The sequence below is a fragment of the Metopolophium dirhodum genome, chromosome 6, assembly GCF_019925205.1.
Source record: "Metopolophium dirhodum isolate CAU chromosome 6, ASM1992520v1, whole genome shotgun sequence".
NCBI lineage: Eukaryota > Metazoa > Arthropoda > Insecta > Hemiptera > Aphididae > Metopolophium > Metopolophium dirhodum.
The window spans coordinates 35,066,248-35,127,195 of record NC_083565.1 but is presented as its reverse complement, the minus strand read 5'-3'; the positions used below and the strand labels follow the sequence as shown (position 1 = coordinate 35,127,195).

The following is a 60,948-nucleotide window of genomic DNA, read 5'->3' as shown; positions in this document are numbered from 1 at the left end:
GTTACTGTTGAAGAAAATCCAAGCACTTTTACTGTCCTAAAAGGTGATGACAGACACAAAAAAAATATGAAAAAAAAACACACATCATTGCAAAATCAATACATTTATCGCTTCGCTCAGAATCTAAAATTAAAGAAGTATATGCCTATAAAAAAAATATATAAATGATTAAATAAGAATTTTTATTTTATTTGGAACTAAAAAAATAACTCGTTAATTTTCCAAGGGAACGAATTATTTTTTTTTTAAGGAACGGAACGAATTCCTTTTTATAAGCCATGCACCCCGGCTGTATTATTTTTAATTATTGATTTTATATTCATTCAATACTGTACTATTTATAATTTTAATATTCATAACTTTAAGAGTTTCAAGATGTATAAAAAATATATAAATAATGCTCTGTTTCAATAATCTATACTTTAATTTAGAAATTAATTAATATTATTTTTCACTGTTGATAGTTAAATTCGTGTTAAAATTAATTACTATTATCAAATAATTCTATTTAATCTTCTAATTATACCAGTATATTATAATCCACAGAATATGGTATCTTAACATTTTATTTACTTACGATTATATATAAATATCATATAGGATATAGCCTTTATAATGCAACTACTAATTGTTCTTTATCCTTTCTTTTATTGTCTTTCTTGTGCATACTCTACCTATTTATTTTATTCTATTTTTTGCTTTATTAATTGTCAATAACGATCATAATCAATAATATCTAAATCTGTATCACAACTTCCTCTTTTCAGCACAAGCTCAGCTTTTGAAAAGAGAACCAATGTATTTTAATGTAATTTTTTGTTTTGTTTTGTTACTCATAAATTGTTTGTAATTGTTATAATTTGGTGACAATAAATATTATTATTATTATTATATCAGTGCGTGCATAGACTATAAAGAAAAAGTACATAAGTAGCTGGTATATTGTATATTCTATAGCTATAGTATATAAATAAAATATATAGATAGCATAGATAAAGTAAATAAGTTTAAACACTATACATCTACCTATACTATATTTTCATAGTAAAATAATAATTATATCGTCACAAACAATACAGTGAGTACCGCTCAATGTGATCACATTGGTTCAGGCCATTTTGATCCTATAAACCTGTTGACTGCATAAAGCATTTTTTTTTCAATATAATATTTGCATTGAAATAAAGCATTCAAAATAGTTGGAAACTGAGTATTATCGTAAACAGCTCAAAACAAGTCAGCAATAAACATATTCAAAATTAAAATGCCACAACTGAAATGATTTCAAGAAAGCATATAGAAATAAAGAAGCATATGTTATAAGAAAACAATGCGAGTTCTCAAGTATATTTCTTTTGTCAATATCGCAATATTAATTAATTCAAAAATGTCTAAAAAAACAGAAAAATGCAATTTAAATCCTAAAACAAATCTTTAAAATGAAAAAATGAGTTGGTTGTCAAAATATGCAGACCAATGGTTTGATAGTTTAAATCGTTAAGGTCATGAGACAAATTCTGTGCTCACTTTACATATCATACCATCAACCAGAATAAATATGCAAACGCATACAAATCTGCGTTTTAATCATAATAAAATGTAAATAAAAAAAGCCAAAAGGTAAGACTTAAGTTAAAAAGTTAAAATTAACATATTAATCATATGATTTAATTTAAAGTTCTGTTATATCCATAGACATTAAAAACAAAACGTTTTAATTGTTTTATATGCCTTACATCTTATACTATAATATTATAATTTATTTCTGCTTACTTAGTAAGAATTTCTTATTTTGTATGTACAATTTAACTGCTGCAAGTATAGCAATAAATTACAACACATTGGTCATATATTTCTAAATTTTAAAATACAATTGAACTATAAATAAGACAAATATGAAAAGTATGATAGTACAATTAATAAAGATTTCAAACACTTTTCTCTTTAACTATAAAGTTTAAAAATAAAGTTTTCATATGGTTATAAATAAGTCATTGACAAAAAATGTTATTCACAAACATGATTCAGGGTATAACTGAAGGTAATTGGTGTTCGCTTACGAATTTAGGACTAGTAGTTTATGAGTTATAAGTACTTAAAGTTTAGACAAGCGGAGTATAGTGGACAAACATTTTGCGGGGTAACCCCATACCACTCCACTCCACTCCACCCATCAAAACTTTAATAGACCACACTAACTTTAGCTAATATTTTTAGAGGAGAAAAGTGAGCTAGCGGAGGGCACCAGCTAGTAAACGCTACTGCATACTGACGATTACCACAGCGGATCTACGACACGAACGGCGTCTACGGTCTACGTCAACAGGTTGATACCACGCGGTCAGGTACATAATTACATTTTTATTACATTACTAGCTGGCCCTGTGCACTTAGTTGCCCTCAAAAAATGACAACCCTTTAAAAAATTGTGAAAAACGTTTTAATTATGAGCAAAAGAGCCAAACACGTGTTAGACTCTTTCGGCCAGCTCATCTCGACCATAGTCTTGCTCCCGTTGCAATTCGCGATTGAATGCATCATAGAGAAAATGGTCAAACAACCAATGTTGGCCACGTAGCGATGGCGTCACGCAAGTGAATGTACACGTCTGATCGTAACATCGACTGATTGAGACGCTCCATTAATATTCAAATTAAAAAAAAATAATAATTAATAAATATTATTCTCAACTCCTATAAACCATAGCAACCATTGATAAACAAAAATTTCTATCGTAAATCTCGAAATTCCTGTTTGAGCACCTACCGGCGGTGATCAATGCCCTTTTTAAATTAGCGTACGACACTCACAAATAATGTGGCTTTCTATTGATGAAAGAATTTTCGAAAGCGGTTCAGTATATTTCCAGAGATTACCCTCAACAACGGTAACTAACAACTCCTCTTTATATCTATTATATAAAAATAAGTCCGGTTTTCCTCCCTGACGCTATAACTCCAGAACGCACGAACCGATTTCCACGGTTTTGCATTCGTTGGAAAGGTCTTGGGCTCCGTGAGGTTTATAGCAAAGAAAATTCTGGAAAATTCAGGAAAAATTCAACAGAAAAGTGGGGAAATCGTTTTTCACATACAGCGCCATCTATTATACATAGCATGTACTTCAAACCAATAGCAACGGTGCGTGATAAAGTGTTTGACAGATAGTCATTATTCTCTGCTCAGTTAATTTCATTTAAGCTCAGTGTAAATTATGTGGATCGTGCATTTGAAGTTAAATTCAACACTCTGTCCATAGTCCAAAATGCCTAGAGAACGACGTGCGAACATCGGCCGCCGCACAAGACATGCAAGCCAGCAACAAGTCTATTCAAGGAACTTAAGAGAAGAAAGACAAAATATAATAAGAGAAAATGACCGATTGAGACATCGCGTGAGCACACGAAGATCATTGGCATCATACAATCGCTTGGCATTCCAATATGATCCCACTGCGAACTACAGTGATGATGAAAATTTGGATATTGGACGAATGACGACTATATGCCGATATTGCAATGCGTTAAAGTTCAAAAGAGAAACGGTTGGATTGTGCTGGGCAAGTGGAAAAGTCAAACTGGATCCATTACTTACACCACCACAGCCACTGAAAACATTGTTTGATGGAAGTGATCCCGATTCCAGCCATTTTCTTCAACACATCCTTGAATACAATAACTGCTTTCGCATGACTTCCTTTGGAGCTAATATCATTCGAGAAGGCGGCTTCATGCCGACTTGCAAGGTAAAAGATACAACACACATAACCAACACATAATTGCAACACATAACAACTTCATATACACCACACACTACACCATCACACGATTTACAATGTATTCATGAACAAATTTTAATGATTATTTGCAATTACAGATACAAGGTACTAAGTATCGAGTTTTTGGTGACACACGTTGTTATATGTACTCGGTGGAATGGCAGAAGCGTGGACTACCGCATGCTCATATCCTAATTTGGTTGCTGAACAAATTACATTCAAATGAAGTGGATGACATCATATCAGCTGAAATTCCTGATCCAGTCACTGATCCCCGTCTACACGACATTGTGACGACACAGATGGTGCATGGACCGTGCGGTGCATTAAATCCATTATCGCCTTGCATGGCTGATGGAAAGTGCACAAAACGATATCCGCGACCGTTAGTTGCTGAAACAGTCACAGGGAACGATGGATATCCAGTTTATCGTCGGCGTTCAAAAGAAGATAACGGTCGAACTATCAAAGTTAAAGTTCAAAATCAAGAGATTGAGATCGGAAATGAATTCATTGTACCATATTGCCCGCTGCTATCACGAATTTTCGAAACACATGCAAACGTTGAGAGTTGTCATTCGGCCAAATCAATCAAATATTTGTGCAAGTACGTCACAAAAGGCAGCGACATGGCTGTGTTTGGTATTGCGTCGGAAAATGTGAATGACGAAATCAGCAACTTCCAAATGGGCAGATACGTAAGTACTAATGAAGCACTGTGGCGATTATTGTCATTTCAAATTCATGAAAGATATCCCACAGTTGTACATTTAGCAGTGCATTTGGAAAATGGCCAAAGAGTTTACTTCACTGAGGCTAATGCGGCACAACGAGCTGAGAGACCACCATCGACAACATTGACTAGCTTCTTTGCAATGTGTGAAGCAGATCCATTCGCAGCGACGCTGATGTACGTTGAAAAGCCCAAGTATTACACTTGGAATCAATCAACAAAGAAATTCCAACGTCGCAAACAAGGAACCCCAGTTCCAGACTGGCCACAGGTGTTTTCAACTGATGCACTAGGTCGTATGTACACTGTTCATCCTAGAAACGATGAATGTTTTTATTTGCGACTGCTGTTAGTAAATGTACGTGGACCGAAATCATTTGCGCATTTGAAAACAGTGAATGGCCACCAATGCCAAACATATCGAGAAGCATGTCAACTATTGGGTTTGCTGGAGAACGATTCTCATTGGGATTTAACACTTGCAGATTCAGTTGTTTCATCAAATGCGTACCAAATACGAACGCTGTTCGCAATTATCATCACCACATGTTTTCCTTCACAACCAATTCAGTTATGGAACAAATACAAAGCCGCCATATGTGAAGATATCTTGCATCGCTTGCGTATTCAAACGAATAATCCTGACATCCAAATAACCGATGAAATCTACAATGAAGGATTGATTCTGATTGAGGATCAATGCTTGACTATTGCAAACAAGCTACTGATTGAAGTAGGAATGATTGCGCCAAATCGATCGATGCACGATGCATTCAACCAAGAATTAAATCGAGAGCTGCAATACAATGTTGATACATTGCAGGAATTCGTTAGAAATAATGTTCCGTTGCTGAATGAACAGCAAAAACAAGTATACAAAACATTAATGCAAGCGGTGGACAATAATACTGGTGGTCTATTCTTCCTGGATGCACCTGGAGGAACAGGGAAAACATTTGTCATTTCATTGATTTTGGCCACTATTCGATCAAGATGTGACATAGCTTTGGCGTTAGCATCATCTGGAATTGCGGCGACTCTTCTAGATGGCGGTCGTACTGCACATTCTGCGCTTAAGTTGCCACTCAATTTAAACACAATTGATACTCCAACGTGCAATATTTCCCGATCCAGTGCAATGGGAAAATTGTTAATGCAATGCAAGCTCATTGTTTGGGATGAGTGCACAATGGCACATAAGAAATCACTTGAAGCACTTAACTTCACACTGAAGGATCTTCGGAGAAATAACAACATCTTTGGCGGCTTGATGATATTGTTGGCAGGCGATTTCAGGCAGACGTTGCCAGTAGTTCCCCGTGGAACGCCTGCAGATGAATTGAATGCTTGCCTAAAGGCATCACCTTTATGGAATAACGTAAAAACATTATCGCTAACCACTAATATGAGAGTTCAACTTCAAAATGATCAAAGTGCTGCACAATTTTCCAAACAATTGTTAGATCTTGGAAATGGAAAAGTCCCAGTTGATGCGACATCTGGATTAATTACTCTTACCAACGACTTTTGCCGATTTGTAGACACTCAATTAGTTCTTATTGAAAATGTTTTCCCAAACATTAGTGAGAATTATAAGAATTATGCTTGGTTAAGTCAACGAGCAATTCTTGCAGCAAAGAATAATGATGTCCACGCACTGAATTTCACCATTCAATCAAAAATTGCTGGCGATTTGGTGACATACAAATCCGTTGATTCAATAACAAATCCCGATGATGTAGTAAATTATCCAACGGAGTTTTTGAACTCTCTGGAGATACCAGGATTTCCACCACATAACTTGCAACTGAAAGTTGGTACAGTTATTTTGATACTGCGTAATTTGAATCCACCGCGACTTTGCAACGGTACTCGACTTTCGGTAAAGAGACTTATGCCGAATTTAATTGAGGCAACCATTATTAACGGAAAGTACGCAGGTGAAAATGTATGTATTCCTCGAATACCAATGATTCCGACTGATCTTCCGTTTGACTTCAAACGATTGCAATTCCCAGTTCGCCTTGCGTTCGCAATGACAATTAATAAGTCGCAAGGCCAATCGCTTAGTGTTTGCGGGATAAATTTGGAAAATCATTGTTTTTCACATGGACAGTTATACGTTGCGTGTTCACGAGTTGGGAAACCATCCGCTTTGTTTGTGTTAACGTCAGACCAAAAAACAAAAAATGTGGTTTACCAAAGAGCACTACAATGAAACAATTAAATAACACTTCATTTTAGTAGGTAATTGAAATGAATTTATTACTGTTGTGAAATGAAATAAATATTTTCCTTTTCAAATATATAACAAAAAAAATTTTTTTTCTTTATCTTTAAATCACCAAACGAAATGTTACATAAAACGAATCTGGTGGCGAAACGGAGTTCGCCGGGTCTGCTAGTAATAGTATAGATTACATTGTTCTTACATTAATAAATTGTTACATTTTTATTACATTAACACATTATTATATTATTAAATTATTACACAGAATATAATTAGGTATACAATATGAAATTATTTCGGTGCAAAGGCAAAGATACAGCTCAAAAACATACGAACGGCACAAAACAGGTGGCGAAGAGCCGACGGTGGTACAGACGGTGGTACAGTGCATGAAAAACGTGAGGCAAACCCACACTAACTTGCAGGTACAAACGACAATGGAGGACATGATAAACGGTTTCAGAATCCTGGCCGGACACAATAGTACCAGCGAACATGGGAGTGAGATAATGGTGGGAGGGGAGGGGCGGGGACGTTTAGAAACCGTTTTAACTCTATAATCTACATTATTGGTCATCTATCGTGTCAACAGAACCACAGCAGCAAAGCAACCGCTTGACGAATTCCTTCGTCCGGCGCTAAAACGAACGATGTGGACTCTGAAGCGACTCTGGAGCATCGCCATCTAAATTTGGACACACGGGGATCATGGAATCCGGATGTTCCAGCGATTCCGGTCTCCGTACATCGCTGGTGACCTGCCGAAACTTCAGATTTGGCGTTGATCGCCACACCCAACCACTGCAGCCGGTGTATCGCCAATTAAATTTTGACGCACGGGTATAAAATTCGGCGTGGATACACACAGCTTGCCGCGGCCGTCCAGTAGACTCTTGGAATCACGTTGTTCCGAAGATTACGGTCTCCGTACATCGCTGGCGACCTGCCAAAACTTCAGATTTGGCGTTGATCGCCACCCGATCTCTGTCGCTTTGGCTGAGAAATTTGTATCCATTATGCACATGTTCGGCATAGATACATATCTTTTATGCACACGTAAACTTTTCAAATAACAGCTGTCAGCCAAAGGTTTCGGTGTATTTGTTCGCGGGTCGTTGAAAACCAGAAGCATTGTTTCACTCTTCGACGGAATATTGATATCGGACATATTCATTTATCGGATAATAATTAATACAGGCAGAATAATTAACGGAAATGCGTTTTAACAGGTTGACCGCAGGAATGAAGAATTATTCGTAATGAATACCAGAAATGTGGTAGGTTAGAGGTTAGTATCTGTGACACAGATACGAATTGTAGATTTTTCAAACATTCATGTACCTACATGGCAACGAGATTTTTGTTATTTGTGTAAATCTGAGATTTTTTAATATATTATTATATAGGTACGATAATTATTTGTTAAAATGTTGTTTCTTAGTTATAATTATCAATCAAGAATACAAAACTAAAAGTTTTTTTTATTGTTTAAATAAAATCTATGATTCGTACATTTGGGAAATAATACTAGATACCTATGACCCAAGAAAATTAGAATACATTCTAAAAATACAATCTAAATATTTTGCTGTTTTGAATGGTTATGCGGAGATGCGGTGCACAGTGGGATATTTTCATAAAAACCCAGCCAAAATATTATATTATAAAGATTAACCAACCTTTGAAATTTTTCTCTGTGAAATAGAAACGATAAAATCAAATCACACGCACATGGGTTTCGCATATTTATAATGATGCATAGTTAAACAAATCCTTTAATAATATGTTATACGGCAGATGATGTAACAGCTGATGCCCAATATTAGTCACAATTTACAATCATATATTCAATCATGATTCAAAATCCGTTTCTGAAAATGTTCAGAATTTAGAAGCGGAGTTTGAATCTTTGTTCTAGACTTTTTAGTTCTTACAGTCCTTCTGGATTAGTTAAGTCTTCATAACGATTGATAACCTATTTAATAGAAGTGATGGTTATATTATAATAAAAAATTTAATTAAATATATTATAATTATTGTAAAATATTTTATACCTAAATATAATCTACGTGTATATTCTACGCTGAAAATCGTAATAAATACTAAAAAAAATTGAGCTGTAGGTATAAAAAATATATAAATAATAATATATTAATATGTACCTACCTGCAGCAGTAAATAGTTTGTGTAAGCATAAAGTGTTGCCTGGCGTATTATTATATAGGCAAAATAGGTACATTACTGCAGTGTTCAATATTAACCATAATCATTACATTTTAGATTATCGCAACTTCGTTCACCGATAGAGTGTGGTTGCTCACAAGCCAAACCACATTTTACTCCACCGTAAATACCAAAAATACTTAACTTAACAGCAGTAATGATATTTTAAAAATAAACATCATTACTTAAATAAATGTTTTTAAGCAGACAATTCGTTATTATCAAATAATATTATGTATTAACTTTTAACCATAGTCTATACATTTTGTTGTACCATGTTTGATGTTGAAATGTCTTATAGAAAAAAATTGGAACAAATTCGATAAAGGTATGATTTTTCCATTAATATATAGTAATTTAAAAATATAGATTAATTATTATATCACCAAATCGCAACACCTGGATTTTAAATGTTCTGCATATAATCCCGAATTTTTAGTTTGAATTTCTTTCTATAATTAATGATTATTCAATAATTTTTTTGGTACATACTATAATAAAAAGAAAGCATCAAAAGAATTTTTCGGAAAACGAAAAGAGAATAATTATATGCTGTTTCCGGCAGGCAGACAAATCGTCAAAAATTGTGAAAAACTTTCGTTAGGCTTAACATTATATCATACTGACATGTTATTGTTCTTCAGATACGTTCGTTGAACTTGTTTTTCAATAATTTATTATGAATAATATTGTATTATGTTTATGATCCACGAGATATCTCATTTAAACTATGCTACAGAACATACATTTTGTATTTTTGATTAAATGCTTTTTTGTGGTTTTATAATAGTAACTAGTCAGTACTTAATATTATGTATGTATACCTACGTATTTTTATATAGATACGATTCCAGAGATTTTAACCCTGACCAAAACAAACAATTTCAGAGCTGCAGTCATGCACTACTAGGAATCGTTTTTTAAATTTCTGATTAATTAAGATAAATTTCTTTTATTATTATGGCACAATAAACATATTAAAAATTAAAACTAATAACTACTGGAATAATTGTAAAAAAGCAATAAAAATTGATTTATTTAGAAACAGAATGACATGAAACTAATTCACGTATAAAAATTAGATTTCTTTATCTCTTAAAAAAAATAATAAGCATATGGTATGAGAAAACAGTTAAACCCCAAATGTAAAAATTGCAATAGTAATCAATTCACAAATGTCTAAAAAAATATTAAAAACACAGAAATATACAATTATAATAATAAAATAAGTCCTTGAAATAAAAAAGTTATTTAATTATTGAAATATGCTGCCCAAAAGATTCACAGTTTAAATCTTAATTGTCATAAAACAAATTCTGTGCTCACTTACCATATCACCAACCAGTATAAATTTGCAAAATCATACAAATCCACGCTCTAATCTTAATAAAATAATTCATAAAATGTAATTAAAATAAATAAATAAAGTTTTTAATAAACACCGAACAACTTAGTGTTTAGTTATCATGCGAGACACACTTAACATGACAAGTATAACTATAAATTACAACACATTAGTCACATATTTCCAAATTTTAAAATACAATTGAACTATAAATACAACAAATATGAAAAGTATGATAGTATAATTTATAAAGATTTTAAATACCTCTCATTTTTATTATAAAATTTAAAAATAAAGTTTTCTTATAATTATAAATACGTTATTGACGAAATAATTGTATTCACAAACATAACTCCAGAGTGCATAAGTATAGTTTTTTTTGGTAAAATAAAGTAACTAATTATTCCTTCTGATGGGCGATGAGGGGAGGGGGGAAAACACAGGAAAAATAATTACAAATTAAAGGAAATAGGTACGTATAAGAATATACCTAATTTAAAAGTCTTCATCGATCATGTCCATTGTTGATAGTTGAAGAATTTTAATAACAGCTACTGGAGCTTTTTGGTAATTGCATACTGTTTTTGCAAAGAAGTTTGTCTTTCCTCGTTGTAAATGGGATTGACGACCTGTAACCAATAATTTACATGTTAAATTCAATTTGCAAAATAATATTACTATGATCAATTTTTATCAATTTTTACTATAAGCATAAGCTAAATATACAATTGAACATTAAATACATTTTTAACTCCACAAAAATTTGCAAATTGTTGATGAATTTTGTCAAAATGTGAACTTTAAATGCTTATGAAAAATGGTGGGTATGTATCTCTTATATTTGTGAACAGATATCATAGAAACTATAATAGGATATAATAGTATTACTTTTTCAAACTCTGTGACGTAGCAAAGAACTTTTTATTGACAATAGTTTTAAAAACAAAACTAATAGAAAATATTAAAATGTATTATCCCAATAACTAGTTCAAAAAGAGTAAAATTGTTTTAAAAATTGTATGGCGTATACAAAATGCCAATAGAAACTTTTGTTATGCCTAGGTATTTTTTTTAGTTACACCAATTAAAGAAAATCAATTTTTGTCAAAAATATAATAATATTTCCTTAATTATGTTTTTCTTTCTCCCGAAGCATCCAACCAGATGCACTTTCCCTTCAGAAAAGATACCAATGTCCAAACTGGTTCCGTGTTTCTTTGCAATTTAAATATATTGAGGCCCTGCGTTATTAAAATTGGATTCTTGCTCAGCAAAATTGTATTACCTAAAAATTAAAACTTTGTTAAAAATATGTCAGTGCACCATTTGTCTTCTCTCTTTCAACAACGAGCAACATGCAAGTGCAGTAGATCCATTTTTGTACTGTTAGTCTTAATATATTAGAGTCATATATAACATAATATTATTATCAAACTTATAGGCAAAAATATTTTTTAAGGAATTTTATAGAGAATAACTTATTTGTATTTTATTTTTAAAACAAGTTATGGATATTTTAAGATTTTAACACATAATTATTTATTTATTAATTTACATAGACTAAACGGGCTGGGCCCTTTCGATATACAAATATTTGTCCACTCATACAATTAGATACTATACAATGTGTCCCGTGAACATGTGGGTATGTTAATTAATGGCAAAATAAAATGGCTTTAAAATAAAAATCTTTTAATTATATTCTCACCTTTAAGTTTCATAATTCACTCCAATATTGTACAGCTTAATCTGTGCCGGCAGGATTATCTTCAAGAAAGTCAACGTCTGAAAAATTGTTATACATTGGCTCCACTTCTTAGTTATATATTTCAATTTTGAAAACCATAATATGTATAATCCACTGTATGAACTAAAAACGATAAGCTATTAAGTGACTTTTAATTTTGGCAGACATTTAAAATTGGACACTTGAGCAATATACTTACATAAATGTGTGTGAATTAGACATTATTAGGTATCTAAGACTTTTCCAGGCAATTTAAAATCATCAACTGTAAGGCCTCCAAATCCTTTATTCGCTGTTCATTATCTGCTCACTCATCGTTGGAGAAACAAAGTTTTCTGAAAACGTCAAGCTGTAAAAAATATATAAATACCTAATTGATAATTTTTGTTAAATGTTTTTACCTCTTAGATGTGATTTCCTGGTCGTGCTCAGAGTAGTACCAATGTTGCCGTAAATGGCTAAAATGTATTTTACTTCTCTATCCCAGACAATTGGTTTGGATTATGTTTTGAGACAGCCTCTGACCATGTTTACTAATTTACTGAGCATTGTTTACAATCACTGATTGTGAAATGATCACCGCAGATTCTACGTCGGGTAGAAATTGGGATAATCATTTAATTCGTTGATTTTTTGGAAATCTATATTTGTGAACAAATTAGCAAATTAGAATGACTCCATATTATTAAGAAATATAATCAGTACAACTAGAAAATAATACTTACAAATGAAAATTAACGTAATGTGGCGGGGCGATACTTTGGATGTTTTACTAAAAAGAATACACTTATCCATGGTGATTTTGTACTAAAATGTATCAATAGAACTTTGTACGACTGTAGTCTGTATTTCTGTTCAAATTTCAAATAATTGCGATTCGCGAGTGATTCAAACGTCGGCAAACGAAAAAATAATATTATTATGTATTTATTTGATAACAATTATTACTATTTCGTGGTACATAGTGATAAGGCAGAATGATTACCAATTAGAGGTACTTCTGGTCGGTGGCGGGCATTAAATTTTATCGAAGTTTCGTGAACGCTGCTCCATGACCCGCGATTTAAGACGTAACACGGTCGTTTTATTGTCTCTGTGCTCTGTCTTGTATAGCAAATTTACGATCAGCAGATCACATTTAGCATTGTTAGATTAAAAATTAGAGTGAATCGACCTATATTGAAAGTATTAGCAAATTTACGATCTGCGTAATTTTTTTTATTTTATTTTGTGCACGATAAATAGTCGAAATAATGATTCGCTTCTCATCTTTTCCGGTGGAAAAGTGAATCCAGTTGTTGCTTTGGGGAGGTCGAAATTCCCAGTACCCCTATTCTCTTAGTATAGAGATGGCCTTTACATTATATTATATTATTCATGTCAGCAACCTAAGGTAGTATGAAAAGTTGCATTAATTCTGTTTTGGGCGCCAAACAATATTTTATGCAAATAAAATATAAATACAATATGGGTACTGTGTATAAGTGTATAACTATAAATGACAAAATTGAATTCCTTATTTACTTTTATCTTTTTTTTTGTCAATATTGCAGTAGTAATCAATTCAAAAATATCCATTAAAAACAAAGAAGTATGCAATGAAAATCATAAAACACGTCCTTAAATTAATAAAAATGAGTTAACTATCAAAATATGCAGCAGTTCCAGTTTAAATTGTTAAGGTCATAAAAACAAATTCTGTGGTCACTCAGCATAGTGTAAGATCAACCAGAATAAATATACAAATGCATACAAATCCGCTCTCTAATCATAATACAATGTAAAGAAATGAATTTAATAAAAACTGAAATGCTAAAATTAAAAAGTTGAAATTAACATATTAATCACAAGGTTTACTAAAGTCAAATCTTACATTATATTACAATCTATTTTCTCTTATTCAGTAAGAATTTATCTAGTATGTAAAAATAACTGCTGCTAACGAGAAATTAAAAAAAAAAGATTAAGTATAACAATAAATTACAACAAATTTGTCATATATTTCTAAATTTTAAATTACAATTAAACTATAAATACGACAAATATAAAAAGTATGATAGTATAATTTATAAAGATTTTAAATACTTTTCTTTTTTGTTATAAAATTTAAAATAAAGTTTTCTTATAATTATAAATACGTCATTGACAAAATAATTTTATTCACAAACATAATTCAGAGTGCATAGTGCGGCTTCGTTAAATAATGTAACTAATAACCCTCTGATGGGTGGTGGATGGGGAAACATAGAATAAATAAGTACACAAATAGAAGGAAATACTGCGGCTATCAGAATATACCTAATTTAAAAGTCTTGTTCAGTTATGTCCATTGTCGACAATTGAGGAGTTTCAATAACAGCTACTGAAGGTTTTTGATAATCGCCAACTCTTTTTTCAAAGAAGTTTGTCTTTCCTTGTTGAGATATAAGATCCATAAATGGGAACGGGTTTGAGAATCTGTAAACCTTTAATTTACATATTTAATTAAATTTGAAAATTATTATTACTATGATAAATAAATGTACTTACTGCAGGACATCCCAACTCGTTTAACAGCCTATATGACATTTTTTAAGGGACCTTATGGGGAAGCACTTAATATATTTGTATTTAATTTTTCATACAAGTTTGGATATTTTAAGAATGTAACATATAATTATTTATTTATTAATTTATTTTGACTCAAGGGGCTGAATCCTTTCAATAGACAAATATATGTCCACGCACACAATTAGATATTATACAATGTGTCCCATGAACAGGTGGGTATGTTAGTTAATATCACAGTAAAATAGATTTAGAATAAAAACCTATCAACAATATTCCCACCTTTAAGTTTCATAGCTCGACGTTTGGTTTCAACGTCTGAAAAATTGTCAATACATTGGCTCCACTTCTTAGTTCCTTGTATGTGGTACATCATATATTTCTGTTTTGAAAACAATAATAAGTATAATCCATTGTATGAACTAAAAACGATAAGCTATTAAGTGACTTTTAATTTTGGCAGACATTTAAAATTGGACACTTGAGCAATATACTTACATAAATGTGTGTGAATTAGACATTATTAGGTATCTAAGACTTTTCCAGGCAATTTAAAATCATCAACTGTAAGGCCTCCAAATCCTTTATTCGCTGTTCATTATCTGCTCACTCATCGTTGGAGAAACAAAGTTTTCTGAAAACGTCAAGCTGTAAAAAATATATAAATACCTAATTGATAATTTTTGTTAAATGTTTTTACCTCTTAGATACGATTTCCTAGTCGTGCTCAGAGTAGTACCAATGTTGCCGTAAATGACTAAAATTCATTTTACTTCTCTATCCCAGATAAGTGGTTTGGATTCTGTTTTGTGACTGCCTCTGACCATGTTTACTAATTTACTGAACATTGTTTACAATCACTGATTGTGAAATGACTACCGCAGATTCTATGTCGGGTAGAAATTGGGATAATCATTTAATTCAAAGATTTTTAGCCATTATTTTCTTCTATTTCGTTGATTTTTTGGAAAACTACATTTGTGAACAAATTACCAAATTAGACTGACTCCATATTATTAAGAAATATAATCAGTACAACTAGAAAATAATACTTACAAATGAAAATTAACGTAATGTGGCGGGGCGATACTTTGGATGTTTTACTAAAAAGAATAAACTTATCCATGATGATTTTGTACTAAAATGTATCAATAGAACTTTGTACGACTGTAGTCTGTATTTCTGTTCAAATTTCAAATAATTGGGATTCGCGAGTGATTCGAACGTCGGCAAACGAAAAAAATAATATCATTATGTATTTATTTGATAACAATTATTACTATTTCGTGGTACATAGTGATAAGTCAGAAACGCTGCTCCATGACCCGCGATTTAAGACGTAACACGGTCGTTTTATTGTCTCCGTCTTGTATAGCAAATTTACGATCAGCAGATCACATTTAGCATTGTTAGATTAAAAATTAGATTGAATCGACCTATATTGAAAATATTAGCAAATTTACGATCTGCGTAATTTTTTTTTTTTTATTTTATGTCTGTGTGCACGATAAGTAGTCGAAATAATGCTTCGCTTCTCATCATTTCCGGTGGAAAAGTGAATCCAGTTGATGCTTTGGGGAGGTCGAAATTCCCAGTACCCCTATTCTCTTAGTATAGAGATGGCCTTTACATTATATTATATTATTCATGTCAGCAACCTAAGGTAGTATGAAAAGTTGCATTAATTCTGTTTTGGGCGCCAAACAATATTTTATGCAAATAAAATATAAATACAATATGGGTACTGTGTATAAGTGTATAACTATAAAACACAAAATTGAATTCCATAATGACATTTATCTTTTTTTTTGTCAATATTGCAGTAGTATTCAATTCAAAAATATCCATTAAAAACAAAGAAATATGCAATTAAAATCATAAAATAAGTCCTTAAATTAATAAAAATGAGTTAATTATCGAAATATGCAGCAGTTCCAGTTTAAATCGTTATGGTCATAAAAACAAATTCTGTGGTCACTCAGCATAGTGTAAGATCAACCAGAATAAATATGCAAATGCATACAAAAATCCGCTCTCTAATCATAATAAAATGTAAAGAAATTAATTTAATAAAAACTGAAATGATTAAATTAAAAAGTTGAAATTAACATATTAATCACAAGGTTTACTTTTAAGTTCTGCATTATCCAGACAAAAAACAATTTGTTTTATATGTCTATTGTTTACTACAGTCAAATCTTACATTATATTACAATTTATTTTCTCTTATTCAGTAAGAATTTATCTAGTATGTAAAAATAATGGTTACTAACAGGAAATTAAAAAAAAAATTAAGTATAACAAAAAATTACAACAAATTTATCATATATTTCTAAATTTTAAATTACAATTAAACTATAAATACGACAAATATAAAAAGTATGATAGTATAATTTATAAAGATTTTAAATACTTTTCTTTTTTGTTATAAAATTTAAAATAAAGTTTTCTTATAATTATAAATACGTCATTGACAAAATAATTTTATTTTCAAACATTACTCCAGAGTGCATAGGTATAGTTTTTTTTGGTCAAATAAAGTAACTAATTAATCCTTCTCATGGGTGATGAGGGGGGGAGGGAAACACAGGATAAATAATTACAAATTAAAGGAAATAGTACGTATAAAAATATACCTAATTTAAAAGTCTTCATCGATCATGTCCATTGTTGATAGTTGAAGAATTTTAATAACAGCTACTGGAGCTTTTTGGTAATTGCATACTATTTTTGCAAAGAAGTTTGTCTTTCCTCGTTGTAAATGGGATTGACAAACTGTAACCAATAATTTACATACTTAATTCAATTTGCAAAATAATATTACTATGATCAATTTTTATCAATTTTTACTACAAGCATAAGCTAAATACAAAATTGAACATTTATTACATTTTTAACTTAAATAGAAAATATTAAAATGTATTATCCCCATAACTAGCTCAAAAGGAGTAAAATTGTTTTAAAAATTTTATGGCGTATAGAAATTGCCAATAGGAACATTTGGCGAACAAATTATGTATCTATACCTAGGTATTTTTTTTAGTTACACCAATTAAAGAAAATCCAGTTTTGTCAAAAACATAATCATATTTTTCTTTTTGCCGATGTATTTTAAAACGGCTGGGAACATTCAATCTTTACCTGTCCAAAGCATACAACCAGATGTGCTTTCCCTTCAGAAAAGATACCAATGTCCAGACTAGTTACGTGATTCTTTGCAAGTTAAATGTGTTGAGGCCCTCGGCGTTATTAAAAATGGATTCTTGCTCAGCAAAATTGTATTACCTAAAAATTAAAAATATGTCAGTGCACCATTTGTATTCTCTCTTTGAACAACGAGCAACATGCAAATGTGAGTACAGTAGATCCAGTTTTGTACTGTTAGACTTAATATATTAGAGTCATATGACATAATATTATTATCAAACTTATAGGCAAAAATATTTTTTAACGAACTCTATGGGGAAGCACTTATTGTATTTGTTTTTTTATTTTTAAAACAAGTTATGGGCATTTTAAGATTGTAACATATAATTATTTATTTATTAATTTATTTTGACTAAACGGGCTGAACCCTTTCGATAGACAAATATATGTCCACGCACACAATTAGATATACAATTTGTCCCGTGAACAGGTGGGTATGTTAGTTAATAGCACAGTAAAATAGATTTAGAATAAAAACCTACCAACAATATTACCACCTTTAAGTTTCATAGTTCGACGTCTGAAAAATTGTCAACACATTGGCTCCACTTCTTAGTTCCTTGTATGTGGTACATCATATATTTCTGTTTAGAAAACAATAATCCATTGTATGAACTAAAAACGATAAGCTATTAAGTGACTTTTGGTTTTGGCAGACATTTAAAATTGAACACTTGAGCAATATACTTACATAAGTGTGTGTGAATTAGACATTATTAAGTATCGAAGACTTTTCTGGGCGAATTAAACTCATCAACTGTAAGGCCTCCAAATCCTTTATTCGCTGTTCATTTTCTGCTAACTCATCGTTGGAGAAACACTGTTTTCTGAAAATGTCAAGTTGTAAAAAATATATAAATACCTAATTTATAATTTTTGTTAAATGTTTTTACCTCTTAGATGTGATTTCCTGGTCGTGCTCAGAGTAGTACCAATGTTGCCGTAAATGGCTAAAATTTATTTTACTTCTCTATCCCAGACAAGTGGTTTGGATTATGTTTTGAGACAGCCTCTGACCATGTGTACTAATTTACTGAGCATTGTTTAGAATCACAGATTCTATGTCGGGTAGAAATTGGGATAATCATTTAATTCGTTGATTTTTTGGAAATCTATATTTGTGAACAAATTAGCAAATTAGAATGACTCCATATTATTAAGAAATATTATCAGTACAACTAGAAAATAATACTTACAAATGAATATTAACGTAATGTGGCGAGGCGATACTTTGGATGTTTTACTAAAAAGAATACACTTATCCATGGTGATTTTGTACTAAAATGTATCAATAGAACTCTGTACGACTGTAGTCTGTATTTTTCGTTCAAATTTTCAAATAATCGCGATTCGCGAGTGATTCAAACGTCGGCAAACGAAAAAATAATATTATTATGTATTTTTTTGATAACAATTATTACTATTTCGTGGTACATAGTGATAAGGCAGAATGATTACCAATTGGAGGAAATTCTGGTCGGTGGCGGGCATTAAATTTTATCGAAGTCCGAAGTTTTAATTTAAAGTCCGGCAAACGAAAAAATAATAATATTATGTTGTTATTTATTTGATGACAATTATTACTATCATAGTAATAAGACAGAATCGCGGGCTTTAAATTTTACCGAAGTCCGAAATTTCGTGAACGATGCAACTCCATGACCCACGATTTAAGACGTAACACGGGCATTTTATTGTCTTCGTCTTGTATGGTAAATTTACGATCGGCATATCACATTTATTTTAGCACAGTCAGTTTAAAAATTAGAGTGAATCGACCTATATTGAAACTATTAGCAAATGTACGTTCTGCGTAATACATTTTTATTTTTTGTGTCTGTGTACACGATAAGTAGTCGAAATAATGCTTAGGTTTTCATCTTTTCCGGTGGGAAAGTGAATGTAGTAGGCGCATAGGGGATGTCGGAAATTAACAGTACCTAGGCCCCAAAAGCGCCGGGAAAAACAAAAAAAAATTAAGGAAAACGTGCATTTTTACGTAAAATCGGTTTTGGTTTTTCTTGTAAGTGGTTTTACTCTAAAATAAATTACTGTAGATACATGCAATCTCCACTGATTGTTTATATTAGAATTTAAAACCATAACATTTTCAAAATATTTATATTCATGTCAAGGTATGCAAATGAAATTTTCGATTATTTTAGTTTTTGACGATAAAAAATTTTTCGCTTGGTCCAATAACTTGAGGATGTAATACGCCTACGACGTTCCTCGTATTTTGTTGTTGGTGGAAATTAAAAAAAAGTCTAGCGTAAATCCACAGTAGTTTTTTACGAGCGTCTGAAGTTAAAATTTCGACAAAATTCGTATAAATCACGTAAATTTGAAAACCCAATTTGCAGTTAGAAATTCATACAAATGTATATTTTTATTCGAAAATTAAATATATATATGATTCCAGTGGTTCTAACCTTGATCCAAATAAAAAATTTCAGAGCTGTAACTACTGTCATGCACTACTATAAATGGTGTTTTTTAATTTCTTATTTATTAAAATAAATTTATTTTATTATTATCATCATAGTAAATATATTAAAAATTAAAATGCCACTAATGGAATAATTGCAAAAAAAAAAAACAAAAAAAATTGATTTATTTGGAATTGGAATGACATGAAGCAAATTAGATTTCTTTATCTCATATAGAAAAATATCAATATTGCAACAGTAATTTATTCAAAAATGTCCAAAAAAAAACACAGATATTTGCGATTAAAATCTTTAATAAGTCCTCGAAATGAAAAAGTTAGTTAACTGTTGTATTATGCAGCCCAAAAGATTCACAGTTTAAATCCTTATGGTCGGGAAACAAATTATGTGCTCACTATTAGCATTTTATACCATCAACCAGAATATATAATATGTAAAATCATACGAATCCGCACTCTAATCATATTAAAATAGATTAAATTAATAAACACAGAAAAAATTAAGTTAAAAAGTTGAAATTAATTAGTTTTAAGTCCATAGACACGAAAAACAAAATGTTTTAATTGTTTTATATGCCTACAGTTATATCTTATATTAGATTATAATTTATTTTTTTTCTTATCCACCTAGTAATAATTTCTTATTTAGTATGTTATCAAACAACTGCTGCAAGTATGACAATAATTTACAACACATTACCACATAAGTCATGTATTTCTAAATTTTAAAATACATATAAACTATAAATTAGACTATAAATACAAACAAAAATGAAAATTATGATATTATAATGATTTCAAATTCCTACTTTTCTTTTTTATTATAAAATTTAAAAATAAAGTTTTCTTAAATAAGTCATTGACAAAATAATTTTATTCACAAACATAACTCCAGAGTGCATAGGTATAGTTTTTTTTTGGTAAAATAAAGTAACTAATTAATCCTTCTGATGGGTGGTGGGGGGAAACACAGTAAAAACAATTACAAATTAAAGGAAATAGGCACGTTAGTATCTTATACTAAGAAGTTTGTCTTTCCTCGTTGTAGATGGGATTGACGACCTGTAACCAATAATTTACATACTTAATTCAATTTGCAAAATAATATTACTATGATCAATTTTTATCAATTTTTACTACAAGCACAATCTAAATATACAATTGAACATTTAATACATTTTTAACTACACAAGAATTTGCAAATTGTTGATGAAATTTGTCAAAACGTGAACTTTAAATGCTTATGAAAAATGGTGGGTATGTATCTCTTATGATTGTGAACAGATATTATAGAAACTATACTAGGATCTCCGTATTAGATATTTTTTAAACTCTTTGACGTAGCAAAGAACTTTTTATTAACAATAGTTATAAAAACAAAACTAACAGAAAATATTAAAATCTATTATCACCATAATAGGTTTAGGTTTTTTTTGGTACAATAAAGTAACTAATTACTTTCTGATGGATGGTGGAGGGAAACACAGGAAAAATAATTACAAATTAAAGGAAATAGGTACCTATTAAAATATACCTAATTTAAAAGTCTTCATCAATTATATCCATTGTTGATAGTTGAAGAATTTTAATAACAGCAACTGAAGGTTTTTGGTAATCGCCTACTCGTTTTTAAAGAAGTTTGCCTTTTCTTGTTGTAAATAGAAACGAGTTTGACGACCTGTAAAACTATAATTTACACATTTAATTAAATTTGATTATTAGAATGATCAATAAATGTACGTACTGTAGGACACCCCAATTCGCTTAACAGCCTATCAGCGACAAATTCAATATATATGGCCATCATTTCCACAGTTCAAGCCAACCATCCTAACAGGTAAACCTTTGTCAACAAATCTTGTTCATTAGTCACGGATTCACAAATGGCATGTGTGGTAACAGCTTGAGGTGGCTTTTAAACCAATTGTTTAAATAAGAGACGGGCAAAATTTGTGTATAAACTCTAAAGAACATTAAAAAAATAATAAAATAAAATATGTGAAACAATGTTTTTAGTATGAATTTGGAAAATAAATATTTAAATTTTTGAGCAGAGTATTTTATAATTAACTTTGAAATCAAGCAATAACCATTGCTTGAAAACAAAACAGATTTAATAAAAGCATATTATATAGTATAAGCATAAGCTAAATATACAATTTAACAATTTATACATTTATAACTATAAAATAATTTGCAAATCATTGATGAATTTTGTCGAAATGTGAACTTTAAATGCTTATGAAAAATGGTGGCTATATTGTATATTTTTGAACACATATTATAGAAACTATAAGGATCCCTATATTACATTTTCAAAGTCTTTGATATAGCAAAGAACTTTTATTAATGGTAATTTGTATGGTGAATAGAAAATGCTAATAGGAATATTCGGTTAACAAATCATGTATCTATAGTTATTTTTTTTAGTTACACCAATAAAACAAAATCAATCATTGTCAAGAATTGGTGTTGCGTTAAAATAACCATTTTTCCTTAATTATCTTTTTGTTTCTCCAAAGGTTTCTGGAACCAACTAGGAACTTTTAATTTTGACCTGTTAAATGCATCCAACTATATTCAATTTCCCTTCAGAAAAGATACCAAAGTCCGAACTAGTTATGTGTTCCTTTGCAATTTAAATGTTATGTTGAGGCCCTCTGTGTTATTAAAATTGGATTCTTGGCTCTTGCTCAGCACAATTGTAATACCTAAGCATTAAAACTTGGTTAAAATATGTCAGTCAATGCACCATTTGTCTTCTCTCTTTGAACTACGAGCAACATACAAATGTGAATACAGTAGATCCAATTTTGTACTGTTACCTAGTCTTAATATTAGAGTGATAACATAATATACATAATATTACAATCAAACTTAAAGGCAAAAATATTTTTTAATGAACCTTATAGGAAAGAACTTATTTTTATTTTACTTTTAAAACAAGTCATGGATATTTTAAGATAGTAACATATAATTATTTATTTATTAATATATTTTGACTAAACAAGCTGAGCCCTTTCGATATACAAATTATACGTCCACGCACACAATTAGATATTATACAATGTGTCCCGTGAACAGGTGGGTATATGTTAGTTAATGGCACAGAAAAATAGATTTAGAATGAAAACCTATCAACAATATTCTCACCTTTAAGTTTCATTATTCGCTAGAATATTGTGTGGCTTCATCTGAACCGGCAGAATTATCTTCAAGAAAGTCAACGTCTGAACAATTGTCAATATATTGGCTCGACTTCCTAGTTCCTTGTATGTGGGGTACATCATATATTTCAGTTTTGAAAACCAATATAAGTATAATCCACTGTATGAAATAAAAATGATAAACTATTAAGTGACTTTTGGTTTTGACAAACATTTAAAATTGGATACTTGAGTAATATACTTACATAAGTGTGAGTGGATTAGACATTATTAAGTGTTTAAGGCTTTTCTAGGTGAATTAAAATCATAAACTGTGACGTCTCCAAATTCTTTGTTTAATCGTTCATTTTCTTCTAACACATCGTTGGAGAAACACAATTTTCTGAAAACGTCAAGTTGTAAGAAATATATAAATACCTATAATTTATGAATTATGTTAAACGATTTTACCTCTTAGATGCGATTTACTAGTCGTGTTCAGAGTAATACTAATGTTGATGAAAATTATTAAAATTTATTTTATAGTGTTTATTTTACTTTGCTGTTCTCTATCCCAGACAAGTGGTTTGGATTATGTTTTGAGACAGTCTCTGGCCATAATATCTACTAATTTACTGAGCCTTGCTTACAATCACTGATTGTGAAATGATTAGGTACCGCAGATTCTATGACAGATAGAAATTGGGTTATTATTTAATTTGAAGATTTTTAGACATTTTTTAATTCTGTTTTATTTTTTTTGGAAATCTATATTCGTGAACAAACTAGCTAATGAGACTGACTCCGTATTATTAAGAAAATATAACTGCCACAACTAGAAAATAATACTCACAAATGAAAATGAAGGCAATGTGGCGATACTTTGGATGTTTTACTAAAAATAATACGCTTGTGCACGGCAAGTTTTTAATAAAACGTATGAATACAACTCTGCACGAATGTAGTCTGTACTTCTGTTCAAATTTCAAATAATCGAATGATTCAAAAGTCAGCGAACAATAAAAAAATATTATTGTGTTGTTATTTATTTGATAACAATTATTACTATCTTAGTGATAAGTGAGAACGGTTATCTATTGGTGGTGTTTCTGGGCGATGTGGCGGGCATTTTAATTTTACCGACGTCCCCGGAACATCGGGAACGCTGTCGCCATGACCTCGGTTTAAGAGGACATACCTAAAGCGTAATACGGACATTTTATTGTGTCCGTCTTGTACACCAAATTTACGATCGGCAGATCACATTTAGCACCGTTAGTTAAAAAAATTAGAGTGAATCGACCTGTTATGAAACTATTATCAAATCAGCTAAACATAAAAACCAGAATTATGATCACGAATTAAGATATACGTCTTTATTCGTGATTATGATATATCCATTATTTCAGAAGATATCGCAATGGGTAAATCCTCACGGGACACTCTGTATATATGTTTATTTATGATTACATTTTACAGAGTTGTAAAAGTGAACTCGAAATGGACTAGTACATGACCACTGACGACCCACGCAGTGTTGTTCGCGTTGTAGTGATCCCGGACACTAATGCTTATAATTTTAAGTTCGACGACGTTGATGTTGAAGAGGTTTTTCAAAGGAGAGATTGGTAAGTGACAAGTGATACACTGAACAAGTGTAAGTAGTTCATTACGTTTAAAATTATAAATTTGAGTTAAATATATAATAGTTTGAGGACAGAGCGAAAAGCATCTGCCAGAGGAATTAGCTTAATGTCAACACTATATAAAAGTACTGGGAATGGACTTAGGCGGGCGGCGACGTGGAGGGCTTGCTCCACGACCAACTAAGTCCTACAAGTGTGTGAGGTAGACTAATTCTAAATTTGTTATATGGACCTAGTCCTGTATTTATATAAAATCTATATGTGGCTCAAACATACACGGTTAAGTCTGGCAGGTGGATATAGAAGGTACTGGTATAATTATAGGTATTGTTATTGCCAAAATTTACATGCGTGATATTTGGCAATTATACTATCATGATGATATATAGTTTTGTTAGGCCTAACAGCGGCGTGGCCAGGGGAGAGATAAGGGCCATGCCCCCCTCCCCCATCGGCCGTATTTTTTTTTTGTTATTGATTTTATATCAGTACGTCCTTAGACATAGTAAATAAGTATAAGCACTATATGTACTATCTTTTCATGGTAAAATAATGATTATATCGTCACCAAGCCCGGATTAGGGATCAATTGGGCACCGGGACATCATACACTTAGTGGGGCCCCTTTCAACGTTAACTTCAAAATAATTGTATCATTGCAATATATCGATGACTTTATTATATTATTGTATAGTTTTGTACATAATATGTCATTGTACACGGGTTTTTTTTAACAATTTTGAATCAATGATATGGAATTTCGTTAAAACAAAAAAAGACGTGTTTCTTTATTTTTAACAAACAATTTTTTTTATAACATTTTTAAACACGCAGTTGTATACAGATAATAAAATTGATTTTATTTTTTCAAATGGTAACCACTATATTTTTTGATGGATTCTGGTTAACCTTTTTTTCTGAACATTTTGACAGTCAAAATAAACAATCAATTTTGGTTCGCTAGGCGCTAGGTTATTAACTATGGTCCTCTAAAGTTTAGTATAATACGCATTAATACTTTAATTGTTCGTGATATAAAATTGAGAACAATTTTATTTTATAATTATTAATAATAATTTATTTACTATACCTACCTACTAGAATAATTAATTTTTTTTTTTTTGAAAACTGTATTGGACGCGTTAAAAAAATATATTTTGGGGATAAAGATGGGTCCCCAAAATCGATGAGCCCCGGGACCGTGCCCCCCCTTGCCCCCCCTATAATCCGAGCTTGATCGTCACAGATAATACAGTGAGTACCACTCAATGTGATCACATTGGTTTAGGCCATTTTGATTCTACATATAAACCTTATAATCCATCTTTTTTTCAATATTATATTTGGTTTGGGATTTTCATTTTTGATTCCAATAAACGGCGGATTCTATTGTAATAGCGTAGAAATAAGATAAATATAAGACGACTCCTGTCGATAGTTATATTAAAATAGTAAAAGTTATAGAGTAGTAAAATTACGGTATTACCTTCCTCTAGGTGTTCGGATGGCTCTCGAGATCGTGTATTCGAGAATTAGATCAAATACACCGTACAATATAATTTTATGGAAAAAAGCACATAGAATGTATTAACTGCAATCAACATAAAATATTATATGCCTTACCTGCAGATTCGCAGTTGTTTGTAGATAATATTGTAGGAGTTTTAGGTTTTTAGATAAAACAAAGTAATACTTCAAATGTGTGTCAGGAGTCTCCGGGTTTTGTGGCTCTCGCCTACCGCCGTCCGTCCGTGCCTTAGCGCTGGGCGCTACTTACGGGCGGAGGTGGAGCTAGGGCGTCGATGGCTAACCGCCTACGGCCTAGGGTCGTCTGTGGACCACCAGCACCGGGCCCCGGAGGGCCCGTACCTTTTCTGAGGGCCGGGATGACTCAGTTAAGTGCCACCTTGGGTACCGGACCTCCCACTAGGTGTTGTGGTTTATGTACTACTATCTGGCGCCTGTCCCACAGCCACCACGTTTCAGCCGAGGTAGGCTCCTCAACCTTGAGGGGCACCACGCACAGCTCCGGCTGGCCGTATCTGTGCGCGGTGGGGCTCCCCTCTCCCGTGGTACTGACTAAGTTTTTTGTTGATGTCAGTGGATCAACCCGGGGCGTAGCCCCTACCACTATTTTGGCTCCCCAGCCGGCTAGTGGTGGGCCATAAATTCAAATGTGTGTCAATGGTCATATTATAATAAGTATAGGTATACGAATTATCTCTATTTTTTTTTTTTTTTAGTAAAAACAATACAAATTTAATTTTTATAAGATTTTTTACTGGCCCCTTTTTTAGAAATTCTGGCTACGCCTACGCCACTGTCTATAAATGCGCAATAATCGTCATAAATTTGAAATGTGTAACTATTAAATTAAAATGTATTACAAAGATTAGGTTATATTCGAACCAGTGCCGCAACTTGGTACATATTGGTGGGTATTATAACCTAACCTAACCTAACCGACTCTGCTGTGTACTTTAATTCTATTTACTTAGCATTTTTTCATGATATCACATATTCACATCTTCATAGTGCTTATGATACGGCTTCGTCGTATCATGTTTTAAGGAGTAATATTTAGGCAATTCACATGACATGTACATTTGGGCTATATCTATGTGTAAGTAGTAAATTAACCTATTATAGTGTGCACGCGCACGCACATGTCAAAAAATCGCGAAAAATGAAATATATTCTTGTTTGAATAACTATAAAAACTTCTAAAAGTGGTAGTAAAATAAACATACTTCATGAAGTTTGATCGTAATTTCGAAAAAAAAATTTGAATTTATTAGCCTCTATACTATGCTTTTGAGGAATCACTATTTTGATTTAAAATCAGATGTACCAAAAATAAGTACAAATGTAATGCAATTATTATTTCAATTTTAAGGTCCTTGAAAATTTAAAATCGATTTCATAAAAAGCCTACATATTTTGTCAAAGATGTATGTTTGTTTGTCATTCATGTATAAACAATTAAAATCGGACATTCCGAAATATCTGTAATTTACCACCGCTTATAATTGGTGTGCTGCGTTCCCGATTTTATAAATGACTGATTTTTTTGTCTTACACAGAGTTCGACGAAATGTTTTTGTTGTTATTAAATATTTGCAGATTATAAGTTTGTAAAATCGTTCGAATCAGTGCCGCAACAATTGGGGGTGCTAGGGGTGCAAAGAACCCCCGGGCCCCCGTTAAATCATAACAATGGACCCCAGGGCCAGTGGCCGAACTATTTGGAACTTTTTATTATTTTAATGTGTTTTACAAAGTGGTATCTTACTATCTTATTATTTTATCAAAAAATATAAACTAATGAATTTGGGCCCCCACACGAGTTTTCTCAGTGGGGCCCAGTATTTCATATGTATATGAAAATTAAAAAAAAAAATGAATACATTAGAATCATAATTATTATTATTTAATATTTATTATAATATAAAACAAAGTCCTAACTATAATTATAACAAAATAATAAAAATAATAATTTCGAATGGCCGGGGGCTGAATTATACCTCCAATGTCATATTCTGCGGCACTGGTCCCAATTATTAGAAGCTAATAATATAGGTACTTAACAGTGCCGCAACTTGGTACATATTGGTGGGTGTGCGACCAAATATATAGGGCCCATGTATAGAGGCAAAACTACAGGGGAGGGGAGAGGGAGGCTATAGCCCCCACCCCCCAACTACGATTCAGACCCCTCCAAAAAATATTCCTTATTTATTTAGATATAAGGCGTTTATAGGTTATTTTAAATTAATAGTTTTGTTAGGTGTGCTGTAGCCCCCCAGAATTTTTAAGACGAACGTCTCTCCAGCACCACCCATTCAAAAATTTTACAATTTTTTTTTACAGGAAATTAGCATGAATTTGCATGACTATCGCCAAAATTTGCATGACAAAGTATACAACTCTATGACAAAAAATGATGTGCGGTGCTGGAGAGACGTCTCACCAGCACCACCCAACGTGAAAAATTAAAAATAATAACAAACTCGATATACCAAAATGTAGCACGTGATTAGCACGAATTTGCACGATATACCCGGAAATTCGCACGTGTCTGGTTCGCGAACAAACCACGTTCGACTATTTCGCGCGTTTTTTTTATAAGCATTTAAAGTTCAAAAATCACGAAAGTTAGCAAATTATTTTGAGTTGAGAATTCGTAAAAATTTTTCTTTTTAAATCTAAGATTTTAATTTTGGTAATAATACAAAACTGTGTACAAAGTTAAATTCGAGTTGCACCAAGTTTATATTTTTAAATTAAAGGTTTTCGAAACGTAATTTCTGGTTAAGAAAATTTTGAAATAAAGTTCCCCATTTGATATTTTAATTAATTTAACTTTAGTTTTACTCAGACGCATCCACGTTGAATCAAAATCAACATATAATTTTGCTTTATTATCCCAATTTAATAAGTTTTCGGCCTCTTCTCAGGCAGCTGAAGCTGGTTGAATCATAAAATACCTCCTACCTCCATTGGTATAGGCACCTATTGTATAAGTACAGGTATGAAGTATTTTATTCCCCACTCATTACACTTCTGCAGTATTATATTTAAGTATTTATTAGAACTTTACACAGAGTTTTTCAAACGTTTAATAGAAATTTCGTAAACAATCTTATTAAATTTTATTTTTTAAAATTGGTTACACTTGGAGGTTGGAATTTTTTTAAATAGATAACAATTTATTGTCAAGTTATTTGAATGTAGTACCTATACAATTTGAATTCAGTTAATCAAAATGTTTTATTTGTACATTTTATGGTATACAAATGCTTTGATAATTTATTTTATTATACTGTATAAATCAGAAGCTCACACAATACAACTGTATTTTGATTGACTGCTTTTGACTTTTTGATAGTGTCATCAAATAATTCCCAATTGTTAGGCCCTCTTTTACAGTACGCTACATAGTGACCAACAGATGTGCGCAATCTACTTAGCCCTTTAGGATTATGTTATTTAGGATTATATTAATACCTACGTTTCTACTCATAAATTATACTATGTATAATTTATTATTTTACTTATTTTATTTAAAATAGTATAATGGCTTTTGGGTTTACTACAGCGCCAACACCTCTCTTCAATTTTTTTTTTTAGTACTGTAACTCTAGTTGAATAATTTGTATTGACTTGAAAATTGATAATTTGGTGCCCCATGAATAATCATTCTTTAATGAACTAAATATTTTGAATAGTTTTTTCTGTTTAAGTTTCGGGGCATTTTAGTTTGAACTTCGTAATGTGTGTTTCTACTGTCAAATTTTTTCCAAACTTTTATTTTTGTTTTCTAAAATCAATTTGCCTGCGGGCGCCAACACCTCCCTTCAATTTTTTTTTTATGATTTTAACTCTAGCCAAATTTTTTAAACATTAACAATCTGGTACCCTTTGAATAATTCTTTAATGAACTAAATATTTTGAATAGTTTTTTCTGTTTAAGATTTTGGAGATTTTAGTTTGATGTTTGTAATGTGTAATCCAACAATATAATTTATATAAATTTTTTTTTGTATTCTAAAATGCATTTGCCGGCGGGCGCCAACACCTTCCTTCAATTTTTTTTTATAATTTTAACTCTAGCCGAATTTTTTAAACATTTTTAGTACTGTAACTTTAGTTGAATATTTTGTATTGACTTGAAAATTGATAATTTGGTGCCCCATGAATAATCATTCTTTAATGAACTAAATATTTTGAATAGTTTTTTCTGTTTAAGTTTCGGGACATTTTAGTTTGAACTTCGTAATAATTTTCAAATTTTATAGAATTGAGGAAAATTTGAAAAACCGGTACTGGTTCCGTTAAGGTATAATTAAATTAATCCAACTGTGATATTTAAATTAATGTTAAAGATATATTTAAGGTATTAGTGTTTTAAAACAGTCAGTACTCATCACTTTAGTCACAATGTGGTAAATCCTAGTTTTTGCACTTTTCGGAACGTTATTGACTTAGTGACAAAATAGTGATAAAAGTTGAAAGTAAGCAGTACTAAGCAGTTTTAATAAGCAAAGTTAATAACTTGAATCATAATATGATGTTGCAGATCAAAATTATATTTTAATACTACATTAAAAACCGAACAGGAATTTAACAAGTAATAACTCATAACGAGTAAGTATATATAATCATTTTTGTTTTTGTATTTTCACAATTCCACATTTATTTGTTCTTATACAGCGTTAGAAATTTTTTCAGAAATTATTTTTTTAATATTTTGGGAATTTTTTTCTGATTGCCTGGTAGATATCTTTAATGTTCTATTGTCAATCAAGGATGAAAAAAATATATATAAATTTCATTAGGTAGAAAATGAGTATGGAAGTTTTTATGCCTTCGATTCCGGGTATAAATTATGGATACGTGATTTATTTAGGAGTTATATAGAAAATAAGGCTGCGCTTTTTACAATTGATGGATGTGGGGTCAGTCATACTTTGACTGTGGCGTTATTCCAGAAGTATACGCAACTGTAGATTTTGGAATTTCATCAAACGGTTAGTATTACAAAAAGTCAAAGTAGATTATTTGATGTGTGAAAAAATTTAAAAATATCATCAAAACACTGAAAGACGTGGCAATTTATAAAATTGAATTAATAAATATTAAATTTATTGCAGATTTGAATTATAGTATATTTTTATATGTTTGTTTTAGCTTCTCAATGTTTTGACTTCATGAGAAAGGTTCAAAAAGGAGGTCCACTAGTGAACTCAGAGTTCTATCCCGGTTGGTTAACTCATTGGCAAGAATCAGTATCTATAGTCAACCCCATCGATGTTGTAAAACAAATGAAAGTAATGTTGGCAATTAATGCTTCGTTTAAAATTTTCGGTACAAATTTTGGATTCACATCGGGAGCGAATACAAATGACACCAAAGAAAGTATTGGATACTTACCACAGTTGACCTCATACGATTATAATGCTCCATTGGATGAAGCTGTAGACCCTACAGAAAAGTATTTCAAAATTAAACAGACACTTGAAGAAGCCGTGAGTTTTAATAACAGTTAACTATCCAATATACATATACGGTTTATTAATTAATTATTTTTAAGAAATATGCTGTGACAAACGAGATATCACCAAATCCCGCACCCAAAGGTGCCTATGGAAAATTCTATTTAAGACCTTTGGTTAGCATATTTGAAAAGGTTGCTCAACGTATTAAACCAGTGATCAGTGATGTTCCTTTACCGTTTGAGGACTTAGATATTAACACTGGTTTTGTAATGTATGAAACAACATTAACAGATGATCAAAAAAATGTTGAAAATCCAGTAAACCTAACTGTGAACACGGTTAGAGATCGAGCAATCATTTACCTGGATCAAGTAGAGTTACATTGCAGTTATAGTTTTAGAAACATGAGTGTTCAAATTTTTTTTTAGGTACAAGTGGGTACTATGAATCGGTTGAAAGCTAATACTACACCCCATATATTTTATTAGCATACTTACAGCTTTTTTAGTGTAGTTTATACCCTATAGATGGCTATAGATATAGGTATTAAATGTCTTGCAATTATATATTTTACTATAATTATTAATTTTATTATAATATAATATAACAATACACAAATATTTTTTTCGAAAAATATATGTAACATGTATAGTTCATACAATTATGAATTTATAGTTAATAGAAATGCGGATGTTTTACTTCATAGATATTTTTTTATTGAAATCGTGTAAATAATTTGATTAAACAATCAGGTTGGTAACCTAACCTACTCATCACTAGTATACATTTTTTATATTACGTGTAAAATCACCAACACAAGGTGCAGACTGCATTTAAAAAATTAATAACATAAAATAAAATATAAAATAATGTTGTAGTAGAAGCTGGAAACTTTAGTTTATTCTAATTTATAATCCAATTAATGTAACCGAGAATGTAACTATTAAATTCATAATTGAATTAAGAGATCACTTTGGGATAAATGCCAAACGTATAAATGTAAATTAAATTAAAAATAATTAAAAAACATTTTGTGAAAGGAACAAGATTACTGCTAATATTTAAGTTTTAATTATTATTAACAAATAAATACAAATAATTAAAAAATTTTAAAAAAATTAAGAACACATCATTATAAAATTAATACAGTCATCGATCCGCTCAGAATCTAAAATTATATACTTAGAATTTCAGAAATCTAGTTGGTATTATGGTATTTGATGAATTTACTGTATACGTTTGGCTTTATGTTAACTCTAAAATCCAGTAATCACATTTTTATTTAATAATTCATAAAATACAATATACTCTTATAAAAAAATTATTGTGCTTCTGATATCTATTCACCACCTTAATCAATAATTAAATTGATAAACTAAAATAATAATTTAAATAATACCTATATCATATTATTATAATTCAAATTCAAAATTATAAACTATTTTGGTTTTATTGTCATATCAAATTTCAATAAACAAATTGGTCCTTAACACGGAACTCTTTGATATAAAAAGTTGCATTATATTATATCCGTGGATTCATCATATTGACGTACCTAGTATAATATCTATATAATTTATTTATTTATCTATGGCAAATCTCCAAGTCGTTGCAGAAGACACAGTCGATTAAAAATTCTAAAATTTCAATAAGCAACGAAAATTTGAGCAAAAAACTTACTGCGTTTCGTATAATTTTATTTTTCATAAATTACAATATTCTAAGTTCCGTAATCTGGAGCGTTTCCTCATGGGTGTCACAGTTCACACACGTCACGGATTCCGCCGAAAGAGTCGATAATTAAAGTAAGTTTGTTTTTATATTCTTTTGGGGCTTAAATTTACTTTTAAGACTTAAAATAAATATTTAATGTCACGAAAAATGTGCTATCCAAGTGTTGTATGCGCATATTTTAGTTAGAAATGTATAAAATACGCGAGATATAAACGTCGTCGTCGTTTTTCCAGTCCCTGTTCGTAGAATAATTATAATTAATAGGAGCTTACCTATATAAGGTACTTAATATATATATGTTTTGGTTTAATTTATAGAAATATATGTTATAGCTTATAACTGATAATAGTCATAAGATACAATTTTAATTAATAACTGATAATTTTTTTTCCAAATACAACGTTATAAGTTATAGGTAACTATTAATTTAGTGTCACATACTTAACTTCTATTGTTCACCTAATATCTATATTCTATATCATAGGGATTAGGGACGTATACATTTATTGGTATAGTATTAAATAAATTAATGAAATAGAACAAACACACCTACTATAATTATTAGTAATAATAATATATCCATGGATAAATTATTAAAATACAAAACGAACAAACGAAAAACGATTCTGAGCAAAGACATCGTTAACTAATAAATAATATTGAGATTAAAGTAATTTATTTTATTATTAGGCATTAGTACATACAATTTAGTAGGATAAAGTCATTTTTGCCTAAAAAATTACATTTGAAAGTGTCATCGTGTATATATATTATAATAATATACTCTAAAAGTTTCATAAATCCGCGAATACCTACTATTTTTAAATTACAACAAAATAACTAAAATCGTTATTCTTGGTTTTAATATGTAATTTCGTCCAAATTTTAACTTATAATATCTGTAAAAAGTAACTGTGTTTATAATAGATTATTTGGTTACAATATGAACCTGCAGGGGTGGACTGAGCCGGCGGGATACTGGGAACTTTCCGGTGGGCCGCTATTCAAAAATGATTTGTTATTGCTATATATTTATAATTATTATTAATATAGAAGATCGGCATAAATCGGTAGAAAATCGGTATAAATATGAATTATAAATATTTTTTATTTTCATACTATGACGCGTGTGTGAAAAATTGTTTATATTAAGTGTTTAAGATGTTCGATTTCGGTACGACTGATTGTCCACCCCCTTAATCTTCAGCATCAATGCATCAGAAATTATTATTTATAATTAGGCCACGGATTTAAATATAAACTGCATTTTCTGAATTTTCTATGACATTGCTTTCCAAGCAAAAAATTCGTTTCATATATTATCAACGAATTGAAAAATAAAATTAGAACATTTATATGGGTTGAAGTCAATTTTATAAAAACTTATTAAAAAAAAATTAAATACAATTAAATAAAGGTAATTTATTTTACTTATATTTCTATTTTTTACGTACCCATTATGTTCGATACTATAACTATTCAGTTTTCAGCTATAGAAAACAACACTTGCCAATATGGAATTACTGTCGAAGTTTTTTATTTTAAAATATTTCTTAAATTCTTTTTATTATTTTATTTGAAACATTATTTTTAAGTATTGGGATCAATAAAACTATTTTTATTTAATTATTATTTTATATCAATTAGAATTTGTTAATAAACCAAGTAAAAAAACCGTTATCTATATTGTAAATTTGAATTCAATTTACCGCATAGAAACAAATAAATGTTTTTTTGAAGATAATGTAAAAATATCCATCATCCATCGGTTAGGACCATATATATATTTGCTATGATTAGGACGGTGAGGTTATAATTATAAATAATCTATGGCAAATGACAATCGTCTGAGACGAACAGCGATTCCAATACGTACTCACATATTTCGTTCCATTCTGGTTATTAAGCTAGGTGCCTATTTTTATAAATGTCATTAATCTCAATACGTCCAGACTGAACTTTTGGATCGGAGATATGCATTTTCCTTGGCGGAGATGCACAGCTCTGACACTAGACAATATTATACACTCGGAGGGAACGCGTTTCGCCGGAATAATAAATAATTACGTAAGTTTTGTTCTTCTACTCTGTTGACGTGGTAGACTTAATGTAAATATTTATTGTCAGACAAACTTATATACTCGCTAGGCGTAGAGTAGTTTTTAAAATCCAGTTGTTATAGGTGTACAAAAATTAAGATATTATGAAAAATACCTTAAATTATAATACTTTGCCTACAACTGTTAATTTATTGTTATAGTAGAATAATTTTTAAAATTTGAAATCAATGATTAGGCAATGGTTTTATAAGTAGGAAGGTAGGTTTTTATACCTATACCTAATAAAATAAGAAAATACATAATGATTAATGTTATTTAATATGATTTGTAAGTACATAGCAGATTATACCTACCACTTGGTGACGATTATTTTTGTCTTATACGTTCTTCGTAATTCCGTTCCGTCACGATAGTTTTAGTTTTCGTTAAATGTGAAACATACATTTTCGACGCATACGGATACGGGTATAAACATTTGGGTTTTAAGAGAACACCTCAAACGTACGTTTTATTTTGGGGGTTTTACGGGATATACCTATAGGAAATTTTCTTCAAATTTTCACATTTCACTATTTGATATTATGATATTATTTGTACCTAGGTTAAGTTTCTGTTTTAGAATCGATCGATAGGTTACCTAGGTATATCACATTCTTTAATTTAAATTCTGGTAGTCGAGTATTGGACAAGTACCTACGTAACTTATAATTCGTATCGTAATTTAATTACTAAAGAAATATTATTTCCCCAACAGTGTCTAGGGCCACCGGCAGGATAATGCATTATAGAATGTCTATAAACGTATGGTCTAGTTATGGTTAAAATTGGCATGCGACCAACTGGGGGCTTGTTCTGGAAAATTTAAATGATCTAATAAGGTTCATCTCATTATTTGAATTAAATTAATTTTTAAGCGATTGTTGTGTTAGTTTATTTTCATATTATTTTGGGGCGTACATTTACTTACTTTTTAGACTTGAATTAAATTTTTATTGTCACGGAAAATCTGTTAACTCAGTAACGTAGAAGTATATACGTTTACTACCTACCAAAGGCGCAATGTATAATAATAATAAATTATTCGCCAGTCCGAACAATCCAAACGCTGTCTTACTCGTAGTCGAGTTCTAGTTGATAACTGACTTGTGAATAAATGTAATTTTTGTTAGGTATAAAAATAAAAATTATAAATCCTTGAATACAACATTTAAAAATACAAACTCTGTGTAATAAAAATTAATATTAGGTATTTATTGGTAGGTTTATATAATATCTGTAGACTGTAACGAATAGGTCATTAGAATATTGTTGAACATTTTACTGCATAAGATGCGTGTTATTTCAGAAATGGTATTCGTCAGTGAAAATTTTCAAACTGGGAATAATATTATATCATAAGCAGATTGAAATGTGTGAACGTTTCAGTGCTTCGAAGACTAAGTTCCGTAGCAGTTTTGATTCCGTCACGGGGTATGTATTTTCTTATTTCTCAGTAAGTTTTTTTTTATTATTGTTAATTGATCAAAGGATGTATTGCCCGAAATTTTTCAATATTTGTATTGTAATTATACTGGTATAACACTATTCCGGCTATCAATAGAGTCGTGTTAAAAATTAGAAAATTGGCGAGGTATGTTATTTTTTTAAGTAATTATTTCGAGTAGGGAATTCGCTCAATGATATTTAAATATTTTCACCGAGAATCAAGTACGATGACTTGTAGGTAACTAGAGACTGAGTGAATAGGAATTAGGAAGTGTGTGATATGGCGAAGATAAGGAAATGGGTCAACAGGATTTCAGAATGTTTGGTGTATGAAAGGGAAAGATAAAAAAGAAATGTAAGGTTAGGGTAGGTAAGTGGAGTGAGGGTAGCAGATATGAGAATAATAAGTTAGGTGTTAAGGTACAAAAGAAGATAGAATAAGAAATTAATTAATTAAGGGTAGTGTACATATTGTAGTGAAAACAAGAGAGAATAGGTTTAGGTGGTTCGGTCACTGTATGATAAGAGATAGTGAGAGTGGCTATAGAAGTTAATTTAGGGGGGAAATGAGGGGCGAGAAGACTGAAGAAGAGATGGATAGACAGAATACCGATCATATGGAGGAGTGGAATGAGAGTGGCTGAACCTGTATATAGCTGTGAGAGACGGGGGAAGAAAAAGTGTAAAGGTAGAATAGTTATGTTAACAATACGTAGGTAATACGTAACGTAATCAGTTGATAAATATTTTCTTTCATTGTTATGTTTACAATATCGAATACCTTGATGGTTAGTAGGAAAAGATCATCACAAAGCTCACGACCAGTGATGGTAGTCGTATATCATCACCATAGCTTCAACTAACCATAGGTTTATTTAACTAACCTTCTTATGACTCATTAGGACACTTTGAATAAAAAGATCCTGAGTTGCAGGTTGCCAAACTTAATTGTTTGATTATCAAGTTGATCCTTTGATTGTTGACACCATGGATAGTCCACGCCTATGTTAAATACATTTCAGGCCGCGTTCCCGGAGGGGAAGGCAATTGAGGCTCCTTTATATTGATAGTCGATACTCGATATAGGTATACTTTATTTGGCCTCAATTGTTCCCCTCGAAGACCGATGATAAGACCATTATGTCCTATCCATATCTTTATTATCTATGATGGAGCCATACCCAGCTCACTCGTGTAAGCTTGTTGCTGGTTGGGATGTCAGCGCACTATTTGTTTTCCATCTTTGACCCACGCGTAGCATACCAAATGTACGATTAAGAAAACACTAAAATGATTGTGCGTGGGTCAGAGAGAGAAATAAATGGTGCGCTAAAAATCTGACATCCTCTTCAGTGGCGTATTTAGGATTTTCTTGAGGGGGGGGATATAGAAATTAGAAATACATTTTCAAAGAAACCAGTCATGCAAGACTTTTTTTTTTTTGCTAATCCCTAATTTTTAATCACTAATCAAGTATAGGTATTTTAAAAGACAATATTAATCAATGAATAGCATTTTAAGTTTAACATAATAATCTAATGAATAAAAAATATATTAATAGCTTAATATAGATTTATAATAATCAACACAATGAAATAAATTTATAAAATATTTAGCTAATTAATAATTTGTTCTGTAAAAATGTAAAATATCATATAATTATATTGATAATTGATATCTATTATCTACATAGGTATATATAACACATAGGCACATATAGCCATTTATTTGCAGTGATTTTACAAAACAAACTCCAGTCTTCTATTTTTCAGAGACAATTCATCAATGACTTCATCTGGTGTAATCTTTGTTTCTGTATGGCATGCTAATAGAGCCAATCCATTCAGTCTAGTCTATAATAACAATGAAATACACAATTTTATAAATACTTTCAATAATATATCATAATTTAAAATCTGCAAATTTACTTCATTCATACTATTCCTGAGATAAGTTTTAATTCTTTTTAAATTAGAGAATGATCGTTCAGGAGTTGTTGTTGACACTGGAAGCGTACAAAATATTTTTATCAACATGTAAATGTTGGGATAAAATTCTTTATCACAAATTTCTAATGCCTGTAATCCTGAACTAAGAATGATATTATCTGTAAATAGTTTTGTTTTCCACATATTGAATTCGGCTATGCTATTGAATTTATCTACAATGGGTGAATATATGTTCACAAGCTTATTAAATTGTTCTCGGTCATTTATCTCTAGTGGCAATGGCTGGGTTTTAAAAATGCAATCGAACCCTATAACAGTAAATATCAAATAATAAAATACTTTGGCAAATTAGTTATTTATATAGCTATTCAGTATTTGTACTTATATTATAATTTATAATAATATAATGTCAATAGAGATTTTTTTTTGAAAATATAATATAAAATATGTAATAACTAGTTTATACCTTCAAAAATACTTTTATGATTTATAAAACGCTCAGTAAGTTGTGATATAAAGTAATCAATATATGGTAAAAATACTGTTACACGATAGTATTAAATAATTTAAGAGATCTATTTAAGTGAGTTATAAATTTATAAGCTGTGACCACTGATCATAAAAGCATATAAACCTATATAAGCATAATTAATTTAGTTTTTTTTTAAGAATAACAAAGTAAACAAATTTGAAATTTAAACAATTAACTTTTTATATATTCAATGAAATAATTAATTACTTGCTGTAATCGTGAATTCGATGCCTCACTAAAACTTTCTAAAGAATTTGTGGTACATGCAGACTTGTTTACTTCTGTAATTTTTCTTACTGGTGAGTTCACCTAAATATCACAAAAACTTGAATTTACATTTCAAATTTCACAAAAATTAGCTTCAGTCTCGTTATTTTCATTTTCTCTTCGAATTTTTTTATTGCTTGTGAAAAATGATAACAAGGTATTCTTTTTTTATGTCATTGAAAAAAGTAGGTAAATTATATTGAAAAATAAAATACCGTATATAAATAAAAGTAAATTTGACCATAAAATATCACTTTCAATCACGAATTAATATAATATTTCTTAAATAGTTGTTTTAATACTCAATTTATTATCATTTGAGCAATGAAGTATAAACAGAACACCGAATAGTATGCATAGATTAATGATTATCATAAACAATTACTGTGTAATAGAATATTACCTACTATAATATGTTAGGTATATTAGATCATATTATCAAAATATCGTACATTTGTTTATGATCTAATAATAGAATACATGACACTGTGGATACAAATCAGGGACAAACGTTATCATTTGTTCCACTGAGATAAGAGATTGTGTATAATTTTGCCTATATTCACTCCTCGTTAATTATAATAATATCAGATTTCATACATCGTTAGTTGTGATTTGTGATTACTGATTACAGGTAATTACAGTTGCGGTTTGCATACTAGTAGGTATATTAAGGTTTATGGGAACAGACTAAAAAAAAAAAAGGCCAAGGGGGATCTATCCCCCATAAATCTATCCCCCCCCGTAAATACGCCACTGATCCTCTTAAGTGTTATCAAGTTGAAGAAGCAGTTGATTGTTGACAATTTGACATTTAACATTAATTGTGGTAGGTATTATGATTGGACAAAAGTAATTAGCAGGGATGTGAATTTAATGCAATGAAAAAGTGTTAAATATTTGCCTGCATGTATGCACTAAAAACAGGCAAATATATGCACTGAAATATTCAAAAATATTCAAAAAAATACTGAATGAAAACGTTTTTATTTAAATTTTTTTAAATTAATAAATAATAATTCAAATTGGTTTACACAAAAAATTCTTTATTTACACACTTGGTAGGTAGGTATGTAGGTAGGTAACGGATGAACCGAAAATATAAAAACATTTTAAGAAAATAAGCATAAATACGAAGAAATCATGAAAACATGCAATTATATTAACTAACCAGAAAAAAACGCATATTGGTAACGGTGTTGTAATAATAGGGATCTCCCCAAAAAAATACGTACTAATAGTTCAAACAAATCATAAAAGCCAACTGTAATAAATATTAATTTATGAAAAAGTATATTAAAAAGCATTATTATTATAAATGAAACAAAACTATCAACTATGGACCGTGACATAATATAGGTATTTCTTTATTTTTAGCTCCATAATTTCTGTTAAAATATTAGGAAAATGTATTAAGTACCGTAAAAGTGCTAAATTTGAGTTATTACTTAAAATATTATATTCATAACAAATTATAATAGAAGGTTAGGTACTGTTATTCCGCATACTTTTTATAGTTTAATTTAACTACAACATTCTAGTAGAGTCTGATAAAATTTGGTTCCACGACTTTGATCATACAAACTTTAAATACTAAACTATGGGTCTGAAATTTAGTTTATATAGATCTTAATAATCCAAAATATATATTGCTTCAAAATATAAAAATAAAGTGTCTTGTATTGTAGTAGGTAGGTAACTATCAAAAAAAAAAATTAAAAAAATCATACTTGAAATCTATGTATAATATACGTATATTGTAATAAATGATCAAATGTTTACTATAGTACATTATAAAAAATTAACTTAAGTTCAATATAATACATTATAACAGGTGTTCAAATAAACATTTCATACCACAAATTTTGTTAATTCACACAGTCTCTCTTCAATTTTAAATTTTTCTTCAAATCATCTACAAAACATAAATGTTTAGTAAATTGGAAGACTTGATTAAGTATTTAATCATTTATCTAAAAGAGATGTGCCGGGTCGCCACATTAGTATATCGAGGGGCCATGGTGCAAGTGTCGTCCATAAATACCACAACATATATTATATTAGAAATACAAACTTAATATTTCACTAACAGTAAATATTATAAAAAAATATTACGAAATGTACTATACTCATATTATATTATGATTGTATTAGTTACAAACTCTTGAATTAAGAGTTACCTATGTTTGAAGATTTAATTAATTTCCTAAAAGGAAATGCCTCAAGATTGCCTCAGTAGGTTAGGTTTACTAATCATTACTAACTATACAAAATACTGAAAATTAATGAAATCACAAATATTAGTACAATAGAGAGACTGTGCATTGATTTACAAATTTGTCTTAAATTTACTTTTTGCATAGAGAATATGAAGGTTGAGATATGAGATTGTAATGAAAATTAAACGCAGGGTGTTTTTGGTTGAATTGTAGTTGCGTTTATTCTCAAAAACTTATTATTTTTCATACAGACACAATTTTAATAATTTGTTGTACAGTATTTATTTTGAATTAATTAATTATACTCTTACGAGTGTACAGATAAAATAGTTTAATAAAGGATCACATAAAACATGGGTGGGGGGGGGGAAGGCGTGAACATAAAACTCACGGTTTTTGGTCGGGTGTTCATTATGACGGGATCAGTAGCACGGTAATATAATTATTACCGGCGTGAACAGCTGGGCGGCTTCAGCAGTGTGACTTGGCTCGGATGTCTGTATGCTGATAAAAAAAAAACGGCAAACGGTGTTGGACCTTTTACAATCTGTTCCGTTGGTGGTCGTACGTTGGTCGGATGGAACTGGCTGACTCGGCTCGGACGGCGGCGCTCAGTAACGGTGGACGCGTAACGACAATACCTCGCGACTCACTGCGGCGGTGGTGGAGGGTATATGCCGGGACAAACTGTAGAATGTCCGTTCGTGGCGGTATTAAAATACCGTCCGGCTCACTATTCGCTTTTTCTCAGCGGGGAGAATGATGGTGATACGCTTTGCTTTGCTTAGAAGGTTATGCCGTTAACTATACCAGGGTTTTGCCTCTACTAGTAGGACGAAAGTTGGTGAGGGTGGTTATTTAAAATTGTTGGCCTACCCATGATAGTGGGTAGGGTTTGCAATGATGATACGGCGGTCGGTGGTCTGTATTTATGTAGTACAATGCTTGCCGGTCCCGATTGGAATATCGTGTGACACTTCTCTGTGTTTTGTGATGCAGCTACAGGTTTGAAGTGTTCGATAGTATCCATCTTATAGTTTGAAATGCACTGATTATGAATATGTACTTTTTGTCCTTGTAATTTGTTATTTTCATAAGGAAATCTCAGTTTTTCCCGCGGGTGGAGCGCGTTCGGATAGCGCCATCTGTAGTTACGGGCGGCGGTTGCGTTCCATCGGGGAATCCGTATTTCTGGGCGGCGGTCGATGGATAGCTGGTAATGATGAAAACTAGAGTGCTCCACTTAAAATTGGGCACTCACAAGATGGATAGAGATTCGTTGATCGCTTTTATGTGCTTCAAATTGTTTACACGAGTGAGCTGGGTATGGCTCCATCATAGATAATAAAGATATAACATAATGGATAGGACATAATAGTGTTATCAGCGGTCTGATCTTCGAGGGGAACAATTGAGGCCAAGTCGAGTATCGACTATCAATATAAAGGAGCCTCAATTGCCTTCCCTCCGGGAACGCGGCCTGAAATGTATTTAAAATAGGCGTGGACTATCCATATCTATGGGCTTCATCCATAGCATGGATTAAGGTGTCAACAAACAAAGGATCAACTTGATAATCAAACACTTAAGTTCGGCAACCTGAAACTCAGGATCTTTTTATTCAAAGTGTCCTAATAAGTCATAAGAAGGTTAGTTAGGTAAACCTATGGTTAGTTGAAGCTATGGTGCGATGATAGACGACTACAATCACTGGTCATGAGCTTTGCGATGATCTTTTCCTACAAACTATAATGGTATTCGATATTATAAACATAACAATGAAAGAAAATATTTAAATATTATTAATTTGGTTATGTTAGGTCAAGTTAGGATAGGACAGTAAATTAGACGTTAACTAATTATCATAGTTTTTAACACGGTCTTAAAGACTGTCAGCTAGAGTTGTACCAGTATAGTTATTAAAAACTTAAATACAGCCAACATTAAATAATGATTTTTTTAACACAACAAATTATAAAAGTATTTTAAAATATAACAAAATGTAATTTTATTAGGATTTTATAAGGTTTTCAATGCTTACTTTACCTATTGTAAATAGAAAATGTATAAAATCAATAGTTTTAATTTAATATATAGTTTTGTGTTTTAATATCCTATTTTCAAAGAATTCGCAGGGTTTCCTTTCCACATTTTTTTACATTGACTAAATCTAATTTTTTTCCGCACATATTTACAAAGACTAAAACTATGTTTTTATTTGCATTTAGACTTTATAGTTTGTAATTTAATATTGACTGTAGACCCAGCCAAACACAATATTATTTTAAATTAAACATTATTTAATGTCCTTCATAAATTACAATCTAATAGTAGAGTCCGTGCAGGACCTTTTTCTCATTTAATTTTTTTGCATCCTTTATAAATTACATTCGTTTTTATACATTTTCTTATACATGTATTACGGTGATACACCTCTGATCATAAAAACTGTTCGTATTATTATAATGTAAACAATACTTAGTTTTTGGATTGTAGTTAATATGTATTGCAGTATTTAGCTTCCAGCGTATTCTTTTGTTAAGTGTTATTTCACACAGATTTCTCAAACAATTTTTTTTTCAATTCATTGAACTCTAGTAGATTTTTATCTATAAATATTTTTTAAGATTAACCGGCTATACCTGGGAGTACGCTGAGTACCCGTGTACTCCTAAAGCGTGTTCCTAAAGTAAAGTTTTTTCCACATTTTTATTTTTTGTTTTCTAAAATTCATTTGCCTGCGGGCACCAACACCTCTCTTCAATTTTTTTTTATGATTTTCATTGTAGCCAAATTTTTTAAACATTTAAAATGTTTTTCAACAATTACTTCGGAATGTGTGTTTCTAAAGTAAATTTTTTTCCAATTTTTTTTTTTGTTTTCTAAAATCTATTTGCCTGCGGGCGCCACACCTCCCTTCAATTTTTTTTTTGTGATTTTAACTCTAGCCAAATTTTTTTAAACATTGACTGTCTGATACCCTTTGAATATTTCTTTAATGAACTAAATATTTTGAATAGGATTTTCTGTTTAAGTTTCGGGACATTTTAGTTTGAACTTCGTAATGTGTGTTTCTACTGTAAATTTTTTTCCATTTTTTTTTTATGTTTTCTAAAATCTATTTGCCTGCGGGCGCCAACACCTCCCTTCAATTTTTTTTTTATGATTTTCACTCTACCCAAATTTTTAACATTGACAATCAGGTACCCTTTGAATAATTCTCTATGAACTAAATATTTTAAATAGTTTTTTCGGTTTAAGTTTCGGGACATTTTAGTTTGAACTTCGTAATGTGTGTTTCTACTGTAAATTTTTTTCCAATTTTTTTTTTGTTTTCTAAAATCTATTTGCCTGCGGGCGCCAACACCTCCCTTCAATTTTTTTTTTTTAGTACTGTAACTCTAGTTTATATTGACTTGAAAATTGAAAACTTGGTGCCCCACGAATAATCCTTCTTTAATGAACTAAATATTTTGAATAGTTTTTTCTAAATTTTTTTCCAAATTTTTTTTTTGTTTTCTAAAATCTATATGCCTGTGGGCGCCAACACCTCCCTTCAATTTTTTTTTTATGATTTTCACTCTACCCAAATTTTTAAACATTGACAATCTGGTACCCTTTGAATAATTCTTTAATGAACTAAATATTTTGAAAAGTTTTTCCTGTTTAAGTTTCGGGACATTTTAGTTTGAACTTCGTAATGTGTGTTTCTACTGTAAATTTTTTTCCAATTTTTTTTTTGTTTTCTAAAATCTATTTGCCTGCGGGCGCCAACACCTCCCTTCAATTTTTTTTTTATGATTTTAACTTAAGTCAAATTTTTTAAACATTGACAATCAGGTACCCTTTGAATAATTCTCTAATGAACTAAATATTTTAAATAGTTTTTTCGATTTAAGTTTCGGGACATTTTAGTTTGAACTTCGTAATGTGTGTATCTACTGTAATTTTTTTTTTTTGATTTTTAAAATCTATTTGCCTGCGGGCGCCCACACCTCCCTTCAATTTTTTTTTTTTTAGTACAGTTACTAGTTTATATTGACTTGAAAATTGAAAACTTGGTGCCCTACGAATAATCCTTCTTTAATGAACTAAATATTTTGAATAGTTTTTTCTAAATTTTTTTCCAAATTTTTTTTTTTGTTTTCTAAAATCTATATGCCTGCGGGCGCCAACACCCCCCATCAATTTTTTTTTTGTGATTTTAACTCTAGCCAAATTTTTTAAACATTGACAATCTGGTACCCTTTGAATAATTCTCTAATGAACTAAATATTTTAAATAGTTTTTTCGGTTTAAGTTTCGGGACATTTTAGTTTGAACTTCGTAATGTGTGTTTCTACTGTAAATTTTTTTCCATTTTTTTTTTTATGTTTTCTAAAATCTATTTGCCTGCGGGCGCCAACACCTTCCTTCAATTTTTTTTTTATGATTTTCACTCTACCCAAATTTTTAACATTGACAATCTGATACCCTTTGAATAATTCTTTAATGAACTAAATATTTTGAAAAGTTTTTTCTGTTTAAGTTTCGGGACATTTTAGTTTGAACTTAGTAATGTGTGTTTCTACTGTAAATTTTTTTCCAATTTTTTTTTTTTTTCTAAAATCTATTTGCCTGCAGGCGCCAACACCACCCTTCAATTTTTTTTTTTTAGTAAATTTTTTTCCATTTTTTTTTTTCTAAAATCTGTTTGCCTGCAGGCGCCAACACCACCCTTCAATTTTTTTTTTTTAGTACTGTAACTCTAGTTTATATTGACTTGAAAATTGAAAACTTGGTGCCCCACGAATAATCCTTCTTTAATGAACTTAATATTTTGAATAGTTTTTTCTAAATTTTTTTCAAAATTTTTTTTTTGTTTTCTAAAATCTATATGCCTGCGGGCGCCAACACCTCCCTTCAATTTTTTTTTTATGATTTTCACTCTACCCAAATTTTTAAACATTGACAATCTGGTACCCTTTGAATAATTCTTTAATGAACTAAATATTTTGAAAAGTTTTTTCTGTTTAAGTTTCGGGACATTTTAGTTTGAACTTCGTAATGTGTGTTTCTACTGTAAATTTTTTTCCAATTTTTTTTTTGTTTTCTTAAATCTATTTGCCTGCGGGCGCCAACACCTCCCTTCAATTTTTTTTTTATGATTTTCACTCTACCCAAATTTTTAAACATTGACAATCTGGTACCCTTTGAATAATTCTCTGATGAACTAAATATTTTAAATAGTTTTTTCGGTTTAAGTTTCGGGACATATTAGTTTGAACTTCGTAATGTGTGTTTCTACTGTAAATTTTTTTCCAATTTTTTTTTTGTTTTCTAAAATCTATTTGCCTGCGGACGGCAACAACTCCCTTAAATTTTTTTTTATGATTTTAACTTAAGTCAAATTTTTTAAACATTGACAATCTGGTACCCATTGAGCAATTCTCTAATGAACTAAATATTTTAAATAGTTTTTTCGATTTAAGTTTCGGGACAGTTTAGTTTGAACTTCGTAATGTGTGTATCTACTGTAATTTTTTTTTTTTGATTTTTAAAATCTATTTGCCTGCGGGCGCCCACACCTCCCTTCAATTTTTTTTTTTTTAGTACAGTAACTCTAGTTTATATTGACTTGAAAATTGAAAACTTGGTGCCCTACGAATAATCCTTCTTTAATGAACTTAATATTTTGAATAGTTTTTTCTAAATTTTTTTCAAAATTTTTTTTTTGTTTTCTAAAATCTATATGCCTGCGGGCGCCAACACCTCCCTTCAATTTTTTTTTTATGATTTTCACTCTACCCAAATTTTTAAACATTGACAATCTGGTACCCTTTGAATAATTCTTTAATGAAGTAAATATTTTGAAAAGTTTTTTCTGTTTAAGTTTCGGGACATTTTAGTTTGAACTTCGTAATGTGTGTTTCTACTGTAAATTTTTTTCCAATTTTTTTTTTGTTTTCTAAAATCTATTTGCCTGCGGGCGCCAACACCTCCCTTCAATTTTTTTTTTATGATTTTCACTCTACCCAAATTTTTAAACATTGACAATCTGGTACCCTTTGAATAATTCTCTGATGAACTAAATATTTTAAATAGTTTTTTCGGTTTAAGTTTCGGGACATATTAGTTTGAACTTCGTAATGTGTGTTTCTACTGTAAATTTTTTTCCATTTTTTTTTTTGTTTTCTAAAATCTATTTGCCTGCGGACGGCAACAACTCCCTTAAATTTTTTTTTATGATTTTAACTTAAGTCAAATTTTTTAAACATTGACAATCTGGTACCCATTGAGCAATTCTCTAATGAACTAAATATTTTAAATAGTTTTTTCGATTTAAGTTTCGGGACAGTTTAGTTTGAACTTCGTAATGTGTGTATCTACTGTAATTTTTTTTTTTTGATTTTTAAAATCTATTTGCCTGCGGGCGCCCACACCTCCCTTCAATTTTTTTTTTTTTAGTACAGTAACTCTAGTTTATATTGACTTGAAAATTGAAAACTTGGTGCCCTACGAATAATCCTTCTTTAATGAACTAAATATTTTGAATAGTTTTTTGATTTTTTCTAAATTTTTTTCCAAATTTTTTTTTTTGTTTTCTAAAGTCTATATGCCTGCGGGCGCCAACACCCCCCATCAATTTTTTTTTGTGATTTTAACTCTAGCCAATTTTTTTTAAACATTGACTGTCTGATACCCTTTGAATATTTCTTTAATGAACTAAATATTTTAAATAGTTTTTTCGGTTTAAGTTTCGGGACATTTTAGTTTGAACTTCGTAATGTGTGTTTCTACTGTAAATTTTTTTCCAATTTTTTTTTTGTTTTCTAAAATCTATTTGCCTGCGGGCGCAACACCTCCCTTCAGTTTATTTTTATGATTTTAACTAAGGTCAAATTTTTTAAACATTGACAATCTGGTACACTTTGATTAATTCTTTAATGAACTAAATATTTTGAATAATTTTTCTGTTTAAGATTTTGGAGATTTTAGATTGATGTTTATAATGTGTGTTCCCACAATATAATTTATATAAATTTAGCCTTACCTGGTGCCATACGAATAATCCTTCTTTAATGAACTAAATATTTGAATAGTTTTTTTTTGTTTAAGATTCTAGGCATTTTAGTTTGTACTTTGTAATATGTATGCTTACAGTTAAATTTTTTCTAAAATTTTTTTGGTTTTCTAAAATTCATTTGCCTTCAGTTTCCAATTGCTTCCTTCAATTTTTGTTTTTTTAGTTTTATAACTCTAGTTGAATATTTTAATAATTTGTATTGACTTTAAAATTGAGAACTTGGTGGTGCCCCATGAATAATCATTCTTTAATGAACAAATTATTTTGAATAGTTTTTTCTAAATTTTTTTCCAAATTTTTTTTTTGTTTTCTAAAATCTATATGCCTGCGGTCGCCAACACCCCCCATCAATTTTTTTTTTGTGATTTTAACTCTAGCCAAATTTTTTTAAACATTGACTGTCTGATACCCTTTGAATATTTCTTTAATGAACTAAATATTTTGAATAGTTTTTTCTGTTTAAGTTTCGGGACATTTTAGTTTTAACTTCGATATGTGTGTTTCTACTGTAAAGTTTTTTCCAATTTTTTTCCAATTTTTTTTTTTTTCTAAAATCTATTTGCCTGCGGGCGCCCACACCTCCCTTCAATTTTTTTTTTTAGTACTGTAACTCTACTTTGTATTGACTTGAAAATTGAAAACTTGGTGCCCCATGAATAATCTTTTTTAATGAACTAAATATTTTGAATAGTTTTTTCTAAATTTTTTTCCAAATTTTTTTTTTGTTTTCTAAAATCTATATGCCTGCGGGCGTCAACACCTCCTTTCAATTTTTTTTTTATGATTTTCACTCTACCCAAATTTTTAAACATTGACAATCTGGTACCCTTTGAATAATTCTTTAATGAACTAAATATTTTGAAAAGTTTTTTCTGTTTAAGTTTCGGGACATTTTAGTTTGAACTTCGTAATGTGTGTAACTACTGTAATTTTTATTTTTTTGATTTCTAAAATCTATTTGCCTGCGGGCGCCCACACCTCCCTTCAATTTTTTTTTTTTTTAGTACTGTAACTCTAGTTTGTATTGACTTGAAAATTGATAACTTGGTGCCCCACGATTAATCCTTCTTTAATGAACTAAATATTTTGAATAGTTTTTTCTAAATTTTTTTCCAATTTTTCCAATTTCTAAAATCTATTTGCCTGCGGGCGCCAACACCTCACTTCAATTTTTTTTTTATGGTTTTAACTCAAGCCAAATTTTTTAAACATTGACAATCTGGTACCCTTTGAATAATTCTTTAATGAACTAAATATTTGGAATAGTTTTTTCTGTTTAAGTTTCGGGACATTTTAGTTTGAACATTGTTATGTGTGTTTCTACTGTAAATTTTTTTCCAATTTTTTTTTTATTTTCTAAAATCTATTTGCCTGCGGGCACCCACACCTCCCTTCAATTTTTTTTATTAGTACTTTAACTCTAGTTGTATTGACTTGAAAATTCTTTAATGAACAAAATATTTTGAATAGTTTTTTCTAAATTTTTTTCCAAATTTTTTTTTTTGTTTTCTAAAATATATATGCCTGCAGGTTAGTCAACTTTTTTTTTTATGATTTTCATTGTAGCCAAGTTTTTTCAACATTTAAAAATTTAAAATTTAAATCATCATTTAAAATTTTTTTCAACATTTACCTCGTAATGTGTGTTTCTACTGTAAATTTTTTTCTAAATTTTTTTTTGGTTTTCTAAATTGCATTTGCCTGCGGGCGCCAACAACTCCCTTCAATTTTTTCTTATGATTTAACTCTAGCCGAATTTTTTAAACATTGATAACTTAGTGTCATACGAATATACATTCTTTAATGAACTAAATATTTTGAATAATTTTTCCTGTTTAAGATTTTGGAGATTTTAGATCGATGTTTGTAATGTGTGTTCCCACAATATAATTTATATAAATTTTTGTTTTCTAAAATTCATTTGCATGCGGGCGCCATCACCTCCCTTTAATTTTTTTTTATGATTTTAACTCTAGCCAAATTATTTAAACATTGACTGTCTGGTACCCTTTGAATAATTCTTTAATGAACTAAATATTTTGAATAATTTTTCTGTTTAAGATTTTGGAGATTTTAGATTTATGTTTATAATGTGTGTTCCACAATATAATTAATATAAATTTTTTTTTGTTTTCTAAAATTCATTTGCCTGCGGGCGCCAACAACTCCCTTCAATTTTTTTTTATGATTTAACTCTAGCCGAATTTTTTAAACATTGATAACCTAGTGTCATACGAATAATCATTATTTAATCAACTAAATATTTTGAATAGTTTTTTCTACATTTTTTTCCAAATTTTTTTTTGGTTTCCTAAAATGCATTAGCCTGCGGGCGCCAACACCTCCCTTCAATTTTTTTTTTATGATTTTCACTCTACCCAAATTTTTAACATTGACAATCAGGTACCCTTTGAATAATTCTCTATGAACTAAATATTTTAAATAGTTTTTTCGGTTTAAGTTTCGGGACATTTTAGTTTGAACTTCGTAATGTGTGTTTCTACTGTAAATTTTTTTCCAATTTTTTTTTTGTTTTCTAAAATCTATTTGCCTGCGGGGCGCAACACCTCCCTTCAGTTTATTTTTATGATTTTAACTAAGGTCAAATTTTTTAAACATTGACAATCTGGTACACTTTGATTAATTCTTTAATGAACTAAATATTTTGAATAATTTTTCTGTTTAAGATTTTGGAGATTTTAGATTGATGTTTATAATGTGTGTTCCCACAATATAATTTATATAAATTTAGCCTTACCTGGTGCCATACGAATAATCCTTCTTTAATGAACTAAATATTTGAATAGTTTTTTTTTGTTTAAGATTCTAGGCATTTTAGTTTGTACTTTGTAATATGTATGCTTACAGTTAAATTTTTTCTAAAATTTTTTTGGTTTTCTAAAATTCATTTGCCTTCAGTTTCCAATTGCTTCCTTCAATTTTTGTTTTTTTAGTTTTATAACTCTAGTTGAATATTTTAATAATTTGTATTGACTTTAAAATTGAGAACTTGGTGGTGCCCCATGAATAATCATTCTTTAATGAACAAATTATTTTGAATAGTTTTTTCTAAATTTTTTTCCAAATTTTTTTTTTGTTTTCTAAAATCTATATGCCTGCGGTCGCCAACACCCCCCATCAATTTTTTTTTTGTGATTTTAACTCTAGCCAAAATTTTAAAAACATTGACTGTCTGATACCCTTTGAATATTTCTTTAATGAACTAAATATTTTGAATAGTTTTTTCTGTTTAAGTTTCGGGACATTTTAGTTTTAACTTCGATATGTGTGTTTCTACTGTAAAGTTTTTTCCAATTTTTTTCCAATTTTTTTTTTTTTCTAAAATCTATTTGCCTGCGGGCGCCCACACCTCCCTTCAATTTTTTTTTTTAGTACTGTAACTCTACTTTGTATTGACTTGAAAATTGAAAACTTGGTGCCCCATGAATAATCTTTTTTAATGAACTAAATATTTTGAATAGTTTTTTCTAAATTTTTTTCCAAATTTTTTTTTTGTTTTCTAAAATCTATATGCCTGCGGGCGTCAACACCTCCTTTCAATTTTTTTTTTATGATTTTCACTCTACCCAAATTTTGAAACATTGACAATCTGGTACCCTTTGAATAATTCTTTAATGAACTAAATATTTTGAAAAGTTTTTTCTGTTTAAGTTTCGGGACATTTTAGTTTGAACTTCGTAATGTGTGTAACTACTGTAATTTTTATTTTTTTGATTTCTAAAATCTATTTGCCTGCGGGCGCCCACACCTCCCTTCAATTTTTTTTTTTTTAGTACTGTAACTCTAGTTTGTATTGACTTGAAAATTGATAACTTGGTGCCCCACGATTAATCCTTCTTTAATGAACTAAATATTTTGAATAGTTTTTTCTAAATTTTTTTCCAATTTTTCCAATTTCTAAAATCTATTTGCCTGCGGGCGCCAACACCTCACTTCAATTTTTTTTTTATGGTTTTAACTCAAGCCAAATTTTTTAAACATTGACAATCTGGTACCCTTTGAATAATTCTTTAATGAACTAAATATTTGGAATAGTTTTTTCTGTTTAAGTTTCGGGACATTTTAGTTTGAACATTGTTATGTGTGTTTCTACTGTAAATTTTTTTCCAATTTTTTTTTTATTTTCTAAAATCTATTTGCCTGCGGGCACCCACACCTCCCTTCAATTTTTTTTATTAGTACTTTAACTCTAGTTGTATTGACTTGAAAATTCTTTAATGAACAAAATATTTTGAATAGTTTTTTCTAAATTTTTTTCCAAATTTTTTTTTTTGTTTTCTAAAATATATATGCCTGCAGGTTAATCAACTTTTTTTTTTATGATTTTCATTGTAGCCAAGTTTTTTCAACATTTAAAAATTTAAAATTTAAATCATCATTTAAAATTTTTTTCAACATTTACCTCGTAATGTGTGTTTCTACTGTAAATTTTTTTCTAAATTTTTTTTTGGTTTTCTAAATTGCATTTGCCTGCGGGCGCCAACAACTCCCTTCAATTTTTTCTTATGATTTAACTCTAGCCGAATTTTTTAAACATTGATAACTTAGTGTCATACGAATATACATTCTTTAATGAACTAAATATTTTGAATAATTTTTCCTGTTTAAGATTTTGGAGATTTTAGATCGATGTTTGTAATGTGTGTTCCCACAATATAATTTATATAAATTTTTGTTTTCTAAAATTCATTTGCATGCGGGCGCCATCACCTCCCTTTAATTTTTTTTTATGATTTTAACTCTAGCCAAATTATTTAAACATTGACTGTCTGGTACCCTTTGAATAATTCTTTAATGAACTAAATATTTTGAATAATTTTTCTGTTTAAGATTTTGGAGATTTTAGATTTATGTTTATAATGTGTGTTCCACAATATAATTAATATAAATTTTTTTTTGTTTTCTAAAATTCATTTGCCTGCGGGCGCCAACAACTCCCTTCAATTTTTTTTTATGATTTAACTCTAGCCGAATTTTTTAAACATTGATAACCTAGTGTCATACGAATAATCATTATTTAATCAACTAAATATTTTGAATAGTTTTTTCTACATTTTTTTCCAAATTTTTTTTTGGTTTCCTAAAATGCATTAGCCTGCGGGCGCCAACACCTCCCTTCAATTTTTTTTTTATGATTTTCACTCTACCCAAATTTTTAACATTGACAATCAGGTACCCTTTGAATAATTCTCTATGAACTAAATATTTTAAATAGTTTTTTCGGTTTAAGTTTCGGGACATTTTAGTTTGAACTTCGTAATGTGTGTTTCTACTGTAAATTTTTTTCCAATTTTTTTTTTGTTTTCTAAAATCTATTTGCCTGCGGGCGCAACACCTCCCTTCAGTTTATTTTTATGATTTTAACTAAGGTCAAATTTTTTAAACATTGACAATCTGGTACACTTTGATTAATTCTTTAATGAACTAAATATTTTGAATAATTTTTCTGTTTAAGATTTTGGAGATTTTAGATTGATGTTTATAATGTGTGTTCCCACAATATAATTTATATAAATTTAGCCTTACCTGGTGCCATACGAATAATCCTTCTTTAATGAACTAAATATTTGAATAGTTTTTTTTTGTTTAAGATTCTAGGCATTTTAGTTTGTACTTTGTAATATGTATGCTTACAGTTAAATTTTTTCTAAAATTTTTTTGGTTTTCTAAAATTCATTTGCCTTCAGTTTCCAATTGCTTCCTTCAATTTTTGTTTTTTTAGTTTTATAACTCTAGTTGAATATTTTAATAATTTGTATTGACTTTAAAATTGAGAACTTGGTGGTGCCCCATGAATAATCATTCTTTAATGAACAAATTATTTTGAATAGTTTTTTCTAAATTTTTTTCCAAATTTTTTTTTTGTTTTCTAAAATCTATATGCCTGCGGTCGCCAACACCCCCCATCAATTTTTTTTTTGTGATTTTAACTCTAGCCAAATTTTTTTAAACATTGACTGTCTGATACCCTTTGAATATTTCTTTAATGAACTAAATATTTTGAATAGTTTTTTCTGTTTAAGTTTCGGGACATTTTAGTTTTAACTTCGATATGTGTGTTTCTACTGTAAAGTTTTTTCCAATTTTTTTCCAATTTTTTTTTTTTTCTAAAATCTATTTGCCTGCGGGCGCCCACACCTCCCTTCAATTTTTTTTTTTAGTACTGTAACTCTACTTTGTATTGACTTGAAAATTGAAAACTTGGTGCCCCATGAATAATCTTTTTTAATGAACTAAATATTTTGAATAGTTTTTTCTAAATTTTTTTCCAAATTTTTTTTTTGTTTTCTAAAATCTATATGCCTGCGGGCGTCAACACCTCCTTTCAATTTTTTTTTTATGATTTTCACTCTACCCAAATTTTTAAACATTGACAATCTGGTACCCTTTGAATAATTCTTTAATGAACTAAATATTTTGAAAAGTTTTTTCTGTTTAAGTTTCGGGACATTTTAGTTTGAACTTCGTAATGTGTGTAACTACTGTAATTTTTATTTTTTTGATTTCTAAAATCTATTTGCCTGCGGGCGCCCACACCTCCCTTCAATTTTTTTTTTTTTAGTACTGTAACTCTAGTTTGTATTGACTTGAAAATTGATAACTTGGTGCCCCACGATTAATCCTTCTTTAATGAACTAAATATTTTGAATAGTTTTTTCTAAATTTTTTTCCAATTTTTCCAATTTCTAAAATCTATTTGCCTGCGGGCGCCAACACCTCACTTCAATTTTTTTTTTATGGTTTTAACTCAAGCCAAATTTTTTAAACATTGACAATCTGGTACCCTTTGAATAATTCTTTAATGAACTAAATATTTGGAATAGTTTTTTCTGTTTAAGTTTCGGGACATTTTAGTTTGAACATTGTTATGTGTGTTTCTACTGTAAATTTTTTTCCAATTTTTTTTTTATTTTCTAAAATCTATTTGCCTGCGGGCACCCACACCTCCCTTCAATTTTTTTTATTAGTACTTTAACTCTAGTTGTATTGACTTGAAAATTCTTTAATGAACAAAATATTTTGAATAGTTTTTTTCTAAATTTTTTTCCAAATTTTTTTTTTTGTTTTCTAAAATATATATGCCTGCAGGTTAGTCAACTTTTTTTTTTATGATTTTCATTGTAGCCAAGTTTTTTCAACATTTAAAAATTTAAAATTTAAATCATCATTTAAAATTTTTTTCAACATTTACCTCGTAATGTGTGTTTCTACTGTAAATTTTTTTCTAAATTTTTTTTTGGTTTTCTAAATTGCATTTGCCTGCGGGCGCCAACAACTCCCTTCAATTTTTTCTTATGATTTAACTCTAGCCGAATTTTTTAAACATTGATAACTTAGTGTCATACGAATATACATTCTTTAATGAACTAAATATTTTGAATAATTTTTCCTGTTTAAGATTTTGGAGATTTTAGATCGATGTTTGTAATGTGTGTTCCCACAATATAATTTATATAAATTTTTGTTTTCTAAAATTCATTTGCATGCGGGCGCCATCACCTCCCTTTAATTTTTTTTTATGATTTTAACTCTAGCCAAATTATTTAAACATTGACTGTCTGGTACCCTTTGAATAATTCTTTAATGAACTAAATATTTTGAATAATTTTTCTGTTTAAGATTTTGGAGATTTTAGATTTATGTTTATAATGTGTGTTCCACAATATAATTAATATAAATTTTTTTTTGTTTTCTAAAATTCATTTGCCTGCGGGCGCCAACAACTCCCTTCAATTTTTTTTTATGATTTAACTCTAGCCGAATTTTTTAAACATTGATAACCTAGTGTCATACGAATAATCATTATTTAATCAACTAAATATTTTGAATAGTTTTTTCTACATTTTTTTCCAAATTTTTTTTTGGTTTCCTAAAATGCATTAGCCTGCGGGCGCCAACACCTCCCTTCAATTTTTTTTTTTATGATTTTCACTCTACCCAAATTTTTAACATTGACAATCAGGTACCCTTTGAATAATTCTCTATGAACTAAATATTTTAAATAGTTTTTTCGGTTTAAGTTTCGGGACATTTTAGTTTGAACTTCGTAATGTGTGTTTCTACTGTAAATTTTTTTCCAATTTTTTTTTTGTTTTCTAAAATCTATTTGCCTGCGGGGCGCAACACCTCCCTTCAGTTTATTTTTATGATTTTAACTAAGGTCAAATTTTTTAAACATTGACAATCTGGTACACTTTGATTAATTCTTTAATGAACTAAATATTTTGAATAATTTTTCTGTTTAAGATTTTGGAGATTTTAGATTGATGTTTATAATGTGTGTTCCCACAATATAATTTATATAAATTTAGCCTTACCTGGTGCCATACGAATAATCCTTCTTTAATGAACTAAATATTTGAATAGTTTTTTTTTGTTTAAGATTCTAGGCATTTTAGTTTGTACTTTGTAATATGTATGCTTACAGTTAAATTTTTTCTAAAATTTTTTTGGTTTTCTAAAATTCATTTGCCTTCAGTTTCCAATTGCTTCCTTCAATTTTTGTTTTTTTAGTTTTATAACTCTAGTTGAATATTTTAATAATTTGTATTGACTTTAAAATTGAGAACTTGGTGGTGCCCCATGAATAATCATTCTTTAATGAACAAATTATTTTGAATAGTTTTTTCTAAATTTTTTTCCAAATTTTTTTTTTGTTTTCTAAAATCTATATGCCTGCGGTCGCCAACACCCCCCATCAATTTTTTTTTTGTGATTTTAACTCTAGCCAAAATTTTAAAAACATTGACTGTCTGATACCCTTTGAATATTTCTTTAATGAACTAAATATTTTGAATAGTTTTTTCTGTTTAAGTTTCGGGACATTTTAGTTTTAACTTCGATATGTGTGTTTCTACTGTAAAGTTTTTTCCAATTTTTTTCCAATTTTTTTTTTTTTTCTAAAATCTATTTGCCTGCGGGCGCCCACACCTCCCTTCAATTTTTTTTTTTAGTACTGTAACTCTACTTTGTATTGACTTGAAAATTGAAAACTTGGTGCCCCATGAATAATCTTTTTTAATGAACTAAATATTTTGAATAGTTTTTTCTAAATTTTTTTCCAAATTTTTTTTTTGTTTTCTAAAATCTATATGCCTGCGGGCGTCAACACCTCCTTTCAATTTTTTTTTTATGATTTTCACTCTACCCAAATTTTGAAACATTGACAATCTGGTACCCTTTGAATAATTCTTTAATGAACTAAATATTTTGAAAAGTTTTTTCTGTTTAAGTTTCGGGACATTTTAGTTTGAACTTCGTAATGTGTGTAACTACTGTAATTTTTATTTTTTTGATTTCTAAAATCTATTTGCCTGCGGGCGCCCACACCTCCCTTCAATTTTTTTTTTTTTAGTACTGTAACTCTAGTTTGTATTGACTTGAAAATTGATAACTTGGTGCCCCACGATTAATCCTTCTTTAATGAACTAAATATTTTGAATAGTTTTTTCTAAATTTTTTTCCAATTTTTCCAATTTCTAAAATCTATTTGCCTGCGGGCGCCAACACCTCACTTCAATTTTTTTTTTATGGTTTTAACTCAAGCCAAATTTTTTAAACATTGACAATCTGGTACCCTTTGAATAATTCTTTAATGAACTAAATATTTGGAATAGTTTTTTCTGTTTAAGTTTCGGGACATTTTAGTTTGAACATTGTTATGTGTGTTTCTACTGTAAATTTTTTTCCAATTTTTTTTTTTATTTTCTAAAATCTATTTGCCTGCGGGCACCCACACCTCCCTTCAATTTTTTTTATTAGTACTTTAACTCTAGTTGTATTGACTTGAAAATTCTTTAATGAACAAAATATTTTGAATAGTTTTTTCTAAATTTTTTTCCAAATTTTTTTTTTTGTTTTCTAAAATATATATGCCTGCAGGTTAATCAACTTTTTTTTTTATGATTTTCATTGTAGCCAAGTTTTTTCAACATTTAAAAATTTAAAATTTAAATCATCATTTAAAATTTTTTTCAACATTTACCTCGTAATGTGTGTTTCTACTGTAAATTTTTTTCTAAATTTTTTTTTGGTTTTCTAAATTGCATTTGCCTGCGGGCGCCAACAACTCCCTTCAATTTTTTCTTATGATTTAACTCTAGCCGAATTTTTTAAACATTGATAACTTAGTGTCATACGAATATACATTCTTTAATGAACTAAATATTTTGAATAATTTTTCCTGTTTAAGATTTTGGAGATTTTAGATCGATGTTTGTAATGTGTGTTCCCACAATATAATTTATATAAATTTTTGTTTTCTAAAATTCATTTGCATGCGGGCGCCATCACCTCCCTTTAATTTTTTTTTATGATTTTAACTCTAGCCAAATTATTTAAACATTGACTGTCTGGTACCCTTTGAATAATTCTTTAATGAACTAAATATTTTGAATAATTTTTCTGTTTAAGATTTTGGAGATTTTAGATTTATGTTTATAATGTGTGTTCCACAATATAATTAATATAAATTTTTTTTTGTTTTCTAAAATTCATTTGCCTGCGGGCGCCAACAACTCCCTTCAATTTTTTTTTATGATTTAACTCTAGCCGAATTTTTTAAACATTGATAACCTAGTGTCATACGAATAATCATTATTTAATCAACTAAATATTTTGAATAGTTTTTTCTACATTTTTTTCCAAATTTTTTTTTATTTTCTAAAATTCATTTGCATGCGGGCGCCAACACCTCCCTTCAATTTTTTTAAATTAAATCATAAAATTAAATTTATATAAATTTTTGATTTCTAAAATCTATATGCCTGCGGGCGCCAACACCTCCCTTTAATTTTTTTTTAATGATTTTAACTCTAGCCAAAGTATTTAAACATTGACATTCTGGTACCCTTTGAATAATTCTTTAATGAACAAAATAGTTTGAATAATTTTTTCTGTTTAAGATTTTGGAGATTTTAGATTGATATTTGTAATGTGTTTTCCCACAATATAATTTATATAAATTTAGCCTAACCTGGTGCCATACGAATATTCCTTCTTTAATGAACTAAATATTTTGAATAGTTTTTTCTAAATTTTTTTCCAAATTTTTTTTTTTGTTTTCTAAAATATATATGCCTGCAGGTTAGTCAACTTTTTTTTTTATGATTTTCATTATAGCCAAATTTTTTCAACATTTAAAAATTTAAAATTTAAATCATCATTTAAAATTTTTTTCAACATTTACCTCGTAATGTGTGTTTCTACTGTAAATTTTTTTCTAAATTTTTTTTTGGTTTTCTAAATTGCATTTGCCTGCGGGCGCCAACAACTCCCTTCAATTTTTTCTTATGATTTAACTCTAGCCGAATTTTTTAAACATTGATAACTTAGTGTCATACGAATATACATTCTTTAATGAACTAAATATTTTGAATAATTTTTCCTGTTTAAGATTTTGGAGATTTTAGATCGATGTTTGTAATGTGTGTTCCCACAATATAATTTATATAAATTTTTGTTTTCTAAAATTCATTTGCATGCGGGCGCCATCACCTCCCTTTAATTTTTTTTTATGATTTTAACTCTAGCCAAATTATTTAAACATTGACTGTCTGGTACCCTTT

The 60,948-nt window shown here is 29.7% G+C and overlaps 3 protein-coding genes and 1 long non-coding RNA gene across 17 annotated transcripts; 2 read left to right on the top strand and 2 right to left on the bottom strand.

Moving 5' to 3' along the window:
* The first annotated feature begins 3,264 nt into the window (after window positions 1-3,264).
* On the top strand, window positions 3,265-6,728 carry LOC132947757 (uncharacterized). Its single transcript, XM_061018002.1, has 2 exons — window positions 3,265-3,744; window positions 3,876-6,728. Exons 1-2 carry the CDS (start codon window positions 3,265-3,267, stop codon window positions 6,726-6,728), a joined length of 3,333 nt encoding a protein of 1,110 aa, XP_060873985.1.
* Window positions 6,729-9,950: 3,222 nt separating this feature from the next.
* On the bottom strand, window positions 9,951-24,464 carry LOC132946488 (uncharacterized). Of its 14 annotated transcripts, XR_009664728.1 has the most exons (20): window positions 24,258-24,464; window positions 23,876-24,090; window positions 23,671-23,807; window positions 23,412-23,585; window positions 22,003-22,221; window positions 21,793-21,944; window positions 19,006-21,320; window positions 18,703-18,921; window positions 18,501-18,636; window positions 18,292-18,424; window positions 17,744-17,887; window positions 15,659-17,377; window positions 15,303-15,574; window positions 15,101-15,236; window positions 14,585-15,024; window positions 12,781-14,520; window positions 12,457-12,696; window positions 12,255-12,390; window positions 12,017-12,178; window positions 9,951-10,937 (listed from the first exon to the last, which is right to left on the bottom strand). It is a non-coding gene; the product is annotated as an uncharacterized LOC132946488 (long non-coding RNA). The 14 variants fall into 14 exon arrangements; XR_009664719.1 differs by having other exon boundaries at window positions 12,781-15,024; window positions 22,003-22,969; window positions 24,258-24,462; XR_009664716.1 differs by having other exon boundaries at window positions 9,952-10,937; window positions 12,781-15,024; window positions 15,101-15,250; window positions 24,258-24,460.
* Window positions 24,465-31,501: 7,037 nt separating this feature from the next.
* On the top strand, window positions 31,502-32,536 carry LOC132947756 (beta-galactosidase-like). Its single transcript, XM_061018000.1, has 4 exons — window positions 31,502-31,580; window positions 31,741-32,078; window positions 32,144-32,419; window positions 32,477-32,536. Exons 1-4 carry the CDS (start codon window positions 31,502-31,504, stop codon window positions 32,534-32,536), a joined length of 753 nt encoding a protein of 250 aa, XP_060873983.1.
* A 6,432-nt stretch (window positions 32,537-38,968) lies between these two features.
* On the bottom strand, window positions 38,969-43,324 carry LOC132947755 (52 kDa repressor of the inhibitor of the protein kinase-like). The gene is made up of 5 exons (XM_061017999.1): window positions 43,235-43,324; window positions 40,016-40,117; window positions 39,743-39,827; window positions 39,256-39,584; window positions 38,969-39,180 (listed from the first exon to the last, which is right to left on the bottom strand). Exons 1-5 carry the CDS (start codon window positions 43,322-43,324, stop codon window positions 39,067-39,069), a joined length of 720 nt encoding a protein of 239 aa, XP_060873982.1. The 3' UTR covers window positions 38,969-39,066.
* Between the last annotated feature and the right edge of the window lie 17,624 nt (window positions 43,325-60,948).

What these genes read in the sequence shown, in the direction of transcription:
- LOC132947757 (XM_061018002.1), top strand. Translation starts at nt 3,265, where the DNA reads ATGCCTAGAGAACGACGTGCGAACATCGGCCGCCGCACAAGACATGCA. An exon ending in GCTTCATGCCGACTTGCAAG is followed by an intron (nt 3,745 to 3,875) that starts GTAAAAGATACA and finishes TTGCAATTACAG; the next exon opens with ATACAAGGTACTAAGTATCG.
- LOC132947755 (XM_061017999.1), bottom strand. Translation starts at nt 43,324, where the DNA reads ATGGATACTATCGAACACTTCAAACCTGTAGCTGCATCACAAAACACA. An exon ending in TCATAAAAGTATTTTTGAAG is followed by an intron (nt 39,585 to 39,742) that starts GTATAAACTAGT and finishes TTACTGTTATAG; the next exon opens with GGTTCGATTGCATTTTTAAA. An exon ending in TCAGGAATAGTATGAATGAA is followed by an intron (nt 39,181 to 39,255) that starts GTAAATTTGCAG and finishes TTGTTATTATAG; the next exon opens with ACTAGACTGAATGGATTGGC.
- LOC132947756 (XM_061018000.1), top strand. Translation starts at nt 31,502, where the DNA reads ATGTGGGGTCAGTCATACTTTGACTGTGGCGTTATTCCAGAAGTATAC. An exon ending in TTTTGGAATTTCATCAAACG is followed by an intron (nt 31,581 to 31,740) that starts GTTAGTATTACA and finishes TGTTTGTTTTAG; the next exon opens with CTTCTCAATGTTTTGACTTC. An exon ending in AACAGACACTTGAAGAAGCC is followed by an intron (nt 32,079 to 32,143) that starts GTGAGTTTTAAT and finishes ATTATTTTTAAG; the next exon opens with AAATATGCTGTGACAAACGA.